The 72,089-nt window shown below is 47.3% G+C and overlaps 1 protein-coding gene and 2 long non-coding RNA genes across 8 annotated transcripts; all 3 read left to right on the forward strand.

The window, feature by feature from the left end:
• Positions 1-24,395: 24,395 nt before the first annotated feature.
• On the forward strand, positions 24,396-29,059 carry LOC109735701 (uncharacterized). Its single transcript, XR_005763244.3, has 3 exons — positions 24,396-26,637; positions 27,409-27,526; positions 28,296-29,059. It is a non-coding gene; the product is annotated as an uncharacterized lncRNA (long non-coding RNA).
• A 1,112-nt stretch (positions 29,060-30,171) lies between these two features.
• Positions 30,172-39,177, forward strand: LOC109735700 (pentatricopeptide repeat-containing protein At5g56310). Of its 6 annotated transcripts, XM_073501833.1 has the most exons (6): positions 30,172-31,909; positions 32,568-32,747; positions 32,858-33,062; positions 33,164-33,316; positions 33,448-33,795; positions 34,118-39,177. In XM_073501833.1, exon 1 carries the CDS (start codon positions 30,185-30,187, stop codon positions 31,613-31,615), a length of 1,431 nt encoding a protein of 476 aa, XP_073357934.1. In that variant the 5' UTR covers positions 30,172-30,184; the 3' UTR covers positions 31,616-31,909; positions 32,568-32,747; positions 32,858-33,062; positions 33,164-33,316; positions 33,448-33,795; positions 34,118-39,177. The 6 variants fall into 6 exon arrangements, with proteins under 6 accessions (XP_073357934.1, XP_073357936.1, XP_045085386.1 ...); XM_073501835.1 differs by having other exon boundaries at positions 32,858-33,316; positions 33,423-33,795; XM_045229451.2 differs by having other exon boundaries at positions 32,858-33,316.
• A 300-nt stretch (positions 39,178-39,477) lies between these two features.
• LOC141025903 (uncharacterized) lies at positions 39,478-44,228 on the forward strand. Its single transcript, XR_012187936.1, has 5 exons — positions 39,478-39,626; positions 39,712-41,254; positions 41,621-43,463; positions 43,556-43,734; positions 43,825-44,228. It is a non-coding gene; the product is annotated as an uncharacterized lncRNA (long non-coding RNA).
• Positions 44,229-72,089: the final 27,861 nt, after the last annotated feature.

Here is a 72,089-nt window from a genome sequence, read left to right on the forward strand (position 1 = left end):
TCTTGCACGACACTTGAACTTGGGGATCCTAAAGTCCTCCACCTCCACCGCCTGCCGTGTCAAAGCTGAGCTCCCTCGCATACCACTGCTTGCAAACCATCGATGTCATCAGGAAGACATGTACATGCTGAACCTGTCTCTGCCGCCGCCATTGCCTTCATAGGAAAACTCTGCAGGACTTTGAAGTTGATGATCTAACTGTCCCTGTCCATGGTGCCCTTGCAATCGGACGGATGGAGGCGCGCAGCCATGTGCCTCTCAGCTAAAGCGTGTTGCGACGATCAGGATTTTTGTCTGACTGGTGACTAACTTGCATTCATTACATAGCAATTGAAAAACATTTTTTCAGACAGAAGCCAGGCAAAAGTAGACACACTGCACTGAGCTTTTAGAATGATCATTATATTAGAACATTCAGAGGGAAAACAAACATACAGCACAGAGGGACATGGCTAGTGTGATGGGAAGAGACCACACAAGGAAAAAGTACAGTGATCCTAGTATAAACCAAGTAAATTGTGCATACAAATCTTGATTCATGAACTAAGTTTTTTTGTCCAAAGTATGCACTGGGAGAGAAAAGTAAACTTTCCAAATCATACTGGAAGAAAAATATAAGATGTCTCTGCATAGTTGGTGTGCTGCAGAAAAGAATAAATACTGAAAAGGACAACTCACAACAACACCTTGCATTGTCCTGGTGACATGGTGAGCATTTTATAGCTAGAACATGACAGTGCAAACTTCACATTTTTCATATGAATAAAATCGGGCCCAACCTGAATCTAAAATAAGCAGCAGGTCAAGAGGGCCATTGAAATGCATAGTGTTGTTCAGCTTCAGTAAGCAACAGAAGAAAAATATATTAGTTCCAGCTCCTTGCGTTTAGATTAAAATGCATTGTGCCATTCCTTGCGTTTTTCACCCTTAGGCTTAGTTCCAACTCCTATAAAAAAAAGGTTAGTTCCAGCTCTTACCTCTGGACTGCTCTCTGCTGTGTGCCTCAAGCTGTATATGTATTTTACTCCTGAAGCAACATTTGAGGTCCAAGGCCAAAAGAAGTAGGAAACAAACCAATCACTGCCTCAAAAGTGAAATATTTTCTTAGGAAACGAAAGTAAATTCTTAGGAAGCCAGGTTGCATTACTTAATCCTTGTTAACAATGAAAAATTACAACCAGTCAACAATCAACCCATCGGATAAAGAGTTAACTGTTTAAATTAATGACCTAATCAGTAGCGATGATGTAAAAACGAACATTATAAAATTATTAGAAGGCCCAAGGAGATAGTGAGTAGGATAACGTAGTCGGACAATCCCACCTCAGAGGTAGTATGTACTAACTTCTAATCTATAATCTATAATACCTAAATAGCTCATCCTCACTATCTTATTTCTCTTACATGCACACTACCCACATCAGCAGCATGCCACCTCAGCAATTTTTCCACGAATCATGTGATTAAGGAAAAGGTTTAGTTTAAGCCGGATGATTTCTCAATCCCGTAAACCTCCTCTTCCGCATGACACGTGGCGTGTGGGCTCGGCACCGCTCTCTTCCCCAACCTTATCTTTTTATCCTGTGAAGCCTGTCCACACAATCCTCCAAGCAGTTTCTTCTTCCTCTCTTTGCTCGGTTCGCTTTCTCCATCGCCACTCGCCGCACAACACCACCACCACTGCTCAATCTGTCTCCGACCACCTAGCTGTCGCTACTCCCGCTGTTGCAGAGACCCACTCTTTGGCAGCATCACCATTACTGCAATACTGGAGGGACCGCGCGCGTTGCTCCATCCATACACTAGTAGAAAACTGGGCTTTGGTCACAGGGCAATATTCACATTAGTCCCGGTTCAGTCACGAACCGGGACTAATGTGAGCATTGGTCCCGGTTCGTGCGGCCAGGGGCCTGCCGGGTGGGGGCATTGGTCCCGGTTCGTCCGGCCCCTTTGGTCCCGGTTGGTGGGACAAACCGGGACCAATGGGCCTCGCTCCTGGCCCACCACCATTGGTCCCGGTTGGTGGCTTGAACCGGGACCAGAGGCTCACCCTTTAGTCCCGGTTCATACCACAAAACCGGGACTAAAGGGCTGGTCCTAGTTGCGATCAGTGTTTAGTCCCACCTCGCCAACCGAAGGGCGCTCACCCCAGTTTATAAGCCCGTCCCTCTCTGCCTTGTTGAGCTCCTCTCAAAGTGAAAATAGATGCCCTTATACAGGGAATTTGACCTAAATTCACAGTAAATTTCTTTGAATTTCATAGAAATTTATTATGAATTTAGGTTGAATTTTTCTATAGGCGCATCTATGTTCATTTTTTTATAGTAAATAAAATAAATAAAAATAAATAAACCTTAATAAAATAAACTATAGTAACTAAAATAAATAAACCTTAATAAATTAAATAAAAATAGCAGCAGTAAAATAAATAAAAATAGCAGCAGTAAAATAAATAAAAATAAAATAATTAAAATAAAATACATAAGTAATTAGAAATAAAATAAATAAGTTTTTTGTTGTAAGTAGAAACAAAACAAAATAAATAAAGCAAAAGATAAAAAAACAGAGAAAAAAATATGCCACCTACTGGGCCACCACGGCCTGAATACGACTAGAAACCCATCCATGGGCCAGGATTCAGGCCCGCAGAAGGCCCAGTAGGCCCCACAGGCAAAGAGAACGGTTAGGCCCGAAAGCCTGCAGTTGAGAGGAGCTCGAGAGGGTGGGCGCAGCAGCGCTTATAAACCACTCTCGAGCTCTCTCAACTAGCGAGGTGGGACTAAACTTTTGACGCGGGGCAGCACAAGGCCTTTGGTCCCGGTTGGTGGCACCAACCGGGACTAAAGGGGGCATTGGTCCCGGTTCGTGGCACCAACCGGGACCAAAGGCCTTTAGTCCCGGTTGGTGCCACGAGCCGGGACCAATGAGGTGCCTATATATACCCCATCGCCACAGCAGAGCACTCCACAGTGCTCTGTTTTTTCTGGCCGACGAGGGGAGGGCATTTGGGTGCTCTAGCTCACCTCCTATGCACATGAGGTGTTCGATGATATGTCTGAGCCACACTAGTTAATCTTTCTCCTCTCGAAACTCGACCTCCGAGCTCCATTTTCCCCGAACTTTGTCTAGATTTAGCGGTCTGTCACGTCCCGTCCCCGTCTTCACCGCCGTCGATCGCCTGCGCCGATCTCGTCGCCAGCACCACCGTGGTGAGCCTCTTGTTCTTATCTTCTTTCTGAAAGAAAAAAATTCTTACTTTAGATAGATACTTGTCTAATTTTGTTACTTTTATTATTCCTTCTTATTACATAGTGCGATGGTTTTGGTATCCGCCCCCGTCGGCCCTCGTCCTGTCTATGATTCGGATGTGGTATATATTATCTTTTTATGACTATTTGGTTCATTTATTGTTTATGACAAATATGCCGACCAACGTGACATAGATTTTATTTATCTAGGAGGTGGTTGAACCGGAAATTCTAACCGACCCTATTGTCGAGAGGTTAAATTTAGTTGAAGAAGAAAAAAATTACTTGAAGGAAAAAATAAAAAAAATTGAGGAGAAGATGATATTGGAGTTGCATGTTGCGGATGTCGTCGATGATCACAAGATCAAGATGGATGCAATGCGCTTGAAGATTAGAAAGATTAGAAAATATGCCATTCATACCGAGGCTTGCTATCATTATGCCGTTGGATCAATTGTTACCTTGGTTGCGATTATGATCACATTTGTTTTCGCATTGAAATGTTTTACATAGTTTCAATGTATGGTTTAATTAATTAGATGCTCTGGAGAGCTATATATATGTTGTTAGATGAGAACTATGTATGTACTTTGGTTTTAATGTGATGATGAACTTCTATTAATTTGGTCACTTAATTATCTATTCATGATGTTCTGTAATCGTTTTTGACACACTTAATTATACATAATGCACGCAGATGAACCGGCAATGGATGTACGGTGACAGACACACCTCCGAGTACATTAAGGGCGTGCATGATTTTCTCGAAGTGGCTGAGGCAAACAAGCAGAATGGTTTTATGTGTTGTCCATGCCCTATATGTGAGAATACGAAGTCTTACTCTGACCGGAAAATCCTTCACACCCACCTGCTTTACAAGGGTTTCATGCCACACTATAATGTTTGGACGAGGCACGGAGAAATAGGGGTTATGATGGAAGACGGCGAAGAAGAAGAGGACGATGACAACTATGTGCCCCCTGAATACGGTGATGCTGCAATGGGGGAAGCTGCTGAAGATCAAGAGGAACCAGACGATGTGCTCAATGATGCTGCAAGGGGGGAAGCTGCTGAAGATCAAGAGGAACCAGTGCCCGATGATGATGATCTCCGCCGGGTCATTGTCGATGCAAGGACGCAATGCGAAAGTCAAAAGGAGAAACTGAAGTTCGATCGCATGTTAGAGGATCATAAAAAAGGGTTGTACCCCAATTGCGAAGATGGCAACACAAAGCTCGGTACCGTACTGAAATTGCTGCAGTGGAAGGCAGAGAATGCTGTGCCTGACAAAGGGAATAATAAATATGCCAGAGAAAAAGTTCCAGAACCTAAAGTCTCATGACTGCCACGTGATTATGACGCAACTGCTTCCGGTTGCATTGAGGGGGCTTCTACCGGAAAACGTCCGATTAGCCATTGTGAAGCTATGTGCATTCCTCAATGCAATCTCTCAGAAGGTGATCGATCCAGAAATCATACCAAGGCTAAGGAGTGATGTGGCGCAATGTCTTGTCAGTTTCGAGCTGGTGTTCCCACCATCCTTCTTCAATATCATGACGCACGTCCTAGTTCATCTAGTCGACGAGATTGTCATTCTGGGCCCGTATTTCTACACAATATGTTCCCCTTTGTGAGGTTCATGGGAGTCCTAAATAAATATGTCCGTAACCGCGCTAGGCCAGAAGGAAGCATCTCCATGGGCCATCAAACAGAGGATGTCATTGGGTTTTGTGTTGACTTCATTCCTGGCCTTAAGAAGATAGGTCTCCCTAAATCGCGGTATGAGGGGAGACTGACTGAAAAAGGCACGCTTGGAGGGGACTCAATAATATGCAGGGACGGATATTCTTGGTCTCAAGCACACTACACAGTTCTACAGAACTCTACCTTGGTGACCCCGTATGTCGATGAACACAAGAACAGTCTGCGCTCCAAACACCCGGAGCAGTGTGACGACTGGATTACATGTGAACACATCAGGACTTTCAGCAGTTGGTTGGAAACACGTCTCAGAGGTGACACCACTGTTTGTGATGAGTTGTACTCGTTGTCCAGGGGACCATCTTCGACTATATTGACTTACAAAGGATACGAGATAAATGGGAATACATTTTACACGATCACCCAAGATCAAAAGAGCACCAACCAAAACAGCGGTGTCCGCTTTGATGCAGCAACCGAGAGGGGAAAGGACACATATTATGGTTACATAATGGACATATGGGAATTTGACTACAGACATGATTTTAAGGTCCCTTTGTTTAAGTGCAAATGGGTCAATTTGTCAGGAGGTGGGGTACAGGTAGACCCACAGTACGGAATGACAACAGTGGATCTGAATAATCTTGGGTACACTGACGAACCGCTCGTCCTAGCCAATGATGTGGCACATGTTATCTATGTGAAGGACATGTCTACCAGACCGAGAAAAAGAAAAGATAAGGAAGCGAATACATCATACGATGAGCCAAAGCGCCACATAGTTCTTTCAGGAAAAAGGGACATTGTGGGAGTGGAGGGCAAGACAGACATGTCTGAAGATTATGAAAAGTTTCATGAAATTCCTCCCTTCAAAGTCAAGGCTGACCCAAGCATCCTGATAAACGATGAAGATTATCCATGGTTACGGCGCAATAAGCAAATGACACAAGCGAAGAAGAAGTGAAGACTTTCTCCCGCATTTATTATGATGATACCATGCCAACTTTGTAACAGACGAGTATGATACCATTGTCCGTTTTGTACACGAAGTGCATCTAGTTTTTGCCGTAACCCTCTCAACTTTCTTGCACATGCTATGTGGATGAAATGATGATACCATGCCAACTTTCAACCTTTTCAGAGTTCATTTGAAATGCTTTTCAATTTTAGGGTCTTATAGCTCAAAATAATGAGTAAATGCATTAAAAATAACAAATAAAGTCAGAAAGGGTTGAAAATTGATGAGATGTGGCTTTGAATGGTGCATTTTGAACACACAAAAAGTCAGGAGTTCAAATAAGTTTTAAAAAATGAAATCCCTTTGTAACAGACGAGTTTCCGTATGAAATCCTAATACTTCGAAAGAGATTGTCCGTTTTGTACACGAAGTGCATCCAGTTTTTGCCGTAACCCTCTCAACTTTCTTGCACATGCTATGTGGATGAAATGATGATACCATGCCAACTTTCAACCTTTTCAAAGTTCATTTGAAATGCTTTTCAATTTTAGGGTCTTATAGCTCAAAATAATTAGTAAATGCATGAAAAATAACAAATAAAGTCAGAAAGGGTTGAAAATTGATGATGTGGCTTTGAATGGTGCATTTTGAACACACAAAAAGTCTGGAGTTCAAATAAGTTAAAAAAATGAAATCCCTTTGTAACTGATGAGTTTTCGTTCGAAACCCTGATACTTCGGAAGAGATTGTCCATTTTGTACACGAAGTGCATCCAGTTTTTGCCGTAACCCTCTCAACTTTTTAGCACATGCTATGTGGGTGAAATGATGAAACCATGCCAACTTTCAACCTATTCAGAGTTCATTTGTAGTGCTTTTCAATTTAAGGGTCATTTATAGCTCATGAACTAATAGCAAAAAGAATGAACTAAAAATAATCAATTAAAATATGCTGTTATGATTAACTAAAACAAAACTATAATATTCTTCAATAGCCAAAAGAATCAACTAAAAAGCTTTTATAAAACTCCAATAGCAAAAGGAATTTTCATAAAGACTGTTTTTGTTAGAAATTTTAATAGCAAAAAAGCATTATCATAAAGATTTTTTTGTTAGAAACTAAAATAACAAAATCTGTTTTTGAATAGAATCATAAAACACAGTAATATTAAATAGCAGGAAAAATAATCACTCCAAAATCTATTTTTATAGTAAAGTTAATCACAAACTAGTGATTCACACAAATTTCAAAGAATTCAAATTTAAACTATTCAAATTTGAAAACTAATGGCACTAACAGAAAGTTTATAATTTTTGTGACCTAAAAGAAAAAAGAATTAAAAAATAAAGCAAAAAACAAAAGAAAATAAATAAATAAAAACAAAACAAAAAACTGGAAAAAAAATGCCACCTATTGGGCCACCACGGCCTGAATACGACTAGAAACCCAACCTGGGCCAGGATTCAGGCCCGCAGAAGGCCCAATAGGCCCACAGACAGCATAATGTGAGATTAGGCCCGTAAGCCTGCATTTGAGAGGAGCTCGAGAGGGCAGCCGCAGCGGGGCTTATAAACCACTCCGAGCCCCTCTCAACTAGCGAGGTGGGACTAAACTTTTGGCCGCGACACGGGCAGCAAGAGGCCTTTGGTCCCGGTTGGTGCCACCAACCGGGACTAAAGGGGGTGCATTGGTACCGGTTCGTGAGACCAACCGGGACCAATGCACCACCAACCGGGACCAAAGGCCGCCGCTTCCCGCCCTTTGGGCTGCTAAAAAGAGGGCTTTGGTCCCGGTTGGTGGCACCAACCGGGACTAATGCCTACCTTTAGTCCCGGTTGGTGCCACGAACCGGGACTAAAGGCTTTGCTATGTAAGCAAACACTTAGTAAATTTTTCAGAGTTCATCTGCAGTTTGCCCCGACGACGCCGACGCCGCCAGGCTGCCCCGACGCCGCCCGCCGCCCCCGCCGTCGCCCGTGCCCGTCGTCGCCGTCGCCGTCGCCCGCGCCCTCGCCGTCAGCCGCGCCCCTGCCCCAACGCGCGCCGCCCCGGCCCGTCCCCGTCGTCGCCGTCGCCCTGCCCCGCCCTTCGCCGTTGTCGCCCCCTACCCCGAGCGCGCGCCCACTGCCCCGTCGCCATCCTCGCCGCCGACCCCGCGGTCCTCCTCACCTTGGTCCGGCCGGCGCCCTCCCTAGCATTTTTTCTTGTTTTTTTTCATATATATATGCTTGTTTTTTTATATATATGATGATATATATGCTTGTTATCATAATTGTTTTTGTTCATATATATATATATGTAATGATGTTTTTTTCATAGATGATCACATATATGATGTATGCATGGATGTGGATGAAATATGATGTTTTTTTGTTCATAGAACATGATGAAATATGAACAATGCATTAGGCAAAACCTTTACTTTTTTCGAAATTTTCTATTTGAACTTTTTTTATGAATGAGAAGAAAAAGGAAAATAAGAAGAGGAAGAAAGGAGAAGAAGAGGAGAGGAAGAAGAGGAGAAATAAATAAGAAGAGGAAAAAAGAAGAGGAGAAGAAGAAAGGAATAGAAGAGAAGAAGAAAAAATAGAAAAAAATCTATTTTTTCTTCTTCTCTCCTCTATTCCTTTCTTCTTCTCCTCTTTTTTTTCTTCTTTTTTTTTCTTCGATCTTCTCCTCTATTCCTTTTCTTCTTCTCCTCTTTTTATTTCTTCTTCGTTTTCTTATGTTTTATCGGGTCTGTCGTCGTCGATATACCCCTCTCCCGATAACTTCAACACGAGGGGGGGTCGATATACCCCCTCCCCGATAATATTATTTTCCCATGTACGTATGTCGTCTTTGTTGATATAACCCCCTCCCGATAACTTCAACACGTGGGGGGGTCAATATACCCCCTCCCCGATAACATTATTTTCCCATGTATGTATGTCGTCGTTGTCGATATATATAACTCCCTCCCAGATAAATTCGACATGATGGACGGTCGATATTTATACCCCCTCTCGACCGTGATAACTTATACCACGGGAGCACCCCCCGGCCCTCTCGCTCGACCAAAACTCTCGAGGACACCCAAACCCTAGAAAAAAACGATGTCGGTCTCCTACCCCCTCCCGCCGCGCCCCTACCCTTGAAGCGTTGCCGAGGCCACTCCAAACCCGGAATAAGCTAGGTCTACGTTTGCACTAATATATCCACCTGCTGTCATGTTTGTGTAATAATTGCCATGTTGTAATATTTGCAGAAACAATGGAGCACGGACGAGACGAGCAAGCAGAAGAGGTGTTGGGGGACATAATCTTAGCCGGAGGTGATATCTTGTTGTATCTTAACGACAATGATGGTCTGGAAGAACAGGGTGAAGAAGCAGGCTACGGTGATCGAAGAGTGGAGGAGGAAAGACATGATTATGATGGCTCCGGTGACCCAATGCTGGTGCAAGAAGGAGCCCGTGGTGACAGCTCCGGTGACCGAACAAAGTCCGGCCAGGTAAATATATTAGTTAAGCCTGTGCTGACTAGCTAATTGATGCATTCTTTGTTTTGGTATGTACACATATTAATTAACACTCGTCTTTCTTGTTTTTTCTAGCCCTCCGGATCGAGCACAACTTCGGTAAAGAGACGAGGCCCGAAGAGAAAGTTGCGCTCGGATGAAAGGTTTGAGATCACAGCAATCGCACGCGACGGCCAACCGATTGAACCCATCCGGACAAAGGATGCATTTGCTGCTCAGTGTGGGGTTCTAGTTAGGGACAAGATCCCGATCAGCATCCACCAATGGTATAAGCCTAAGAAGGAAGACCCTGAGGTGTGTTATGTCAATGATATGCAGAAAGATGATCTTTGGACTGAGCTGAAGGCAAATTTCACCCTACCGCCAGAGGAGGATCCGGAGAAGCCAGTTAAAGATCAATTAATCAAGTCTCATGCTCTTAAGAAGATGGCAGACCTATTCAGGAGGTGGAAGAATGAGCTGAAAACGTTTGTCGACAAAGAAGAGACACCAGAATTCATCGGCCGGTATGAGAATATCAGAGATCACTGGCCCGCATTTGTGGCCCACAAGACATCGGAAAAGAGTAAGAAGATGTCAGCGACAAACAAGATGAATGCTGCGAAGAAGAAGCTTCACCATCGCACGGGGTCAGGTGGCTACCTCAAAGCCCGGCCTAAGTGGGCCAAGGCTGAGAATGATCTGCTTGAAAAAGGGATCGAACCACAGACAATGAACTGGACAGACCGTTGCCGGACTTGGTTCTTCGGGGCTGGCGGAACCTTGGACCCTGTATCAGGGAGGTGCGTTTGGACGAACGCGCTTTTGAGAATACCAGTCAAGAAGATTCAGCAGTATATCGATGCAGCGCAGGAAGGGACGTTCGTTCCAGACAGAGAGAACGACGAGCTCACAATGGCCCTCGGGAATCCTGAGCACCCTGGACGGACACGAGGCACGCCAGGCTCCGTTCCGTGGAAGGCTGGTTTTCCGGACGCAGGCGGTTACAAAAGCCAGGAGAGGAGGAAAAAAATGGAGCAGACCCAAATTCAGAAGCTGCATGAAAGGGTTCAAGTGCTAGAGGAACGAGACGGCAATCGACGTGCCGAAACTACCCCCGAAGGTACCCCGCCATCTCAGCGGAGAAGCAGCGTGGCTTCCACCGAGCTGCTTCAGCCGGAGCATGTCTTGACGGCTCCTGCTAGCTACCCCGTGGATGCTATCACGGAGTCTCAACATTGCCACCTTATGGCGGAATGGCAGAACTTCAAAGTCAAGGCGGCTGTTGGCTCTGTTTTACCCCCTGAACCCGGCGCAACCTACCACTGCCGGCCGATTCCAGAAGGATATGCTAGGGTGATGGTGGATGAAATAACGGAGGGATTTGAGGACCTCCGGCTTGACCACCCTACCGGTGAAGGGGAGACTCGGCTGGGTTTAGCTCTGAAGACTCTGCGCCTATGGCGGAAGGAGCTCATTAACCTTCCGAACTGGACGCCTCCGGCGAGTAAGGGCACTCCACCGCCGCCTCCTCCTCCGGCAAGTGATCAGGGCACTCAGCCTCCTTCTCCGGCGCGTGGTGGCACTCCGCCTCCTCCTCCGGCGAGTGGTCAGGGCACTCAGCCTCCTTCTCCGGCGCGTGGCGGCACTCCGCCTCCTTCTCTGCCTGCGCCGGCGTGCCAGAGCAGCCAGCCTCCTCCTTCTCCACCTCGTCAGCAAGGGCGGAAGAGACCCGCCGCCGCTCCGGCTGCTCCTGCGCGTCGTAGTCCTTCTCCTCTGCCTCGTAAGCAAGGAAAGAAGACAGCCGCAGCCGCTCCGTCTGCTCTGCCGGCGTCTAGCAGTATAGCTGCCAGAGGCGGGAGGCAATACAGATTCGGTCCTTCTCTGAAGACTGCAGAGAAGTTACCATACGAGAGGACCGAGGAGGAGAACGCGAAGATCGTGCGAGCCGAAGTGAAGAACTTCTTTGAATGGGTGAAAGCAAAGAAACATCCACCTCCGGAGGAGAAGGTAGATCCGGTGAAAGCGAAGCGCACTCTGGATGCCCTGACAAAACCACCAAAGTCTCCGCTGAAAGGCAACTATGAGCGCATTATTGCAAAGACATTTGTCGAAGCGGAGCGGTCGGGAAGTACTGTCAGTGATCAAAGGTTAAAAGAACGACGAGCTGGGAAAAAAATTGCCCAGCTCGGCGAACAAGCGAACCAATCGTGCCCCCCGCTCAAGGTGTCTAAAGACATCGTCGCTGCAGATCCGAGGATGGTGGCCGGTTTAGCAATCTTGGAGATTACCTACCCGACGATGTACATTATGAAATCATGGAGGTGGACGAACACAAATACCATTACGGGAAGCCTCTCGTCAAAGATGAAAGATCTCTAACAACTATGATGCGAAGATTACATGATTGGTACATGAAAACCTCCAGAGAGTCTGATGGGATGAATACTTTGACGTTGAGAATTAAACCGGAGCATGACCTCGTTGGAATTGAACTGCTGAATGTTCCATTTGCGGAGTTCTTCCAGTTTTTCAATCAAAAGGCCCTCGATAAATCAACGATCACTTGCTACTGTCTGTAAGTAGTAATACTTCTGTCATTAAGTCTCTCTATATAGGTCAGCTCTTTTATTGCATGTATTTATAATTATCCTCACTATATTATGCAGATTGAAGATCGCCGAATTGAAGAAAAGACAAATCGGTGATATTGGGTTCATTAACACAAATCTCATAGATGCATATACGGTTGAAAAACATGCCAAAGAAGCCGAGGCCAACTTGCTACGATCGTTGGTATTAAATCAAAACAAAGATATAATACTCTTTCCTTACAACTTCAAGTGAGTGTTACTGTCTTGTGCATATTCGGTTTCCCTTATTAGTCCAGGTTATGGTAATGTAATTGATGACTTATGCATGCATGCGCAGCTTCCACTATATTCTCCTAGAGATTAAGCTTGAGCAGGGAGTAGTAACCGTCTTAGACTCGAGACGAAAAGATCCCCAGGACTATGCGGACATGACACAAATGCTCGAGAAGTAAGTTAAATCGATCATTATCCACCATATCAGCAACTTTGTTCATTTCCTGATATCAAGTAATCGTTTTCTTTGTCTGGCAGGGTTTGGAGAAAATTCACCACAAAAGCTCCGGGACTGCCGAAGAAGCTGCAATTTAGACACCCGAAAGTAAGTACTATAGTAGCATGTTCCGCACATCTCCTAGTGATTCAAGCGCTAGTTTCATCAATACTAATTAGCATGCTTGCTTATCAGTTAGATTGACCTCTATTTCTTGTAAAGTGGTTGTGGCAGGAACAAGGGAATGATTTCTGTGGATACTACATTTGCGAGTCTATCCGCCACACGACCTGTGAGCGGGGCTACTCTGACGAACAATATGAAGTGCGTAAGCAATAATATTCATAATTTTATTTTATTACCATCATTTGTGTCGAGTTTCATTTATTCATATATATATGTATTGACCCCCTTCTTCAAATTAGATGTTTCGGATGCGGGATGAACTCCTAGCAGAAGATCGTATGCGAGCAATTCAAGAGGAATTGGCGGCATTCTTCCTTGACCACGTGATCGCTGAAAACGGAGAATACTATGTGAACCCTGTGTTCTTACAATTTAATTAGGAGATTATATTGTAAGAGATAATTATTGTATATATGTAGCCGGTAGTGTCAGATAGATATACGAGAACTTGTTGTTCGACCAATCTCTCGGAGAAGGAGAGGTGGTCGATATCACTTCTCTCTGTATGCATATGTTCATGACGATCTTCTGTTTCCTTCATTTGCTTACTAGCTAGCGTGTCTAGTCCTCTCCATACGTATATAGTACGTAGCGTCGATCAAGCACGGAGATAAGAGAGGACACTTCTCTCTATTAATTAGCTAGCTAACACAATATGTGAAACACCTAAATTAACCCCCCAACCCCACCCCCTTTCAAAAAAAACAAAAACCCCAGCCCCTGAAATGCTGACGCGTGGATGCCTATTGGTCCCGGTTGGTGACACCAATCAGGACAAAAGGCCCTGCCTATTGATCCCGGTTGGTGGCACCAACCGGGACAAAAGGCCCTGCCTATTGGTCCCGGTTGGTGGCACCAACCGGGACCAAAGGCCCCCCTGCCTGGGCCGGCAGCAGCGGCCACGTGGAGGACCTTCTGTCCCGGTTCGTGGAAGAACCGGGACTAAAGGGTTAGGGCTTTAGTAACGATCCTTTAGTCCCGGTTCGAAAACCGGGACAAAAGGCCCTTACAAACCGGGGTAAAAGCCCCTTTTCCTACTAGTGATAGTCCTCACCGTCGTCGGTAACTGATGCTTCAAAGCAACCACGCCGGCGACGCCCACTGCAACACAACTCAGGCGAGGGGTGTAGTGACGAAGCAGTGCGGTGGCCGCCAGAGCTGCAGTGAAGCGCGGTGGCGCCAATGGTGTGGTGATGCAGGCTAGACGATGGGCTACACCAGCCGGTGAAGCAGAGGGGGCTCGTCGGAGTTGCGATGAAGCATCGGCGCAGCGTCGAAGTTGAAGTGAAGCGTCGCCGAAGCTGCAACAAAGCGCCGCTGGAGCTGCATTGAAGCGCCACCGGAGTTGCAACGAAGCTCACCGGAATTTCAATGAAGCGCCGCCGGAGTTGCAACGAAGCTTTGTCGGCGTTGCAATGGAGCACGCCCGGGTGCCGTCAGTGTTCTGCTGCATGGGGCTGCCATGGGAGCTGCTCGAAATCACTAGTGATGTTGCAACGCAGCATGGCGGCGGCGGCCGCCAGAGTTGAGGGAGATGCTCGGACTCGTGTCTCGGCGAGCACACATGCAGCAGCAACAGGGCCTCCTTGCCGCAACGGAGGAAATCGCCGTCTTCAAAGAGATGTGGGGGTGTCGAACTGAACCGGCCAGAGGAGAGAATATGCAAGCTGTAGTGGTGAGATCGAACGGCCACCAACGCCAAATCAAACGGCAGGCTAGGCGGATGATTTTTTAGAAAATCATCCGACTTATATGTAGCAGCCGCCTGTGATTAAACTCTGTTAATTAGTCGAAGCGGGCATGTTCTGCCTTCCATTACTGCTGAATGGGTGTAAAAACTGATAAAAGAAGCCCATCGGTCCATCATCTCCCGTATCTATAGTACTTTTCCATCCTGTCATAGCAGGCGACGCCCTCAACCTGCACGGCCGCACCCACGCACCACCGGACGGCGCCCCAGCCAGATCCTGTGCGTGAACGCCGCCGCCTCCGGTGGACAAGGATTGATCTTCTCTGTCGTTGGTTGCCATTTGCTCTCCGCGGATCCAGGTGCCCCGTCTGATCCGCCGCCGGCCGGGAGGTGCAGCCCCGACGCACTCAACCCCGGCGACCTCAGCGACCTCATCAAGAGCGACCTCCACCACCGCCCGGTTACCCAGAAGCAACGACGCACTGCCGGCTCTCTGCCTTCAGCGCATGCGAATCCGCCCATCTACTCCGCAGAAGAACCGGCAGATCGCAATCCATGTTGAGAAGGGGAGCAGCTTCGTTCGGTCGTTCCCATCGGCCATCATCTCAGGTATTTGGTGCCAACGCCCATGATTGAGTTTCCCTCCTCCTCATCTTCTCCATTCCCTTCATCCCCACCACATCAAGCTGTCTGCGTCCTTCCCGAGATTTGTTAATATCCGGCCCTAAAAATTCAACATGAATTGAAGCGCCGTCGACGTGTATCTCCAACTGGTATTACATGTATCGGACATGGCGAATTTCAAGTCCTCTCCGTCGCCACTGCACCGTCATGGCTGCCTGCTCGGCGAATCTGAAATCAGCTGCAGGTTGCACTACTATTTTTCTTCTTTGAAACTGGTCAATCGATGATGCCTTAGGGAGTCATGTTGCTCATCCTGATCTGCCACCTCCAATTCTCTGTCAGGATTGATATAAATTCAGATAGCTATGTTTATGATCTTCCATCTTCAATTTCTCTGTTTTGCCCCCAAGCTCCCCTTCCGCCTAGGGTTCCCGCGCCGCCGCCGCCGGCTCCCCCGCGCGGAGCCGCCGCCGCGGCCGGAGCCCGCCATCGCCGCTCGCCTCTCCTGCTCCCCCACCTCCTCCCTTCCCCGTACCCCCCGCGTCGCCTCCGCGAGCGAGGCGACCGGGGGGGCCCTCCGCCGCTCCCCTCCAGGCTCCCTCCTCGCTCCTCCTTCCTCCCGCCGCCGCCAGTGAGCGCCGCCGGGCCTCGGCCGCGTGGTGCTGGCAGCGGCGGGTCTGCCCTTCCCCGCGCCCCCCCCCCCCCCCATGCTTGGTTGGTGGTGGCTGGCGGCGGTGCTCCTCGGCCGGCGTTGGTGTGGCCAGTCGGCGGTGATGCCGCGTGCCACGGTGGTTCTTGACGCGGCGGTGCGGCCATGGGGCGGTGCGGTGGCGCTGGTGGCTGGCGGCGCCCGCCCAGCCCAGATTTGGGCCCATTTGGGCCCCATCTTGGTTGGGGCGGGCCGGTGGCTCGGTGTTCGGCGGCGTCGTTCCCTGGTGATGGCATGGTGGCGGCAGTCTTGGGCGGTGAGGACTTCGTCGGTCGGCGAGTTGCAGCGTGGCGACAGGATTGTCCGGGTCCAAGTGGACCCGGTCGGGCCATCGAGGCCCGGCAAGTCCTCGTCGCCGCGTCTGGTCGGCTCCACTGCGGTGGTGGAGGTTGTCCCCTCCCCCCGGTCGAGTTGTGGTCGCTCCCGTGATCGGGGTCTCCTTGCCCGATCTAGGCCTCGTGTTGGCAGCTCCAGTGAGGCGGCGGGGGTTGTCCGGTAACCGTGGTGGCACAGGCTGGTGGGCGGCTGTTGGGGTGGTGCATCTCGAAGTGCCTGGGGTGATGGTGGTGGTTGTGGATCGGGAGAAATCCTTGTCGGCTTGTCCGTCACCGACGCGGTGACGCTTGCGGACGCCATCGGACCTTCCTGAGGGGCGTCGGATATATCCCTTCCCCACCATCCCTCGCATATCGGGGGAAACCCTAGAACTTGTTCGGGCAACTGCGGCGGCGGCGTCGCATTCCTTCTTGAAGGTGTTGCTTGGTGCGAGGCGCTTCGTGATGCTGGAAGCGCGGTGGTACTTCGTCGGAGGGTGCAGCGGTTGCCGGTCTTCCTTTCTTCGTTGGTCTGCCGGTGTCGGCATTTATTTCTCTTTCATTTTCTTTTGTTTTCTTTTGGGCTTATCTATGCTGCGGCCCCAGCGAGCTGGATGTATCGGATGTTTGCTTTATAATATAAAGCGGGGGGAAACCCTTTATCGTAATTTCTCTGTTTTGATGTATATTAAGATAGCTATATTTATGCGGAATTTTACTCTTCGCTATATGTTGTTTGCAGGCAGGCAAATGCTATGGAAGAAGCCAAATTAAAATATCATGTATGTTCTCCACATTTTTCTCAAATGGTGTTTATGTTGGGATTTCCTGTTTTTAGTATATGAATGCTTATGGTGTGATTGGGTTGTTTGTAGAGGCATCACTTGCAGATAGTTGGATGAAAGTATCAGATGCGTGTTACTACATTTTTCCTGTATTATGCTCCGTTGATGTGCTAAAATGTTATGCAGCTACTAGATTTGACTGATTTTGTTATGTTGTGCATGCATCCATTGTTACATGTCCCAGGTTAACAAGAAACATTGTATCCCGATTTGTTTTTAACTAGGATGTGCCCTCCCATGGCACGATCTCTAAGTAACCTCCCTCTTTTTTGATCTATTTTACTTAGAAATCTGGATGTATACACAAAAAAAGGGGTACTGAAGTCACATAAACCCCTAGCTAGAAAAAAGAAGTTGCTGAAATTTTGCAATGATCTGTATTTTTTTCATGCTTCCGGTGGACAGATTATAAACATTGCGTGCTAGCTGGTAAACAAAGTAACTCAACCAATTTTGAAGTGTTGTGTTACTTGGTGCAATCTAACTCTTAAATTTTTACTAATTTTTCTTCTTACTGAAGATTAGTTCCCACACATGTAATAATGCGGAGGAATATGCAAATTTATGTTTGTGAGGCAAGCCATATACATATTTTACTGGTAATCATCATGGCTCGCTTCCTTCCGTCACTGGAATTCCAAAATTATTCCTCAATGCTTTAGTCTATGTAAATGCTACATGTAGATTTAAGTTTAATATAATATACCATGGACGCATAAAATAGATTATTCTGTAATTCCATCATTTGCATGGTCGAGGACAGATAACTGAAATTGTTCCAAAAATTATTTTCCTTTTTGCGTAACTGAAAATATGAAAATTATGGTTTGTTTAAGACAATGGCTTAAGTTTCCAGCTCAAATCATTTGTAGTCATACTGGAGAGTTCCCTGCTGTCACGAGCTTACACAAAATTTAGGATGTAGGAGTACAATTCATCAAGAGATAAAAAAGTAAAGAGGTATCAGTAGTAGCAGCCAGCTGAAGCGTCAGCTTGGTCAGGAGAAGGAGCATAGTTCCAATCCATAATATTAGTCACAAGAGGGAGCTCTCAGATGAAACATGTAAGATACAACTAAAAACTATAGATATATTTAGAAGGCCGAACCTTACGATTCTATCTACGACTAATGACATTTGTTTACCTACTGTTGTGAGATGAATCAAAACAAATGCACATGTGCGTTCTGATGAAGATTTTGCACAATCAAGGCATGGGTAATCGCTAGGTGGTGATGTTTCAGTTGAAGCTTTGCAAGGATGTCTACGGGTTATTATAACCATATGATCCATAAATTTGATTGTTCGTCTATTCTTCAAACTTTGAATGATATAAGTAGGAGGATTAATCTTTCATGTGTACCACTACAGTAATATCATTCTAATGTATAACTGTCAAAAGAGAATCATTTGTTTATTATTTTGCTGATCCTTTTAGGAGAGTTGGTTTGTGAATTAAAACATCAATTTTAGGCAATAGTTCCCGCAGCAACGCGCGGGAAATCATCTAGTTTCCTGAAATATGACATACATATTGCAGTAGAAACTATCTCTCGTCGTTACACGTTTCAGAAGAAACAAAGGAACAATCTTCTATAAGAGCAACTCTAGCAGACCTGCAAAACACGCAGACCCGCAAAATTTCAGCGAGTATGCGGGCTCGGCCCAATTTTCCGGCCAGAACAGAGCCTGCATACTCGCCCGGCCCGCAAAATTTTTTGCCGCGGCCTGCAAACCGCACGCCCTGACCGCTATATCTACGGTTCCGCGGCTCGTTTGCTGGTCCAAACCCTATCTCCCGCCGCCGCCGAGCCACGCGATTCCCCACCCCCTTCTCCACATTCCTCGCCGACGGCGACCACCGCCCCGCCTCCAGCCGCCATGTGGGGGCGCATGTGGAGCTCCGGACGCAGCTCCGACAGCAGATCCGGCGGCGGAAGGGACCCGGAGCGCGAGCGGCGCGTCCGTTCGGACGGCGCGAGGAAGCGCGGGGCCCGGAAGTGGACCAACCGCGGCCTGTCGCCGCCGGCGAGCTTCCAGCGGAGCGAGACGGAGGAGTAGGGCCGCCGGCGCGCGTCCTTCTCCTCCGCGAGGTCTTCATACGCCGGGAGCTCCTCCTCCTCCGGCGCGGGCCTTCTCGCCGTGAAGAGGGAGTGGTTGGAGGACGAGGAGGAACCGGACGAATTCGACTTCGTCCCCGTGAAGGAGGAGCCCGAGGAGCCCGCTCCGCTCGGCCGCCGCGGAGTCGTCGGGCCGGAAGACTACGTCGCCACGTCGACGCCGTTGCGGCCGCCATCGCCGAGCGTATCGTGCGCGAGGAGGCGGAGCGCCGGCGCCACGCCGAGGAGCTCGAAGACCTCCAGTGGAGGCAGGCGGTCGCCGCCAACCTCGCCGCCAGGGAGAAGGCCGAGGAGTGGCGCCGCATCCGCGAGGAGCAGGCAGCGAAGTACGTCGACCTGTGCAGCTCCGGCCAGGAGGATTGAGCGTCCTTCTCCTCCACGGCGTCGTCCATTTGCCGCGACCTCGCCGCCGTCAGATCCGACCCCCCTCTAGTACTAGTATTAACGTAGTATGTAGTATGAACTATGTTTGTAGTGTGCTGATCATGTAAAATCTATGTATTATGTGATGAACTACTCGCGTCAACGAGGTGCAATTTCTCCCGCAAAAGTGTTTTTCCAAATTATGCAGTTTTAGATACGGTTTCTGTTCGGCCGCCCTAGTTTTCGACCTACAAACGCGATCTTCGTGAAACCGCAAACGCATTTTGCGGGTCAACTTTTTGCGGGTTCTGCTAGACTTGCTCTAAACTGGGCAACCAGTAATTGCTGTTGCTACTTTACTATCTTCCATGGACCCATAAGCGATGGCCAGTGCAAATAAAGAACATACTGCATTGTTAGATTCAAAAAAAAAATCGATATTTCTTGAATTTTTCAAATAATAATAATAATAATAAATTTCCAAATATTCTTAGAAACATGAACAATTTCTGAAATCCCGAACAGTTGTCTAAAATGCGAACACTTTTTCAAAAAGTTCATACTTTTTTGGAAAAATACAAACAAATTTGAAACGCGGACATTTTTTCCAATTTCACAAATATATTTTGAAAACATGAACCTTTTTTTAAAAAAGACAAGCATTTTTTGAATTTTTTTAAATGGGAACATGTTTTGAACATTCAGAACAATTTTACTATATGTGTATTTTTTAAACTTGAATATTATTTTGAATTGGTGAATGTTTCACTAACGCAATAATATTTTTTGAATTTGGAGCATTTTCTAAAATGCAACTTAAAAAAATATTGAATACTTTTGGAAAAACAAACATTTTTTAATAAATGGAAAATATTGAATACTTTTGGAAAAACAAACATTTTTTAATAAATGGGAACATTTTTTTATTTTAAGAAACTGAGGGTCTTTTTCCAGCTAGCTCATGTACCAATCAATCAATCCTTAGCTCAGCTTAATCCATCCATCCTTCAACCAGCTTATTACTACATGTAGTCTCGCACACGTATATAAATTGGTATAACTGTATGTAAAGGAGCAATGTGGGAGTATTTTAAATATTTGTGCTTTGAATTTCTGAACTAATTTCACTTTACACTACTAGAATCTGGTTCCACTTTACACTACTAGAATATGGATTTGTGCCGAGTTTTGAAACTTTGCTGAGTTTTTTTTCCTATCAAACACTCGACAAAGTTTCTATCTGCCGAGTTTGATTCAAAACTGGACTCGACAGTGATAAACAACTCTACAAACTTCATACTTTGCCTAGTTCCAACGAAAAACGACCCGGCGAGCAAAATAAACTCGGCAGAATATCAAGTTTGTCGAGTTCGTGACAGAAAAAACTCGACAAAGCCTGATAGTTAGGCCTCCCTATCGAGCAGACGACGGAGCCGTGATGACGGTTTTTATTTGCTGAGATTCGCCTAACGGAGACTCGCAACATTTTTTTATTTTCTATTTTTAAAATGGAAATTCCAGGGGTCACAGCTTTGCCGAGTTTCGGCTAGAAGAGACTCGACAATACTTTTCTTTTCCCCCCTTTTTTATATGGAATTCCAGAGGTCAAGGCTTTTGTCGAGTGCCCCATTGAATGAACTCCGCAAATATCCTCCAGTTCAAGGCAGGGTTTAATATAAGGTAAATCATGGGCGCGATTTAATAAACATTTATTTACATAATTATATTAACATAGGCAGGTAAATTGCAAGCTAACATGCTAAAATATTTATATCTCATTGTAAAGCACGGACATTGTCCTAGTAAATAAAAAATCTCTAGCAGACCTTGAGTATTTTTAGATGTCCACGCCCTCATGTACGACAAAAGAAATTCCACATTGAGCAACCCCCGGTTTAGTCGAAGAAAAATAGAATATCTCCAAGTTGTTATCCATCCTCCATCGCCACGAAAAAAGACCAACCAAATCTCTTTGGACCGTAGCATCAAACGAAATCACCCTGTCAAAAAAAAAAGAGATGAAGAGCAAAAAATACAAACTCAGAAAAGACATACTAGAAATCCGACTTGCAAAAGAAAAAAAATGCACACAACAAAAGAGAGAGGATGAGGCCAATTAATTAATACCTCAGTACCAAAATATAAAATGTTTTTGATTTTGCATAAGGCATAAAAGCATCTTATATTTTGTTATGGATGGAGTAGCTACTAGCCTACCTACGAGAAACACAAAATACACTAGATCCCCTTCATCGGTTAGTGTGCGCCAAAGGATGAGGTTTTTTCTTTTCTACAAATTGAAACCGGACCTGCATACAAATTACTGATAATGAGTACCCCACATAACACATAATCTGAAGGGGAAAACATACAAATTACTGATAATAAATCATCTTAATTTACTTAAAAAGAAAACATACAAACATACATTGACACTTTGCTAAGTTGTTTTTCTATCAAACACTCGGCAATGTTTCTATATGCCGAGTTTAATTCAAAATTGGAGTCGACAGGGATAAGCAACTCGACAAACTTCATACTTTGCTTAGTTCCAATGAAAAACGACTCAACAAACAAAATAAACTCGGCAGAATCTCAAGTTTGTCGAGTTCTTGACAACAAAAAAACTCGACAAAGCCTGACAGTTAGGCCTCCCTGTTGAGCAGGCGACGGAGCCGTGATGATGGATTTTATTTGCCGAGATTCGGCTAACGGAGACTCGCAAACATTTTCTCTTTCGTATTTTTAAAAATGGGAATTCCAGGGGTCACAGCTTTGCCGAGTTTCGGCTAGAAGAGACTCCGCAATACTTTTATTTATTTTTAAACTTTTTTATATGGAATTCCAGAGGTCATGGCTTTGCCGAGTGCCCGCTAGAATGAACTCCGCAAATATCCTCAAGTTCAAGGCAGGATTTAATATAAGGTAAATCATGGACACTTTAATAAATATTTATTTACATAATCACATTAACATAGGCAGGTAAATTGCAAGTTAACGTAGTAGAATATTTACAACGGGGCAAGGCTTTTGGTGGCCGAGCATCAGGCAGGCCGCAATCCCGGTCGTCTGTATGGGCCTTGGGATCTGGAATGCGTCAGTGGATGATGGCAGATCAGCGCCAGGCCTACTCGCATGTATACGGTCCGGGATACAGCTAGTTGCCGCATAGACGTATTCTGTTGGGCCCATCGCCCGCACCTGTCCGTCTGCGTAGGAAGACTCGATGGCCTGTACCCACAAAGCTGCCCCATGGCTTTTCCTTCGAATCAGCACAAGAAGGAGAATCTCGTCGTCCACCTCTCCCCAAACATTACTCCGTGCTCCTCTACCGTGCAGTGAGCACGGCAGGGACGCTACAGTACCATGCCTTTGGGCATCTATCAGCTGTTAGATGTAGTATAAATGACTCAGATCTATTTGCTACAGTGCGCAAATATTGCAAATGCTACAGAACCGAAACTGTACATTCCGCTACAGTGTGCAAACAGTAATTTCGGCTACAGTCACCCTGCCGTGCCTTGTGTGTTTACACTGTCCCGGGGTACTGTAGCATCCCTGCCGTGTCCGCTGCACGGTAGAGGAGCCGGTTTCCGGGATAAACCCCAGCCACAGAACAGATTTTGCCTCTCTGCCCTCTTCTCTCCCCCCTCGGGCGACGGCGGCGGGGTGCTGTCCGGCGAGATGTCCAACAACAGCGTCGACTGCATCTACTTTTTTTTCCTTAGGTCACCGTGTGTGCCTAATCCCCGTTCCGGATTGAATAAAGTTGACTGAGGGAGCTTGATTTGTACAGGTTCAGGCTCTCCGGAGCAATCGTCCTGTTCCACTCCAGCGGCCAAATCACCCGGATCTCACGTCATCTTCCACTCCGGCGGCGGCTCAACTCCAATCTACACAACACCGGATCGTCCACGGATCTGGACGGGAAAAATCATTTTCTTCGTTGTTTCGGTCGGTGAGGCTGTATCACACGTCAATTACTTGTGCTTTTCTCCTAGCTATTGTTCATCAGTTTCAGATTTGAACTTTTTTGGTGATTTTTATTTTGTTCCATATATTCCTTTGGTACGGATGATCTAGCTGTATGGCTCGATCGAGATGCATATCACTTTTCTTGTTGAGTCCAAAATAGATTGCTCTCCTTTATTTTCTTGTAATCCCCTTCCATCTATATATTCCTTTTGTTCCTTCTGTACAGATGCGTTTTTTCTTTTGTTTGCTTGTAATCCCCTTTAATTTGTCCGGACTGGATAGGTCTCTTCTCATCTTGTTGTTGTGCAGATCTGAATTTGCAGTGATGTATTTTTAGACAATATAGAGAATTTTTTTATTCATACCCATGCTTATGTGCCAGACTGGCTTAATTTTTGTGATTTCTTAGATTCCTCTAACTTGGATAATCGATGGTTAATCGTAATGGAACTTGATAGTGGATTTGATGTTCTGATCTTGATGTGCTAATCCAAGGTTGATAATTATTTCATTCCTACCACTGATTTTAGTTTGTTTTGTTGACCCCTTTCCCAATACAGTCATAGACTTGAGCAACGTTGATGGTCAAATCCCTTGCCGGAAACGCTGGTTGGGGAGCTACAAGTGGCTGGACAAGAAGGTATTTCAGATTAAAATGTTCTGATCCAAAAAACCTTTAATTCAGAACATAGTATGCATGTGTCGGCCTTGTTCTTGGTCAGATTTTGAATACAACCACATTTCACTCCCGAAATCAGTATCATACAAAATCAAATTCCGTGGCTTCTGTGCCCCTTGTGCAAGAAACATTCTATGGGTTAGATATTTAGAAAAAATATGATGATGCATGGATGGGTTTTCTTTATTCACAAAATTAATTTTACATCTCTGAATGCATTGCCTGATTGGCTTGTTCTTTGTTCACTGCATAACTTACTTGGGAGCATCCTCTAATGAAGCGATTTTTTGTTCTGTTCTTGATCGGAACCATGCTGATATGGTTTGTATCCTGAACCCTGTTCTTGATCGGAACCATGCTAATATTGTAATATTGTAATCCTGAACCCTGAAGTTTCCTACTGTTGTGATCTTGTAATATTGCCTTCTGGCCAAATCAGCAAAATCCCTGGTTGAAGCTGCGCAAGCTCTGTTTCTTTGGCTGTTGTTCCCTGTCAGCAATCCATTCGACTCGGGTATATGTTTTGTTCCCTGTCAGCAATCCATTCGACTCGGGTATATGTTTTGTTCCCTGTCAGCAATCCATTCGACTCGGGTATATGTTTGCAATTATTGTAATGGATTTGTACCATCTGTGAACCAGGAATGTCAAATTGTTAAGGTGGGTGATGGGTATTACAATTATGCATGATTGCTACTTCTGTGCGTAGAACTTGATCTGTGTACTAGTCAAAACCAACACATGTTGTGTACGTGTTAGCTTTACAGGAAGAAAGTGCAATTGTCTTTTTTTTTTTTGAGGAAGCAAGAAAGTGCAATTGTCGATGAGAGTAATATGTCGAGAAGGGAGATGGCCCAGTAGTCTAATGATTTCTGAAACGGAGTGTTTGAATCATCTTCGTCTGACAACCTATTGTTAATTGCTTTTCCCAACCGCGACCATCCATTCTTGGTGTACAAATCAATGGTTCGACTAAGGTTTTGGATTGGTCGTTTGATTAAGAAATTGGTTCGTCTACTTGGATAGAAGTTTGAGTTGCTGTAGCTACGTGCTAGTGAACTTACCACACTGAAAAGTGCAACGCCCTATGCAATGCTGATCAAACTGTGGTGTGGTGACATGACAACACAACACGGCTTAAAGTGCACCGGCCTGCGCAAAGCTGTTCACACCGGCCCTGGCGCTGTTTCACTTTCCGTCCCCACTGACGCGGTTTAAATCATTGTTTGGCGCTCTAACCGGCTTAATTAAGCTAAGTTATGCAGCCTGCCATGAATCTATTGGTGTGCCAATGACGAAGCTGTAGCATGTCAGATTGTCAGCACACATTTTCTTAGCAAATGAAACATCAACATATATAAACCATTAGCAGTTTATCACTAAACATGACGCTAAGCTATTTCGTGCAGAACACAGATAGAACCCAAGTGCCAAGTTACTCGTGATGCTTTTTAGAGCAAAAAACATTGTAGCACTTGCTAATCCCCATAGACAGTAGTATTAGCATGAAACAAAATAAAAGTAATCAGTGGAAGGTGGGCTATGGTGAACAAACTTGTGTCTTCCCTGGGCGAAAATGGTCCACGTCCATACTTGAGCAACCAGTGGGCTCCGTTGGCCAAAAATCCTCCACGGCATGCATGCATGCACAAGGGTGTGTACTGGTCTTCAGCCTGCGGTCGCTGTGGGTACATGTCAGACGAGCAGGAGCCTAGCTGCCTTTTGCATGTGCGTGGAGCCAGACGAGTTCAATACGGGCCAAAAACAAATCAAATACATGACATATACTCCCTTCGTTCCTAAATATTTGTCTTTCTAGACATTTCAGATGACTACCACATACGGATGTATGTAGACATATTTTAGAGTGTAGATTCACTCAGTTTGCTCCGTATGTAGTCACTTGTTGAAATGCCTAGAAAGACAAGTATTTAGGAACGGAGGGAGTTCAATGCCAGCATGCATCCCATGCACATGCAGCGGCGCGGGCACCATTGGCATTTTTCGATTTACAACCTATTATAACACATAGATATTATCCTAGTAAATAAAAATAATCTAGAAGGCCTTGAGTATTTTTGGACGTCCACACCCTCATGTACGACAAAAGAAATCCCACGTTGAGCCGCCCCGGTTTATGATGGTCGAAGAAAAATAGAACAACTTTACGTTGTTATCTCATGCTGCAGGTGTTTCTTTTTTCACAAACACTTGTAAGTTCATTCATATTCATAATAACAGGGACTAATTGCATCCACCCCACTTAATCATCTTAGTGGAAACCCGTTGGACAACACAAAGATAAGTGGGCTATCCCATTCAACCCGCTGGAACCACCTCACCACTTACACAGTTTTCCAAAAAAAAAAAGACAAACCAACGACCGCGCTGTGAGCTCTCGCGGGCATAGGGTTCGAGCCGCCGCCCCTCTGCCTGGCCGCCGGCGGCGCGCTGCTCCTCCAGCCACCCCTCTTCTCCCTCACCCGCAAAAAAAAAAAGCTCGCCGGACCGATTCGTGCCAGCCCCGCTCACCTGAGCTCCGCCTCTGCAAGTGTCGACTCCCCTCCAACGCCCTCTGCCCCTTATGGCATCTCTCTCCACTCTTCTCCTCCATCCAAGATTTGGTGGTTCGACTCATATCCCAGTGAGTTTGCGTTTGCACACTGCATCGGTGTAAATGCTATATGCAAGGAAGGAGGGTGAATTGAATCCTCCGTTTTATTTATTAAAAAAGAATGTTCTATTGTTTCTTACAAAAAATGCTATTCTAGTTCGACATTTTACAAGTGCGAAAATATGCTTGTAAACCATAGACAAATCAACAAACAATTTACAGAAATTTGTTTCAGAAAATAATACCACCTCACTTTAGTTTTTCTTTAGTTTCAGAAAATTGTTTTAGAATGCTCATGAGAAGATATACTTTGGCTTAATTTGGCCGTGTAATAAGTAGGTTAACAAAACAATCTAGAAGCTTGACAACAGTCTTTTGTGTCACAGATTACCATTTTCTGCTCAAATCAAGTTTGACATAATCCAAATTGAAGTAAAACACAGCTCGAATCGTCTCATAGAAAGTCCGGTAACACTGATACTACTGCTACTACATCGGAGCAAAACAGATTGCAGAAATAACACATCCACCTCTTTTCTTCTTAACTTCACTTTTGCTTCTTGGGCATGCTGTAACCACAAAACACAGGCTCTTCGGCATGGTCGAGTCGATGCAGTTGGCTTGATCAAAGTAAAGACATTTTTTGTAAATATAATTTATTTTGTAGGGACGTCCTCTGCCCCGCGGACCTGATGCTTGTTGCACTAGTTATACAGATGCTTGTTCTACATATTAGTTGTACTTCTTTTGCAGATGCTTGTTACAATTTTGAAAACCTGTTACTCTTTACTGTACTACTAGGACGCGATGGTCAGATCGCCGCCAGCCCCTATCCTGACCCCAAGGTCGCAGGCAGCGTCAATCACGATGCCCAGGTCGCCGCCACCCCCAACCTCCACGCCCATGCCCTGGGCCACAGGTACATCCGATCGCTGGTACATTTGTTGTCTGAAGGTCCAAAGTTTTTGAATCTAACTGAAGCCAAAGCTTTGTGATTTATCTAACTGAAGATCCAAAGCTTTGTAGTTAAAATGATAGTTAGGTGGTACAAGGAAACAGGGCAGCCTGCAGCATGTTACATGTTCGTGTTCCTCTGAATAATACTAGTATTAGACAAGGACAGATTTCACTACATGTTAGTACCTGAGTGTTTGAAACAGCCAACGAAGTACTACTGTTTCACATGCTTTCAGGTGGATACTGAAATGTGCTCTCATCCGCTGTTTTGCTAGGCCTTTTTTTGTTCTCTTTCTTACTACAGTCGTTGATAAGATAATTTACAAGTACCTCAGCATGCTTTTCAGGGGCTCATAGATATATACTGATATATGTGCTTGTCTTACTCACAATGTATTATTAAATTCTATCGTACAAGATGTTCCAATTCTCCTTAATTATTTTTACTTACAAGTACCGGACTGTTCTTACAAAGAAGACCATAGTTTGGGGGGAGAAAAGTGTTTATTTTCCTAGGTAGCAGCTTACAACCAGCTTGTTCATCTATTGAATAAATAGCTGTTGTCCATCTTGGTTGATGTGATTTTATTGCAGGAGTGAGCTTAGCAAGAGAGTGAATACTTTCTTGTTTTTCTGCTGCCTTTTCTTGTCCATCTTCTTATTCTTAATATAATATAATATTAGCTTTTCTTGATAAGAAAATAGCACTCTACTTGATTGTATACTTGCAGGGCTCTTCAAAATGCATTCCAGAGGATTCAACATCTTGGAGATATTCGAAACGGGAAGAGAAAAAATGGCTCATGTCCACCATATTTAGAGCATGTAGCCTTCTGATGTGTTCACAAATTTTCTGTCATGTGGTGTTTATTAATGAAGTGATGTTCACTTCTGAAGCAAAAATGGTGTTGCAGTCTGGTTGCATGTAGCCTGAACCAAAGCTATATTATTTTCAGGTGATTTCTAACTTGCAACTACAATTCACATATGCATGCTGTATACAGCCACGGTTCATATATGCATGTTGGGTACACCCTCTGTTTAAATTTGGACGTACTTTGTGAGTAGAATCTATTTTGTATATCTGCACATATACGTCACATATCTACATGTTGTATACCTTTGGGAAGTGGGAACCCACTTGATCCCACTTAACCCACGTAAGTTTTACTGGGTTGTTGGTTATAACCCACCAAAACCTGTTAGATTAAGTGAGATGTGGTGGGACTCCCGCTATCAATCCCATCTGCAGCCTGATTGTTCCATCATCGCCATGAAAAAAGAACAACCACATCTCTTTGGACCGTAGCTTCAACAAAATCACCCTGTCAAAAAACAAGATGAAGAACAAGAAGCATAAACTCAAAAAAGACATACTAGAAATCCGACTTGCAAAAAAAAATACACAACAAAAAAGAGAGGATGAGGCTAATTAACTACTACCTCCGCACCAAAATATAAGATATTTTTGGTTTTGCATAAGGCATAAAAACATCTTATAGTTTGCTACGGATGAAGTAGCTACCTTGCCTACCTACGAGGAACACAAAAATACATAAATCCCCTTCGTCAGTTAGTGTGCATCAAAGGATGAGGTTTTTTCAGTTCTACAATATGTGCACCAAAGGATAAGGTTTTTTTAGTTCTATACAAATTGAAACCAGGCCTGCATACAAATTACTGATGATGAGTACCCCCACATAACACATAATCTGAAGGGGAAAACATAGCTAAACGCACAATCCCACATACAAATTACTGATAATGAGTACCCCACATACAAATTACTTGGACGAAAACATTGAGCTCCACGGGTATGCTGAACTATGAATCAAGACGATACTGTGAAATTAGTGCAAGCATGATCAAGCAATCCCCTGCACAAGCAAAAGGATCTAACGAGCGGCGACTAAATGGATGCAGGGAATGAAACCAAAAATATTGTCCGAGAAAATACTCAGATGAGAGCTGCTGCAGGGTTGGGGGAAATAGCTCGTTGTGCCTCCCGCCTGGCTGACGTCGACGACTGACTCCGACCTCATTGGCGAAACACCTGGTGGCGGGACGAAAAAACTCCGCCGACCTCCTCTCCGTACCACTCTCTCTCCTTCCTCTTGCTGCTCCGCGACAACTAGCCTTCCTCTTCCTAGGGCTGCTCGCCGGCATCTTCCTGCTCTTCATAACATCACGTCAGCCCCTCGCCGCTACTCGCCAGCGACGGTGACTCCGCTCTGCCGCCTCCGCCTCTCCCCCTCCCTTCTCCATTACAGAAATGATTTCTTCACACGGGTCGCCGATCAACCACCTTGGTCAAAACAGATTCGGGTACAGACCAACACCCGCTACGCCCGGTCCATTAGCCCAAAAACCGACGGAAGCCCGACACGCGCCACATGAGATAAACATAGCGAGCGGCGCTAAGATTCATGTACATCCGACGGCCATAAAAAAGGGCCTGAAGTGAAAATAAAACAGTCGTCTGATTCTTTTTTCAGGGTGGGAAACGTCTGAAATTTAGAAGTAGGAAAACTGCAAAACAATTCATGCGTGGATAAATGAAATATTCTCTAAAACGAGGTGCGGGCTACTTGCTCTGAACTTCGCATTCAAACAGGCGCAAATGGCCGCGTCATCTCTCCGCGGCGGCGGCGCCGCCGGCGCCGTAATCCGTGGCCGCGGCCACGTCAGCCTCTCCCTGCTGGCGGACCGCTGCTCCACCCTCCGCGGCCTGACCGTCGTCCACGCGGCCATGCTCGTCTCCGGCCGCATCGCCAACGACGCCTTCGCGGCTTCCCGCCTCGTGGACGCCTACGCCTCGCTCTCCCCTCCGGCCGCCGTGCTCCGCCTCCTCTCCTCCCTCCCTTACGCCCCCAACTCATTCATGCTCAACACCTCCCTCCGCGCCCTCGCCTCCTCCCCCGACCCCGCCTCCGCCCTCGCCTTCTTCTCCCACCTCCGCCACTCCGCCGGCTCCTCCTACTCCCCCGGCAGGCACACCTTCCCCTTCCTCCTCAAGGCCTCCGCTCGCCTCCCTCTTCCTGTCTCCACGCAGATCCACGCGCTCGTCGTCAAGCACGGGCTCCACCGTGACACCTACGTTGCCAACGGCCTTGTCCGCGCGTACTCGGTGGCTGGACTCATTGGTGTCGCGCGGAAGGTGTTTGATGAATTGCCCGAGCGAAGCGTGGTGGTGTATACCACCATGGTCTCTGGCTATGCGCAGAATGGGCGGTACCAGGACGCCATGGGAGCCTTTGATGAGATGCTCAATGAGGGGTTCGAGCCTGGTGCAGTGGTGCTTGCATCGGTGCTGTCGGCCTGCGCACGGTCAGAGTCTGGTGGGCTCGTGATGGGGCGGCGTGTGCATGATATCATGGAGAGGAGGGGGATGGCGGCGCCTGCGGGGGTGATCCTTGGCACAGCATTAGTCGACATGTATGGAAAGAATGGGGCGATCGAGGAGGCTGTAACGGTGTTTAAGGGGATGCCGGAGCGGCATACAGCTACGTGGAACGCCCTGATCTCAGCGTTGGTGCACCATGGGCATGGCAAGGATGCGCTGGCGATGTTCGAGCAGATGCGCCGGGAGGGTGTGCCGCCGAATGCAACCACACTTGTCGGGGTTCTGTCAGCATACTGCCACACAGGGCTGCTCGACGAGGCCCGCAGAGTGTTCGCATCTATGGAGGACTTTGGGGTGACTCCGAGCATCCAACACTATGGGTGCATGGTCGACCTCCTTGGCCGGAGTGGACTTCTATTGGAGGCAGAAGAGATGATACGTGGGATGACATGCAAGGCTGATACTATGATCTGGGGGGCTTTGCTTACAGCCTGCAAGAGCCACGGCGACATTGATATCGCGGAACGGGCTGTGCAAGAGATGCTGAAACTGGACCCCAACAACCATGGCGTGTATGTGGTGCTGTCCAACATATATGCAGATGCTGGGAGGTGGCAGGACGTGGATAAACTTAGGAAAGTGATGAAGGATGCACGGTTGTCAAAGATCCCCGGGTCGAGCGCTGTTGCTGGCTGCAGTGCCGGCTGACCATGGCAGTGACGGAAGACGTGTGGCCTTCATTGCAGCTCAGTGCTGATCAGGAAGTTGCTTGCTGTTCATGAACAGATTGACTGCCAGTACTTTATCAACATCGTGAACTCAACCAACTTTTGCATCAGGGGGCTAGCAATACTAATTCTTTTTGGTGAGATACAGATGAGTTGTTCACCGTCGGGACCAAATTCAGCATTACAGCAGCAAGCCATGGCCACATGCCACGAAAAATGGAACAGTGCATCAGAGAAGCCCCATAGAACTGCTTTTATTACAAATAAGACCATCGTGAGTCACTAGATACACAATGATGGATAGTTTCTAGCACATCTTTTAATTTAATTAATTCCTTCCTTCCTACAATATGGCAATGTTCAGATCTTGCCATGTGTCCATAAAGAACAAGACAGGATGCAGGTTTATGTTTCCATGTATTGGAACAATGAAGAGTAGTTTCTTTTGCAGATTATTGGTTGATGCAATATTTAGTTTGTATTCTGATTGATTGTCTCCAAATGATGATAATATATTATGGGCCATAGGTGAAGAACATCTTTTGCCCAGTTCATATATTCTCATCGAGTGCATTCACCATTGTACTGGTATAGTTATTTGTTCAGATGTATGCATTTTGTTGGTGTGATCCAGCATTCCTTAAAAGGGGTACGTATAGTGTCCTGCCATGCTAGATATTTGAGGTTTGGCTTTAATAAAAAACTTGGTTCTTTTAGTCAAATGCTCAATTTATTAGGTACAGTAATTGATTGTAGATAAACATAGCAATATTGATGCTCTGTTGTAGATTATTTCCCCCTTTTCTATTGCAGTAAGCACAGAGTGATATTTTGCTACAATTTTCCCTTTCTTCTTGCCTAGCCAGACGCTAATGCCTTCCTTGCAATGTGTACTCATCTTATAGCTAACTTTGCATGTCTTTTTTTGCCAGACGCTATTTTGTTTTGCCACTTCACTCCTGTCAAGCATAACACTGTCTTGGCGGAAGACGGCAAACCAGATGAATGCATATCATTCTAGAATCGAGAGCGACCAGTGAGCTTTTCAGTATGATCATTGGTTGACAATGAGCTATTTAACTAAAGTGGAAACATTTCCAGTTTTTCACAAGGTAATGTCACGATGCCAGCTCCTATGAAAATAAGGTCGATCAATACATCAGTACGTCAATCTCAACTACACTACTTCTGCTGTATATCTGGACTCTTTTGGTCAATGCAGATGATGTAAGTCTGCACCATGACAGATACTTTGGCATTGTGCCGTATGAAAAACATGCTTCTTCCATCCGGAACATGTGTGGTTATATTCAGATCATCGCTGCTATTCATACGCCTGAGTTGAATGGTGTACTTACACTCTTCCCCAAAGATGCCCCTGACAACAGGCATGCGCATATCATTGTCCCAGTAGGCTGGAGATCACAGTATACCTGCTCAGCTAAAGTTCCACAGGATTTTTCTCTTTGTGATGTGCATCAGCTAGATAACGTTGTACTTCTCTAACCCTCTTAACCTCCTGTTGCAGGACCCTGCGTTTGTATCTGCAGACGAAGTGCACCGGTTTTTTCACCCTGCCAGGTGACAAAGTATCTATGGAAACCAACGATGTGCTGTTGTCTCTCAACCTGCCAGCTAACAAAAGGTTGGTGCTGTGGAAACATTTCCAGCTCTCCACAAGGTAATGTCACTATGGCAGCTCCTATGAAAAATATTCTGTGATATGTGCTTCACTCTCAGTTACACGACTTATGTTCTATATTTAGACTATTTCGTCATTAATGCAGCTGATTCAAGTCTGCACCATGACAGATACTTTGGCACTGCACCAAAGGAAAACATGCTTCTTCCATCCAGAGCCTGGGTGGTTATGTTCAGATCAACGCTGCTATTCATATGCTCGTCTTGAATGGTATATTTACACTCTTTTCCAAGATGCCCTCGACAACAGGCATGCGTAGATCATTGTTCCAGTTGGTTGGAGATCACAGTGGACCTGTTCAAGTAACCAGCCGCCCACAGAATTTTTCTCTTTGTGATGTTCATCAACAAATAATACTGTACCAAAGAAGTTCCACGGTTTGCCACCCTGCCGGCTGACAAAGTATCTATTTAAACCAAAGAAGTGCCGTTGCCTCTCACCCTGCCAGCTAAGAAAAGGTTGGTACTGTTCTCACTAAATAAGATAGATGTTGTTAGCCATGCTGACTGCGGATTTTTCTGCGTCATGGATTGCAGTCATAGATCTTGGCTCAGTAAACTGGCCTGGCAACAGTGAACAAATAGAAAACTTAGGTTGTTTCTCTGGTCCAGATTAGGTACATGTCGCATCAATGAAGTACTTTTGATTGATTGGTAACAAATTGGAACACATTAGGGATCAAGCATAAAAATACTTGGTAGCTTACAATAGGATGGGAGTACAAAAAGCACAATATCATTACACGGTTTCTTCATGGGTTTGCTTCTGTTCATGTTTCAGGATGCCTGCGTGATTGAGGAGAGCCCAAACATGAGCAAGGAATTCTCCTCCTTGCTCAAGCCGTTCCATGTGCACCTTGACACTGTCTGATGCCACGATATGGATGATGGTCTCGGCCCAGAATTCGGCCATCACCTTCCAGCGGAGAAACATCATCTTCTATCTTCTCCAGCTCTTTCCCCAGCTTCAAGCCTTTAACGAAGATGGTATCTAAAATGCTATTATTGGTGGAAGTGGAACTGAGGATTTGTATCCTCGGGGCTGTTGCTGCTTAATATGTGGATTGTGGTATCGTAATCGTTGTTGCTTCTGGAACCATGGAGGACAGTATCTTCATTGTTGCTGCTTTTGGAATCATTGACGACCTAGAGCAATCTATCCCTACTCGGCTTCCGCCTACAAAGCATCTGTCTTAGTTCCAGTTGCAGGCAACTGAAGTGAAACAGTGTGTCCGTAGAGTTCCCAGGAAGCAAATCTGGGAGGAAGGACATCAAATGTGCACAATATCTAGATAAAAGTGACCACAACTTGTTGGTAGTTATCTGTGTGGAGCTTTCTTTCCTTCAAAGACTCAGTGTTGCAGTACTCGAGGCCCCACTGCCCTGACTGGCTTCATTGCTAGCCTTGCCTCGCCCGACTCCCCTGGCATCCTTTGCTCGCCGCCACCACCGCTACCACCGGCGGCCTCGAAGCCATCTGCCACGGAGAAGCTGGCAAGATGCAGTGGCCGCTGCCAAGCCCACTGCAGGTCTACTGACGATGGACATGGTCAAGCTTGTCTTGCTGAAGAAATCTTGTGAACCCATCGATAAATCGACCGCCACCTCTGCTGCCCTGAAGAAGTACGGAGATTTGTACCAGCAGCCGGTCACGGCCTTGATGGACGCCGCCAACCCTGCTCGCAAGATGGGGAAGAAAGCTGATGTGACTGCGTCTTGAACCAAGGGTCCCCATCGGTGAACGACCTACCCATGAAGATCAAGGATGAGGCTGCCCTTTGGGCTGGCGCCGGTGCGTTAGGACTTAGAGCCATCACCCCCCAAACGTGGGATGTCCACTGATTCACTCACGAACATTGTAACTGCCTCCTAGGAGGATTGGAACCCAAACTCTCTCTTTCCAATGCAATGAAAAAAAAAAGAAAAAAAAAGAAAGCTGATGCGGCTGATGGGGAAGAAGCTCTGCTTGGGGAGGCTCTGGCAGTGGCTTGATCGGCTGCCTCTGCTAGTCTCCAGCGCCCTCACTGTTACCAATGTTAGATCTTCCACTTCGTTATCAGCTGCCCTCTGTTGGTCCCTGTCTCTGTTCCGCGTCACCCCTGTTCCTTGCTTAGTGCTGCTGCACCTCTGTATGCTGTGTTTGTGTCTTCAGAATTCAGATTCTGGTGTCTGTTCACTACTGTTTGCAATGCCGGCTATCCCTTGGGCTGTTTGTTTGCCATTCGCGAAGACTGTTGTCCAACCACTTTGCAACGCCCCCACCGCGATGATCCCTGCAATGTATATACAACTTATTAATTGGAACGTCAGAGGGTTAAACAACCTGGCTGGAAGGAGAGCGATTCAAAAATTTATTGCTGACCACAACTGCAACTTGGTCTGCCTCCAGGAGACTAAGTTGGCTGACCTCTCCCCTGCTCTGGTCACTGAGATCCCTGGCAGCGAGTTCTCTGCCAATGTCATTTTCAAACCGGTATTGGCATCCGAGGGGGCATCTTGGTGGCATGCCCTGATGATTTTGCTATTGTTCAGGACCACTTGACCTCAGGGACCAATTTCATCACAGGAACAATAACTGATAAATCCTGCAATGCATCCTGGACAATTACTGCCGTCTATGGTCCTCAAGAGGATGCTGAGAAAGTTGCCTTCATTAACGAGCTCAAAAATATCAAGCAGCTTGTGCAGGCCGAATGGATGTTGCTCGGCGATTTCAACCTGTTAGCAAGCTGTCTGACAATAGCAATAACAGTGTCAATCTCAGAACGATGGGTCGTCTTAGGCGTGCAATTGAAGACTTGGAGCTCAGAGAGATGCCCCTCTCGGGGAGAAAATACACCTGGTCAAATGAGAGAGAGAGAGTACTGTGCACACCAAAAGTGACAGAATCCTCTTCAGAAAGGATTGTGGGATCAACCATCTGCAGTATCACCTGATTCCTGCTTCGACAACAATCTCTTGCCACTGACCCATTATTCTCAAGAAGATGCACATTGGGCATTACAGGGGATTCATATTTGAGGCCTACTGGGCAAGTCTTAATGGTTTCAAAGATGTGGTCCAAAAGGCTTGGTGCAAGCCTGTTTTTTCAACTGGCGCTGTCAAGAATCTGCATATCAAGCTATCTAGGACCGCAAGAGTACTGAAGCAATGGAGTAATAGTCATGGACGAGAGCAGAGATTTAAGGAGAAGCTTGCAACAGAGGTGATTTTCCAATTGGATCTTGCTCAGGAGGACAGGGAGTTGACTCATGTTGAAAGAGCATTTCACACCACCCTCAAAAACAGATTGCTTGGGTTTGCAGCAATTGACAGAGCTCGTTGGAGACAAAGATCAAGGGTTATCTGGATCAAATCTGGTGATGCTAATACCAGGTTATTCTACTTAAGGGCAAATGGGTGAAGGAGAAAAAAAATCACATGCCAGTGCTCTCCAATGACCATAGAATTCAGGTCAATGACCACCCTGAGAAAGCTCAAATTCTTCTGAACCATTTCAACTCTCTCCTGGGTGAACCTACTCCAAGTGTGTTGGGCCTCAATCTGGACTCTCTACAACTTCCCACTGCTAATCTGTTGCACCTAATGAGTTCTCCATGAATGAACTTAAGTTTACCTTTTTGCTTTGCCCGCTGAGAAAGCTCCTGGACCTGAATGCTGCATTGGGATTTTTTATAAGATCTGCTCTACTATTTGTCGGCATGGATCTGTTGAATGTTATTAACCAGTTGAGATTGCTCCAAGGTGATCATTGGCACTTATTAAACTCCGCAAAACATTGCCCTCATCCCAAAGAAGGGGGCATATGTCTCTGCTGCTGATTACAGCCCATAAGCCGCATGCATAGTGTGGCTAAGATCCTAGGGAAGATGATTGCTACCAGGCCTGCTCTTGCCTTGCAATCTCTGGTGTCAAGCTGTCAAAGCGCATTTATCAAGAAGAGATCTATTCAAGACAACTTCCTGTTTTGTTAGAAACATTGTAAAGGAAGCCCACTGCAAGAAGAAACCCCTGCTGTTCCTCAAACTCTTCTTTGCCAAGGCTTTTGAAAACGTTCATTGAGATTATCTCCTTAACCTGCTCCAGGCTTTAGTTTCAGTGCTAGATGGAGGGATCTGATCTCCTCGTCACCTGCTACTTACACCTTTGGAGTGATCCTTAATGGAACCCCTGGGAAACCTTTCCATCACAGACGTGGGCTGCGACAGGGAGATCCGCTTGCCCCAATGCTCTTCATTCTAGCCCTCGAGCCACTGCAGTGAATCTTTGCCAAGGCTACTGAATGTAGACTTCTTTCGCCCGTCATGCATACAGCATCGAAGATGAGAGCCAGTTTCTATGTGGATAATGCTGCCTTCTTTTTAAACCCTTGCAAAAATGAAGTCAACAATGTCTCTGCTATCCTGAATTTTTTTTTGGATCAGCCTCTGGCCTCAAGATAAACCTAGCTAAATGCGTGGCCTTTCTGATCAGCTACCAGAGACTGGATCTCGGAGATATTCTCTCTGGATTTGGTGGTAAACTGGGGTCCTTCCCCTGTAGCTACCTGGCTCTCCCTCTTGGCACTATAGATCCCGCACAGGTTTAATTGTCAGCCTCTGCTGGATAAGTATTCGACCAGACTCAAACCATGGAAAGGCAAGCTTATGTCCCGCGAAGGACGCCTGGTCCTGGTCAATGCGATACTCTTGGCCCTTTCTACTTACTTTCTCACTTCTTTCATCCCTTCAAAGTGGTTGATCGAAAGGATTGATAAGGCCAGACGCAACTTCCTTCCTCTGGTGGTGTGAAGAGAGTGCCGATGGCAGTAAATGCCTTGTCAATTGGACAAAAGTATGTTCCCCGAAGGATTATGGTGGTCTTGGCATCAAGGATCTTGATCTGCACAGCCACGCCTTGTGACTGAGGTGGCTATGGTAGAGCTGGGACAACTCTGATCGACCATGGAAAGGTTTCCCAGTTCCTTGCAATGAGACTGACAGGCGCCTTTTTGCTGCTTGCACCGCTATCAACATCAAAACTGGCACACTAAAAGACCTTAAAAACCTCTCGGTCCGAGATGGAATTACGAATGCCAGATGGATGAGAGGCCTTCAGAAAATAAATTCTGAGCGCAATTTAACTCTTTCATCAGGATAGGAGCAGTTGTTCTCACTGGTCACCTGGGTGATGGCTACGACGTTATAACCTGGAACCTCACTGCTAATAACTGCTACTCTGCTGGTTCTGCCTACAACACTCAATTCCTTGGAAAGATCAAGGACCCTAGACTGCACAAGGTTTGGTCTGTGAAATCTGAAGGAAAAGTGTGCCTTTTCATTTGGCTGCTTCTCCAAAACAGGCTTTGGATGGCAGATAGATTAAGGGACAGGGGATGGCCACATGCTGTGGTGTGCCCTATGTGCGATCAGGTTGGTGTGGAAGTGCAGTTCACTTGACGCTGATTTGCCCTTTTGCCAAGCAAGTTTGGTGCGTTTTGGTTACTTCGCACGCTGCTGCTGCGGATGCTGCAACAATCAGTACCTCTATCTTCAACTGGTGGCACAAAACCTCATGATACACAAGAACATCTCAGGTCACGGCCATCGTCTATGTTGCCTGGAATCTATGGAAAGAGAGAAACAGATGCATCTTCAAAAATGAGACTATCTCGGTTGAGGGGGTTGTAGCCCTGATTAGGGTTTAGGGTTGAGTAGGCATACCGCGAGTAGTCTGCTGCTGCCCTCTGATTGTTTTTCCTTTTTCTTGCAACCTCTACTCTGTACAATTTTTCCCTCTACTATATTGAATTGGCAGAGCTCCCGCTGTTGCCCGTAAAAAAAAAGTGCCAAATAAGCATAACTATGGTCTGACTCAGATTCTTTATTGTCCATGAGAACTCTCCAAGGACACCATTACACTCCAATGTTGTTTCTCCATTAGTTAAGAGGACCACAGATGCAAGATATCTGCAAACAAGAAACTATCTCGCTCTTGACCAGGCCAGGAACTACTTTGAACGTTTTACTCTTGAGTTTTCTTGGGAACTTAAGATTCAAGATGTAGTCGACAGGGTAACAGAGCAGAGAACCAAGATTGGCATGCAAGCAGCCTTCAATTACAGAGGTCTGTCCAATCTTATTTTGCCAATATCCAAACACATTAATGTCTGCCAAGAAAGTTTCCACTTTTCCAATATCTGGCCAGGTTAAACCTTCTAAGAAACCAAATAATGAGTGGAACAAATTTGCAGGTTCCTCCCGGCGATAACTGCAAGCAAGCAAAATGGTGGCCCAGTCTGATAGTATCAGGTAAAATATAGCCTGTAGTACTTCTGCCAAAAGTAGAGAGCTCCCATAACCACACCTGTGATAGTAATATCAACCTCTCTTGCAGCAAATTCAATCACAGGGTCGTGTGTCTTCACTACAGGGGGATCTCCAAGCAGAGATAATCCGCCGATAGATATGAACATCACCTTGAGAGCCGCCATAATAAGGAAAGATCTCTCCATGTGACACAGCACTCCATATTTCGTGAAGAAGTCATACAAGAATCCCAGATCCATCTCGATGATATGAAATGCTCTGCTGTGGTTGTGGACTCCATCCTCTCCCGACAGCAAACCTTCGAGAACAAACCTGCGCGTCTCTGAAAGGGCGGCTTCAGAGCATTCCATCCCAAAGAGCTGGTGCTTGAGCAGGTGAGACAGAGCAAACAAGAGGCATACATCTTTCAGTCATGCGTCATGGAAATCCATGTCCTGGATTATTGTCTGTTTTTACTTGGGTTCTGCAGGCTGTTCTCTTGGTACCTCTCCCCTGATCAACTTGGTGAAAAGACCGGACAATGTATCGGTAGGCCTTCATTGTAGCTGGATCAAAATATTCTTGAGCACCTCTGGCATGAACCTGATCCCTCATGTAGTCAACCACAACTTTGCTGGGTGAAGAGTTTGTGACCATCCGACCGGTAATTACTCTAACCAGATTGTTTAAGATTGCTAGGTCAAACAGAACAATAAAGGAGGGCAAGTAAATTGTTGATGCGATGGTTCTGGATAGTATGCCCCGTTGATGTGCTGGATAACGCTACAAGTAGCAAAAAGCAGCTGGAATATGATGGCGAAGTAGAAGCAGTACTGGAGCAGCTCGAAGAGGTAGCACCTCCACTTGCTGTTGTCGTCGAGGTCATAGGCGGTGACGGAGTTGGTGCAGCGGGAGACCAGCAGCAGGATCACAGCCCAGGCGTGGTACAGCCCGTTCTTAACTGGCGATGACATCATCAGGCCAAGCGTATAGGTGATTATGGGGAAGGAGAGCGTGTAGGCCAGCGCTTGACATCATCAGGGCATCTTGGATGAGCCAGGAGCCAAGGATGAGCTACAGGAACAGCAGGATGGCTTCCAATGCCACGAAGGTTTCTATCCAGGTGACTATCTGTCCTGGGTCTTCGAGGTTGGAAGACATGGCCTCCTGCGCCCTCGTCGCGTCCTGCGGCTGGTCAGGATGATCCATGGTGTTTGGCATCGTGAAGTTAACCAACTTTTGTACCAGGGGGTTAGCAATACTAATTCATTTTGGTGAGATACAGAAGAGTTATTTACAGTTGGGACCAAACTCAGCATTACAGGCTACAGCAGCAAGCCATCGTCGTACATGTCACAAAAAAAAACCTCCCAGAAATCAAAGGAAGGGAGGGTCTATGCACGCGAACCATGAGCTCATCATCATTTCCAGCAGATACGGCTGCTAGCAATTAGCAAAGCAGTTCGTATTTATGGCATATGTTCAATTTGCATCATACCGTCCAGCAGAAGCTCCCCCTCCAGCTGCGATTTGTTGTCTTCAATATCTTCTGATAATTACATCGGAGTCATAAGATCGATCAATCATGCAACCATTTGCGGATAAAGGATGAAATGTACCTTGAAGTCCATGTAAGGAGCATTCTTCTCTAACCACTGCTTGTCCATCACAACAAGAAAAGCAACACAGTAGAGCAGATCTAGTATATTACATGCCAGTAAACCTGTAAATCAGATATTGGCTTTCTGTTGTTCCTCTGCAAGTTTGTTTTGATTACATGTATGCATGGTTTACGCCTAGGGTCACAAAAAAATTCATTGACATGATTTCTGCATATGGTTAAAAAGGTCTTAAAAATTCCGCGGAAACTTTTGCCAGAACTGATGTGCATGCCTTTTGGCCAAATACTATTTTGATTATTTACATGTAAAGTGTTCATACTCTTTTCTGTATACTCTTATCTTTCATGTTGTTTCTTTCTAACATCATCACTTCAGCAGAAGATGCCGTGCATCATGTAATGTAGCAACACCAAGAAGGCCACCATCAAGGTGAAGCTGCAAACACACAGAGCAGGTCTCGACTCCAAACCTATTTGTTATTTATTCACAGATCCCATAAACATTTTCTTAGTAATTTGAGATTTGTAAATATAATGCCTTAGTTTACAAGTCTGTTGCAAGAGGATGTGTAGGTGTAGCATCCTTTTTGTTTTCAATGTTTGACTTCATTCTCATATGGCTTTGGGGCTTAGATTATGCTTACAACTCAAGCTGGTTTCACCTGAATTTATCATACAACGTGGAACTAATTAGAGCTGAGTTCTTGATGCTTACTTTGTGCAACTGAAGAATAAAATAACTTAAGTTCCATCTGTGTCCCTGCTCCTTTTTGCAACGTTTGGTTTTGTTCTCTTCAACATTATTTGCTTCAACACGATATCAGTTTAGCTAAATGATTGGATCAGAGTAAAAATGGAGTTACAGCAATGGTCCGTGATGTCCTTTTCTGCCATGTTGGTTCCATGTATTTTGTTACATTCCTTTTGTTAGAATTCTGCATGCTCTTTTGCTTTGTTGTGAAAATTCTAGCTGTGTTGTGGGCCTGTGGCATAAGCCTTTCTTATGGGATGTGGTGAAGTTTCTGCTCCTCTGGAAGGTATTGTGTTATTTCCAGTGAGGTGCATACATTGACAGTAGTTTTGACAAGTAATGGCTTTTTATAATTATTCATATGGTAATTGCTAGGAACTTTGAGCTTCCAGTTCTAAGAGAGGCATTTGTATTTACTTAATTTAGCCTTCAATTTGTTTCGCTTCATTGCAAGAAATTTCTGATGCAAAAATGGATTTCCTCCTACATTTTCCTCAGCAGCCGCCACACTTTCTTTTGAGTTGCGACAATCGAAAAGTGCATCAGAGAAGCCCCCCATAACTGCTCTTATTGCAAATAAGACCATTGTGCGTCATTAGATACACAATGATGGATAGTTTCTAGCACATCTTGGAATATAATTATTATTTTCCTGCCTACAATAGAGTGGCATTTGTCCATGAAGAACAGAGTGCGTGTAGCGCAAGATAGGATGTACGTGTATGTTTTGATGTACGGAAACAATGAAGAAAACCATGAAGCTGTAGATGTATAATTTTTTTGGTTTTTCAAGATTATTGGTTGATGCAAATATTTAGTTTGTGTTCCGATGGATTGTCTCCAAATGTTGCTAATATTTTATGGACATCTTATGCCTAGCCCGTACATTCTCATCGACTATATTCACCGTTGTACTGGTATATGTTGTTTATTTAGATGTATGCATTTTGTTGGCATGATCCAACATTCCTAGAAAAGGGTAAGTATAGTGTCCTGTCATGCTAGATGCTTGCTGTTTGGCTTTAATCAAGAACTTTATTTTTTACTTTGCTGCTCAATTTTTTAGGTACAGTAATGGCTTGTAGATAAACATAACGATATTGGTTATCTGTTGTTGATTCTTCCCCCCTTTTCTGTTGCAGTAAGCACAAAATTTTTGCTACGATTTCCCTTTCTTCCTGTCTTTGCAATGTTAATCGAGATTTTGTATTAATGAGCCTTGTCTAACGCTAATGCCTTCTTGCAATGTGTAGTTGCCATGATAGCTAACTTTGCATATCTTTTTGTGCCTGCTTGCAAGCCGGCCTCACTCCTGTCAAGCATATCACTGTCTTGGGGGAAGACTGCAACCCTGAAAAATGCATATCAGTCTAAGTCAAGAGCGGTCAATGAGCTTTTCAATATGGTCATTGGTTGACAACGGAGTAGCTATTGAACTGAAGTAGAAACATTTCCAGTTCTCCACAAGGTAATGTCACTATGCCAGCTCCTATGAAATACGTGCTTCACTCTCCAGTACACTACTTATGTTGTATATTTGGACTCCTCTGGTCAACGCAGCTGATGCAGGTCTGCACCATGACAGATACTTTGGCATTGTGCGGAGCCTGGGTGGTTATATGCATACCATCGCTACTATTCATATGCCTGCGTTGAATGGTGTACTTACACTCTTCTCCAAAGGTGTCTCTGACAACAGGCATGTGTAGATCTAGAATTGTTCCAGTGGACCTGTTCAGGTAAACAGCCGGCCCGCAGGAATTCTCTTTGTGATGTTCATCAACAATATAATGTTGTACTTCTCTAACCCTCTTAACCTCCTGTTGCAGGACCCTGTATTTGTATCTGCAGACACCAAAAGGCACCCCGGTTTGTCACCCAGATAGGTGAAAAAGTATTAATGTAAACCAAATAAGTGCCATCATCTGTCACCCACTCACCCTGCTAGCTAACAAAAGGTTGGCACTGCTCCCACTAAAGAATGCGGATTATTCTGTGTCATGGACTGCGGCTGTAGATCTTTGTTCAGTAAACTGGCGTGACAATGGTGAACAAAAGAAAAACTTAGGTTAATGCTCTGGTCCAGATTAGGTACATGACCCACCAGTGAAGTACTTTTAATTGATTGGCAACAGCTTTTCAGGCACATTAGGGATAACACTTGCTAGCTTACAATAGGATGGGTGTACAAAAAGCACACTATCATTACACAGTTTCTTCAGGGGTTTGCTTCTGTTCACGTCTCAGAATGCATTTGTGATTGAGGAGAGCCTAGACATGAGTAAGGAACTCTCCTCCTTGCGCAAGCCGTTCCATGTGCACCTTGACACTGTCTGATGGCGCGATATAGATGATGGTCTCGGCTCAGAATTCGGCTACCACCTTCCAGCGGAGAACCTCATTTTTCTATCTTCTCCTCCAGCTCCTTCCTCAGCTTCAAGCCTTTAACGAATATATGGTAATCTTCGATGCTATTATTTGTGGAAGTGGAACTGTGGGGATTTGTATCCTCGGGGTTGTTGCCGCTTGATATGTGGATTGTGGTATGGTATCGTCATCGTCGTTGCTTCTGGAACCGTGGAGAGCAGTATGTTCCTTGCTGCTACCTTCGGAATCATCGACGAGCTTGAGCAATCTATCCATACTCGGCTTCCCCCTCGAAGCATCTCTCTTACTTTCCGTTGCACGCTACTGAAGAGAAACGTTGTTTTCGTAGAGTTCTCAGGAAGCAAATCTGGGATGAATGACATCAAATGTGCACAATATTTGGATAAGGTGACCGCAGCTTGCTGATTGTTATCTGCGTGGAGCTTTTCTTCCTTCAAAGATGCAGTACTCAGTTGCAATGTGCCAAATACGCATGAATATGACCTGAATCCGATGCTGTAATGTCCATGAGAACTCTCCAAGGACACCATTAAGCTCCAATGCTGCTTCCTTGGCTCGCTGCCTACCCCGACTTTCTGCTACTCCCAGTCTAAGCTCCATCTATTCCCCAATTACCTATCTACTCTCTATCTTGTATCCAAGTACTTGTGCTATTCTACACAGTGAGAGACAGGTTCGTGACAATTGATATTCAGAGCCACCGTTCCTTGCACTCCCCCGGCTTTGATCTGTAATTCCGACGAGAGGTTGGCAGTAGAACTCGTTCTGCTGCTGTAATGCTGATCTTTCTGAGGTCAGATTGGTTGGAATTTTCTACGAACTGGCTTCTGCACACCAGGTGTTTGACGAAATATCGAATAAACCGTGGGGCAACCATGAGCTCTTCCGTGTTACTGCGACCCATGTGCTTTACCCGGTGATTGAGGCGGTGCTTCACCAAGTGTTTGACCCTCAAAGTTTGAGGTGTATGGTTATCATGTGGTGGAGTTGCGCGTGTTCCAGGGAGCTACTAGGTTGGAGGCAATTGTCCAAGTTGACCCAAGCTCATGATGCCCTGAATGGCAGGGTCATCTACAATGGGTTTGGTTTCCTTGACGTCGACTATGCCTTGCTGTCCTGCACCACCACTCCAGCAGTGCTCGAGGTCCACAACGAGGTGTCACTCACGCCATGACGCCAGGCAGCACGAGTGCCACAACAAGGGCGTGCTCACCCCCAGCAACAAGCTCGAGGCACCCACCAAGGCAGCGAGCCACGACTGGGTGCCTGCCCCAGACAGTACGCTCGAGGGTACTTCCGTGGTCGGCTCAACCGCTTCGACTACTTCGGCACTCACCTCCGACAAGGAGGAGAAGACAGCCATGGAGATTATGCCGGAGATCAAGGCCACGCTTGACCGTGTGTTCTCAAAGGCTCCTCTGATCCTGACCGCGTCTTGGTCTACCGTTAGCTCTGCTCCTACACAGGCAGGCTTTGGTTCCTCAACAAACTGGCACGTAAGTGTTCGACGCCCACCACACATGGTTTTGGTGGTATGGTATATAGGCGCCAAAACCATGTTGCCTGGGTTCGTTAGTGGCGCCACTGAGACTATCACTACAACGGCTGCGTTCGACATTGGCGTCATCGACATCATCAAGCTGTACGTCGCTGTGTTGAACAAGACTTTTCCGCCCTAGGTACTTACTATGGTCAATACCACCTCTGATGGACTTGCAGAAGAGCTACTACCACTGCCGTGGCCGCCGTTCGGGGGTAAAGGTGGGCCAATGCATCTGAAGGAGTCTTGCATGCATGCAGTCTGAAGGTGTCGTCGAGGATGAAGTCGATACCATGCACGCCAAGTTGGACATCACGACTCTGCCGTCAAGCAAGCACGTCGTGCACCCATCCAGTACATGCTTCGCTACCAGTCACTGACATGGGAAACAAACTTCAAGTGGATAATGGCTTGGCTTCTGATCCTGGAAGGAAGCTTCAGTCAAGATTCCCAGTTTTGGTAGCAATTCTACCTGTTACTTCTGAGGTAGTATGTGTGTTGCCTGATGGGTTAGAGAATCATGATATTATACATGTAGCCAACACCCGCACTGGTTCTCCAAGATTGGTACTTGTGGTATTCTCATCAATTGTCAGTAATACAACATGCTATTGCTTGATGCCTTGGGGAGATTAGTGGCATGGGAAGTTGGTGCTACTTGGTTGTACAAGGGCAGGGGTATGACCAATACAGTGGAGAGAAAGCTTAAGGTGTCAAGTTTATGGAAGTAGTAGTGCTCAGCAAGCTAATAGAAGGAGTTATTGAGTGGCTTTCAAGCAAGGAAAAAGGACCGCTGAGTATCTATCTTGGTTAGCTGCAGGGATTTATTTGCATATCCAGGCATGATGTGCTATTATGGGTCAGGTGCCAGTACAGAAACAAATGAGAGAATTCTGGAGCTGCAGCCAGATATGTATGTTCACAGAAAAAAGGATCTCATGGATTGTTTTTCTTTCACCTTGCCATGGGATCTGGTACATTTCAGCACATCATCTGCCAGACCTTGTGGCCCAACTTTTGGTTTGATCATGAGCAGAACCTTGATGTGTCGGTGGCGATTCTGGGACTTTTACTGCTATTGCAAGAACAAGATGGACTTGATCTTGCTACTGTTCATGAACCACTTGGTAGCTATCATTGCTTGCTGAGACATGTTTCAAGTTCTTGGAGATACAAGTACAATGGACCCCAGCGACTTCCTGCCTGTTCCTGAAATTTGTTCAGAACACAACAGTAGAGATAAAGAAAAGCAAATGGGATGGGCTTCAGATGCTGATAAGAAGACTGACTTGCATTATCCTTCAGGTTGTGGTCTCTATGGTTACTTGGCTAGTAATATATGGGAGTGAGTTGTTTGCAAGGTGTCCAGCTGATACTGTACTAGCAAGAAAATTATGTCACTGCTGGCCACCACTTTCTCCAGGGACGTACTATGCTACATGAGCTGATTAAATGGTTACTCGCTGGACCTTTCTATCTGACCAGCCAGTTGCTCTCTATATGTGTCTGACAGTAGTGTGGAACGTATAATTGTGCTCCGAATGTGTCCTGGACCACCATTTGGGTTGAAGTGGTGCTTTTGGCCTTTCCTTCCTGGGTGTCTGCATCCCAACTGTGTTCCGACAATTCAATTCTCACATCATCCTGATCAAGTTGGGTGCCTGGATAGTTTGTCTCTCGGCTTGATATGGGATCTGGGAGGCTCTTCAGGTCGAGCGGCTTGGGGGCATGCCTGTTTTCAAGGGGGAGGGAATCTCAGGGACCGGTGTCTGTGGAGAACTGCATATGTGCTAGGTCGGGCCTGCAATGGGCCTTGGTTGCAAATGGGTCAAGGAGACATGATAAAAAGGACGCCTTCTTCTTCCTCGGCTCCCTCCTTCCCCTCCCTCGTGGCAAGACACGTCTTTCTCCAATTTGCTTTGTTGGCAGTAATGGTACTGCTGAGGTTGAACTGGTCTTTGATAGGATGGGAAGAGAAATTATTGGTAAGTCTCTCATGACCACCCTTAGATGCGAACAGTGAGGCAACATGCCTCTGGATCAGGTTATTGAATCTGCACGGGGAAATCAGTCTACCCCGAGGGAGCCTGCTGCTCTTATCTCAAAGTAAGTACTGGTTTGTTGTGTCTGTTACGACTTACGACCAAGAGCATCGATCCAGAATCCTCAAAGCCATCCTACCAAGTTCATAGGATTGACACACATTATGGTAAGCAGTCTCATTCCTTGACCCTCCGCCGTAAAAACGGGCTTGCTGTTACTTCCTCCAGCAAGTCTGCAGACAGTGGTCTATGTTTGAAATAATTCTTTAGGATTAACATAATAGGATCTTGATCTCTAAATTAGAACACCTCTTATGTAGAAGATTTAGGAACTAACCGTGATTGTCTTGATCCATTAGCAGGCGGCATGGAGTACACACGCCAGGAGACCATGGCGTGGCACGACCGCCTTCATGCATACCATCAGCAGAGGGATCACCAGATGCAGCACGCTTTTCAGAAAATGGCGGCCGGCAGGTGTCCTCAATGGCCATCAGCAGAGGGTCCTCCAGCACAACCAACGTTGCTGACCTTTGAGGAGTTTGTGGCACAGAACGCTGGCCCCTCGCCGGTTAGTTCATCCCCAATCTATTCACTCAAAGCATATCATGCCTTTCAACACAGTCATATATCCCGTTAATATGTCTTTTCAACATCCAGGGAACCGGTGGATCAACAGTTGGCGGTGGTCTTCGCAGCACTCCCGAGTCACGGAGCCCGACCACTCCGATCCACGGAGGCGGAGGCGGAGGCGGTCTTGGTGGTACCGCTGCCGCTAGCAATGACGACCTGGGCTTCGGCGGTCTTGGCGGTGACGACCTCCGCGGTGCTCGACGTCCTGGCGCTTAAGCCTTTGGGTCACATTGTGGCGGTTCTCGATGCTAGGATACTTATATGCTTGTGATGTTTCTTATCTTATTGTTGTTTGTGATGTTTCTTATGATGTGTGATGATGAATTTGTTGTGTGATGCTGCTCCTTATTGTTACGTGATGCTGCTTCTTATATATGCTGTGTATATTCAAATGAATTGAGCTGAAAAGGAACAGGAAAAAGAAAAAAAAACTGGACAGAAACTATGCCGACGGCCTGGCCGTCAGCATAGGCCTGGCGTGAGCTCCCAGTGGCCGACACGTGGCAGGTCTATGCCGACGGCCTAGCCGTCGGCTTAGTTTGCAACTATGCCGACGGCTAGGCTGTCGGCATAGACCTGCCCCAGGAGCGCCCAGTTTCTGACACGTGGCATGTCTATGCCGACGGCCTAGCCGTCGGCCTAGCCGTCGGCATAGTTTCAAACTAAGCCGACGGCTAGGCCGTCGGCATAGACCTGCCCCAGGAGCAACGGCTTCTCGCCACGTGGTGAGAAGCCATTGGTCAACACTTGACGGCGGCCGCCGTTAGGCGATGACGTTGCCGACGGCCAGGGCCGTCGGCATAGATGTACGGCCACCGTCGGGATAGGGGCTATGCCGACGGCCTTTCTATGCCGACGGGCATCCTGGCTACGCCGACGGATATGTTGCCGACGGCCCTATGCCGACGGGGGCCGTCGGCATAGGCCTGTCCCGACGGCTAGTCAGGGCTATGCCGACGGCCCTAGCCGTCGACATAGGGTACGATTCCGGTAGTGGCACCCTGTAAGTCCCTTCGAAGCAGTTTGTGCAGTTGCCGCGTTCTGGACTGCTGCAACTCAGGCCCGACCCAGTCGATCAAGTCTTGGTGCACGAAGGATAAAACACACAGGATATCGATCCAGTAGGGAGGGAATGGAACAGATCATGCTTGGCCTTGGCGCCTTCTTCTTATCTCTCTGATTTTTCTGCTCCTCTATCTTTTTTCTTAGAAAAGGAGGATGACCCCTGACCTCTGCATCTGGGAGATGCATGCGGCCATTTTATTGATTATTCTCGAGGACCTTACAAAGTAGAACAACAATATGCTTGAATCCGCCATTTTGACAACATTTGCCGCTACTCCTATCCATATGATGAAGGGGTGCAAGCCGGGCCACAAGCCACATACTCATACCTCTCACCTAAGCCTAACATCCTTGGCGCCCCGGGCTTGCCCGGCGGCTGCCTCAGGCGGCGGCGAGGAGATGGGGCGAGGTGGGGAGGGGGACGCGGCGGCGCGGCTAGGGGTTCCCTCGCCGCCGCTGAGGGAGGCGACGCGGGGGTCACGAGGGGGTCGCGAGAGCAGTTGGTGGTGTGCGTCGTGGGATCTACGAGGGGGTCGCGAAAGGCTTCTCGATTTGGTGGTTGCCAACTCTACCTTGATATGTGCTCTTCACATCCTTGATTCTCTTCTCTGGATTGTAGTCCCTTCGTGATCCATGGTTTGGTGAATTAGTTCATACACCAGGAGCACTTGTATCCATTCATTCGTATTGTTCGGTTTTGATTTGTAACGACTTGATCCAGGGGTTGTGGGTTGTGACAATTGGTATTCAGAGCTGTTCAATCCACCCATTGTTTTCTCCAAATCCCAGAAATTTTCCACCAGATTTCGTGTCCCTTTCCACCGCTCACCACTTGTTCGACGAAATGGAAAGCCACTATGATCCGACCCAGAGTTGCATTTTGCAGGTCACCGTTACCAATACCAACCTTAAGTACTCGTTGACGGAGAAGGCATTAGGCCGGCTCTTTGATGTGTATGGGGTGAACGAGTTGTGCATGTTGCAACATCCCACACATCTAGAGGTGTTCATGGAGTTCCATTCATGGTACGAGGCAAGCCAAGTATGGGGTACCTTGCATGGGCGGTGCATCTATCATAGTTGTTGCCTTCTGCACATACAACATGCCCCTCCGTCCATCAGCGTCATCGCACTCTCCAACTTGCAGTCCGTCGCATGGACTTCGATTGTATGAAGATGGCACCTTCCTACCTCTGTACAGGCTGCAGTGCAAGGAGCATCGCCACTGCCCATCACCGAGCTCTATGGAGATGCCCAAGTGTCAACAGACATGGCCCTTGTTGATCCTGATCATGGCCCATGTCGGCGGCAACAATCATTGCTCAAAATCCGAGTGGCAAGGAAGCACACCTGGGTGATCATCACATGAATGGAAGAGCTTCCATGTCAGATGAAATTAAGCAGCAGCTGGGTGCGGTTATACCAATATGATGGACCAAATGGGTTGAGTGCCAAACCAAGTTGGACCACACCCGGAACCTTCTCCATCTTTTCCATCCATTACTTTGCTCGGCTGCAGTGGAGAAGAGCGTCAAGTTGGTGCATGTGAAGTGTTTGACGGGATTTCAAAGGTCAAAAACAATGTTGGTGCCACTCTCGTCCACTCCGCATGTTGCAAACTCAATCATCACCACAGCGTGCCAAGAAAAAGTGCAGAAACCAGCTGCAGATAGTCGTATTTGGGCTAGTCCACTTGTCCACGTGAGTTCACCGAAATGCCACATGAGCAGCTGCCCAAGTCCAATTCAAGGAACGAATGCAAATGGGTTGTGCAACGGACACGCAGTGGCTGTGTAGACTGACATGGTGGGAGTCAGTACTAGATAGCCGGGCACCATCTCCTGGGTCATCTCGGAAGTGTGGACAGCCGTGCACCACTGGAATGTCCCACCTTTGATTGGTTGGTCGTGCATGTGTGCATGGAGTACGTACGTAGCCCATCGAGCCTCCTTGCACGCGTCCAGCGAAGCGGACCCCCACCCTGTAAGAGTTGTAGAAGCACAACAGAGTCAAGTCTTCCAACTGAACTGCCGATGAGACACAACCAGCGTGAAGCCCGGCCGGCGTCGCCGCACTTGTGGTGGTGGCGGTGGCATGGCGGCCTCCGCCTCAGGTCGCTCACGCGGCGTAGGCTGGTGGCCATGAGGCACGTCATCGTCACGCAGCTCAGCTCGACGGAGGACGGATGAAGTTGACGAAGGAGGGAGCCTCGTACGGTTCACCGTCGGACGCATCGATCCACTCTTTAGCTGTGCCTACTTACTCATGGTGGAAGGCAACGAATGAAGACGGCGACCTCAAAGCTGAGAACATGCAGCTAGCATGCGGCCGTGCCTGTTGCAACTACACCACCGTTACGTCGATCAACAATCTCAAGCACCAACACGAGGTAGCCCCATCTCCATGGAACAAAACCAGTTTGGATTAAAAATGAGTGAGGCATGTATACCAAGAGACAAGAGTTTAAAATTTTGTTAGGGGAGAAACTCAGTATATAATAATTTAGAAAAAGAAGGTGGATGTCAACAATGGTGTTTCCCTTGGCTTCGCTAGATTACCTTGGCTTGTCGTGTAGAAAACAAAAACCCGCGGATGACAGTAAAAGGAAAAAACAATGCGCGTTTGGTGAAACAAAAGGCCCGTGTTATAAAATACTCCGTTGTGCTAATACTCTTCGTCTCCTCTTCGGCGTGATCTTCTTTGACGGCTTTCATAACAACTTTTGGTGGAGAAGTGTGAGTCCATGTTTCCATACAAAGTTGCCTACATATAATAAATAAATTTCATGCATTAAAAATAGGACCAATGTCATACACAATTGAAGAAAAACATCATTTTTCACCTCCTTGTGATTGGATCAGGGTTGCATTGTAGGACAGTACATGAAGATCTCACTCCAAGTGGGCTATCAAGAGATGATTTACTACACCAAAAGGCATTTTTAATAATATATAAAACATTGAACATTTGTAGAGATATTACAGAGAAGCAAACAAAGTTACCTAATCATCATAGGGCGAGGGCTGGCTGGTGGGACAGCCAATGAGGTCGTCGCTCCAAGAAGGCTACCAAGAGATGTTTGACTACAAAATATGCAGTGCATAAGGAGAAAACATTTCACATGTGTAGAGTTACTGAAGAGAAGCAAAATTAATTTACCTCCTCGTCCTAGGCGAGGAATGACTTGTGGGACAAGCAACGGAGACATCTAGGGCTGGCTATGATTCTCAACTCCAGGGCCGACTACACTTCAGTGTCGACTATCTATGAGTCTCAACCTCGGAACGACTCGTCGACTCATCGACTCGTACCTTGGTGATCGGACCAGGGAGCTCATGAGGGTCCGTTTCAGGTTAGCCTTTTATGTTCACATACAAAAACCTGATGGGATATTCATGATTGCCATGCTTGCTGCTTGATTAATCAGTGGACAATATCTTACCATCGCATAGATTAATATGCAACAAGAGGTCTCACATTATAGTTTCTTATCGTATATTTGGGGGGTGGGGGAGCATTGCCCCCCACCCCCAAATGCCCCATATTAGACCTCTAATTAGTGCCTGGTGTCTGTCTTGTTGCCCCATATTAGTAGTACCATTCATACTGAATTTGCCTTTCATGTTTCCTGCCGTGTGTTTCAATTTTTTATGTATAGATTGTAGGCACATGGTTTGTGAGCACTGAAAGCATTTGAATATGTTTTAAATTTTTACCTCTTTTCCCCATAAAATGTTTCAAATTTAAATGTGTATTATTGTCACCTTTTTTTCTCTTCTTATATGTAGCTGCCTGGACATGGCTGAAGCTGGAGCTGAATGGATTGAGTGTTTTGAACCGGGTGTGTACTTGAAGCTCAAGCAGCTCAGTGATGGGACACGGGACGTGAAGCTTATTCGTTTCAGGTAATGCATCCTACTCCTAACCTTTTATGTTCACATACAATTTTTTTGTTATGATTTATTGTTTGCTCATCAAATGTGATTCTTTGATTGTCGTGTTTCCATCATATATTGTCCTTTTCTAGTCATGTTCACGTTGTTCGTATTAAGTTGTTTATTTTAGTTTAGTATATCTAAAAATGAGATATTACATAGATTAATATGCAACAAGAGGTCTGACATTATAGTTTCTTATCGTAAATTTGGGGGGTGGGGGGAGCATTGCCCCCCACCCCCCAAATGCCCCATATTAGACCTCTAATTAGTGCCTGGTGTCTGTCTTGTTGCCCCATATTAGTAGTACCATTCATACTGAATTTGCCTTTCATGTTTCCTGCCGTGTGTTTCAAATTTTTATGTATAGATTGTAGGTACATGGTTTGTGAGCACTGAAAGCATTTGAATATGTTTCAAATTTTTAACATGTTTCAAATTTAAATGTGTATTATTGTCACCTTTTTTTCTCTTCTTATATGTAGCTGCCTGAACATGGCTGAAGCTGGAGCTGAATGGACGGAATGTTTTGAACCGGGTGTGTACTTGAAGCTCAAGCAGCTCAGTGATGGGACACGGGACGTGAAGCTTATCCGTTTCAGGTAATGCGTCCTACTCCTAACCTTTTATGTTCACATACAATATTTTGTTATGATTTATTGTTTGCTCATCAAATGTGATTCTTTGATTCCGTGTTTTCATAATATATTGTCCTTTTCTAGTCATGTTCATGTTGTTCGTATTAAGTTGTTTATTTTAGTTTAGTATATCTAAAAATGATATATTACATATGGATTTTTGCTACTAGACTTCACCGTTGTAGTATACCACTTTCTTCGTCTGGAATGCTCTCTTGGACACATACCACATTTACATTGTTCCAATCGATGTCGTACGCATGAACTTTGTACATGCATGTATTGTTTGGTACTTCTCAGTCTACCACTTCATGTTATGATGTACTCTGTCACTGACAACCAATTTATGACTGTTTCTGCTGGTCTCCATATTGCTCATGTCAAAGTTTTGTTATACTACTAATCCATTTCATGTTTCTAATATTTAAATCTGAAGAAAAAACTGGCGTTCTAATTTCCCTATGTCACTTCATACTGTATGATATCGAATGGTATCAATTTGGTAAGTTTGTTTTGATTTTTTTCCATTCCATATGATATTAGGTTGAATCATATAAATCCAATCAAAAAGATGTCTGTATCACTCGATGCAGAAGCTGATGGCATTGCCCTCTTGTAAAAAAAAATCTGTTCACTAATTTCCACATAAAAAATAATGTACACACTTTAGCTATTTATGGATGCTATATGATCACACTTATTTCATATAAAAAATTTCTTATATAAAAACGGTTGTGCCTAATAAGAATATATTTTGATATATAATATGTCCTGAATTGAGCTTGTAAAAAAATATTTTTTCTATTTCTAATTACATATATCAAATAGAGTTGTATTTATAAACCTAGATTAGAATGTTTAGTTATTTATGGACTATTTTTGTATGAAAACCGGCTTGCTACTTTCCTTGAGTTTTTATTCAAAGTCTTCTTCTGAGGGAAAAAACACTGGTGGAGTTATTTCTGTGTCTCTAGTCTGCAGTATGTCTCGTAGTTCCTTTTAGTCTCAAGCGTCGTGGGTAATGTACTTGATGTAAGTTGACAATGTTGTTATCGAGGTGCCTTTGGTTTGATAGATGTTCTCATTATTCCTTGGATCACCCGGTGATAAGATCATGGTGGTTTTTTTTAGGATCACCAACGTATCAAAACTTACTGAGTAGTACATTCAATTGTCACTAACTCACTAAGCTCCGTCGGGACAGCTGCCACATGGAAGAAATCTCCAGCTGAAGCCACCCTTTCTGCAAGGTTGTGTGCAAGCATATTCCAATCTCTGCTAATCCATCCAACCTGATGTGATCTGAAGGAACCCAAAATTTCCTTAATGTCAGCAATGATTGGAAAGAGGCTCTTCTGGTTTTTTGCCCCAAGGGACAGGGCCTTGACTAGGGGGACAGTCAGATTCCACTAGGATCGACCTGTTGAACAGTTTCGACGGTTCCCGCAGGCCGCACGTACGCCAGAGCCAGTCCCTCCGCTTCTTCCACCGTCTGGCATTGGTCGATCTTGCGTCCCATCAAGAAGGAAGGTACCCCATGATCATTCCTTGCAACAGCCCCACACACATTCGCACCCGATACAACATCAAAGGCAGCGTCGGTATTCAACTTCACTGAACCGCTTGGGGGAGGGAGCCATTTTCCTGGATTCTGTATCGGCGGGCACACTCTCTGATCCCCAAACAGATTCCTGCAGCAGATATCCTCATCAGATTCAGTGCAGCTTTGTGATCTTCTGATCTCCTTCTCATACTTAATCAGAAAAGAGAGAGGCCGCAATAGATTCCTTCCCATTACTGTGTACTATATTATCTCTTAGGAACCATGAGCGCCATAGCGGAGCAGTGATTTGTATCGGCCATCTGCATCACAAGGATTGAGGATGCCTTGGAGCCAGTCCTTGCTAGTATACCAGAGTTCATTTTCCTTGGGAAGCTCCCAGTTTTCTCGCATTGCATGGCGAAGAGCTTTACTCTTTGTGCACACTATCACGACATGATGCTCCTCCTCATCCATATTCCCACAAATATTACAGGTATTGTTCGCTTGCACTTGTTCACTTTGATAGCCAAAGTGTTTGTGGCCACTCTCCAAACAAAATCTTAATTTTCTCTGGCAGTTTTGCTTTCCAGATCAGGTCCCACATGCTTCGGCCATCGACGTTTGATGAGGAGCTACAAGTTTGAGGTCCTGTTCTTCTTTCATTCATAGCAAGCTTGTAAGCACTTCTTACCGTAAACACTCCGTCTTTTCCACATGCCAAGCCACACAATCCTCAACCTCCCCTCTTGGTATCCTTACCTTAATGATTTCTGCAGCATCACACGGGTTAAAAATCTGATCTATGAGCTCTTGGTTCCACCGTTTGGTGTCCTGATCAATGAGTTGGTTAACCCATCAACCTCGACCTGCGTGTGTAAGTTGCAACTTTGAGTCCCTCATTACGCGGTGGCGAAGGTGCCAAGCCAGATGCGCGACTTCTTGCGGGGCTCCCGAATCTCCGACACCCACTCGCCCCAGCTCCGCATGCGCACCCCGCGGTACGTCGGGTGCCGCCCGTCGTTGCGCGGCCGCTTCTTCTTGGACGACGCGGTGGTGGTCGTCGGGGACGGTGGCGAGGCCAGGGCCTCCACCGAGGACGAGGTGGTGGTCTCGGAGCCAGGGAGGACACCCGGTCGTGGCGGAACCCGGCATGACGACCCGTCGGCGTGTGGAAGTACGGGCGCAGGCCGCGCGCCCCGGCACCGCACCCGTGCGTGCGCTCGTCCATGGCGGAGGCGCCTGACAGGGAGGAGCTAGACGAGGCCGGGTGCGGAGGCGCGGAGAAGCGCGCGGACGCCGGCTGGCAAGGGAGCGGACGGGACGAAGTGGCGCGGGCACGGCCGGGACGACGTGGGCGTGGCCGGGGCGGAGGAGGAGCGCGCGGCGGCCGGGCGGAGCGGCGCGGGCGCGGCCGTGGAGTGGGGACTTGCCGGTCGCCGCTCGTCGGAGTCCTCTCCCCGTCGGCCGTCTGGACAGAACGGAGGAGCGAGCCCGGCTGCACCAGCGAGCAGGCCGGCTTCCGGGGGAGGGGCGGGAGTTGCCGCCGAGCTCGCGCAGCTGCACCTCCGGGACGCCTCCAAGCTCGCGCTGCCGCAGCTGCAGTCCACCTCTGGATCGTCTCCAAGCTCGCGTCGACAGGGAGGGAGGGGCAGCACGCTGGACGGCGGCGAGCGGCGCCGTGGCGAGGGCGGCGAGCAGCAAGAGGCCGTGCACCTGTCCGCGGCGCCGTGGCGAGGGCGGCGAGCAGCAGGAGGGCCGCGAGACATGGCGAGGGCGTGCGGACGAGTGGATAATTTTTCACCCCAAGACTAAATGTTTCGCCGGCAGCCCCCCTCCCCCCCAAGCGGCGAAAAAATGCCTCCTGAAAGGCTCAAAGAAGCTAGCTTTGACGGATTTAGGTGTGATTTATCTAGAAAAGGAAAACTGTACGAGGCAAGCCAACGGCAAGAAAGACAAACAGGATGACGCCGGACTGTTGGAAGCTGGCATGCTGGATCCATGGCGGGCTGGTGCTTTGCAGATGAACCGACACTACCGGAAAACGGGCCTACCCCGACGGCCAAACCTATGCCTACGGCTGCCGTCGGCCTAGTTGGAGCTATGCCGACAGCCCACACCTGGCCGTCGGCGTAGCCTAGCCGTCGGGTTACACCGATCTACGCCGACGGCAGCCGTCGACACAGAACGGCCGTCGACCTAGATGCAGAGATGCCGACAGCAGCCGTCGGCATAAATCAGCCGTCGGTATACCTGTGGGCCCGGCGACCCCGCCCGTGACAAGCGGCTAACGCCGTCAAACCTATGCCGACGGTCGGGACGGGCGGCCGTCGGCATATCTCCGCATGCCACGTCACCGATCCGCGGCTAAGGTATGCCGACGGCAGCTGTCGGCATAGGTGCCACGTCACCGATCCGCGGCACGGCGCCCACCAAAACCCTGCCGTCTCTATGCCGACGGCATAGCTATTTTTTTTACATGCGTTTTTTTGCATATGTTTTTATGCTTTTTTTACATATGTTTTTATGCTTTTTTTTAATATGTTTTTATGATTTTTTATGTATTATATGAATATATATGTAGTTTGTAATTTTTTCCATATATTTTGAATATATATATATATATATAGTTTGCATTTTTTTCGAGCACATTAATAATGTGCCGTCATGTTCTTTTGAATACAGGACCTTATATTTTATTAAAATCAAAAACAGCTATGCGACAGAAGTTTAGTGGCGCTTGCAAACGCCCGGCACCCGTCTCCGGAGTGTGACCCCCTCACATCCGCGGTGTGGCCCCCTCACGGGCGGCGCCGCCGCCAGCATCTGGAGGGCGGAAACAGCCGCATCGGGTCTATACGGAGGGGACGTTGCTCCCAAGTGTTTCTATGGGATGACCTACCACAACCGGGTGGTGTTGTGGCATGTCCGAAGAGGCGGCAGGCATCTCCGGGGCGTGGCCCCCCTAACGGACGGCGCCGCCGCCGGCACCTAGAGGGGGAAAACGGACGCATCGCGTCTACACGGAGAGGATGTAGCTGTCGGTTTGGCCCGGATGTTGCTCCCAGGTGTCCCTCTGAGCTGACCTGACACAACCGGGTGGAGAGGTCCACTGGTCAAAGCCCGTCCGTGGAAAGTCAAAGGGCTAGATCCCGTGGTCAAACGCTACAGGGTTAGGCGGGACGGGGGCCCTGGGGGGGGGGGGTAGCAATGCCACCGGAGCGTCGCCCCGGGCCCTCATACATGCGGGGTGGTGTGGTGGCATGTCCGAAGAGGCGGCACGCGTCTCCGGGGTGTGGCCCCCCTCACGGACGGCGATGACACGGTAGTAGACGTTTTGCGGTAACGATGCGGCGTGAATATTATTAAATACTCGGAGCGCGATTAAATCATGAGTTTTTTACACGACGTGGGCACATGTGCTATAGCACCGATGGTAATTTTCCATAATTTTTCGTGATGGAGAAGTATCTGAACACTTCCCTCTACGCGGATTACTCTTCGCGCGTCTACGACTGTGGCCGGCGGCCTCCGGGGGCTAGCATGCCGCCAAATCTTGCGTAAGCGGCTTCTCACAAGTCTGAAGGTGTTGTGGCGGTTGCAAACGCCCGACACGCGTCTCCGGGGCGTGGCCTCCCAGCTCACAGACGGCGCCGCCGGCGGCACCTGGAGGAGGGAAACGGACGCGTCGGGTCTATACGGAGGGGATGTCGCTGTGGGTTTGGCCCGGATGTTGCTCCCAGGTGTCCCTCTGTGCTGACCTGACACAACCGGGTGGAGAGGTCCACTGGTCAAAGCCCGCCCGTGGGAAGTCAAAGGGCTAGATCTCGTGGTCAACCGCACCAGGGTTAGGCGGGACGGGGGCCCTGGGGGGTAGCAATGCCAACGGAGCGTCGCACCGGCCCCTCATACATGCGGGGTGGTGTTGTGGCATGTCCGAAGAGGCGTCTCCGGGGTGTGGCCCCCCTCACAGACAGCGATGACACAGTAGTAGACGTTCTGCGGTAACGGTGCGGCGTGAAAATTACTAAATACTCGGATCGTGATAAAATAATGAGTTTTTTACACGACGTGGGCACATGTGCTATAGGACCGATGATAATTTTTCATAATTTTTCGTGATGGAGAAGTATCCGAACAATTCCCTCTACGCAGATTGCCCCTCGCATGTCTACGACTATGGCCGGCGGCCTCCGTGGGCTAGCATGCCGCCAATCATGCATACGCGGCTTCTCACAAGTCTGAAGGTGTTGTGGCGGTTGCAAACGCCCGGCACGCGTCTCCGGGGCGTGGCCTCCTAGCTCACGGACGGCGCCGCCGGCGGCACCTGGATGGGGGAAACGGACGCGTCGGGTCTACACGGAGGGGATGTAGCTGTGGGTTTGGCCCGGATGTTGCTCCCAGCACTAGTAGAAAACAGGGCTTTGGTCACAGGGCGGTATTCACATTAGTCCCGGTTCAGTCACGAACCGGGACGAATGTGTCCCGGTTCGTGCGGCTAAGGCATTAGTCCCGGTTCACCTGGGCCCTTTAGTCCCGGTTGGTGCCACGAACCGGGACTAAAGGGTGCGATGCCCATTAGTCCCGGTTGGTGACCTTTAGTCCCGGTTGGTGCCACCAACCGGTACCAATGGGCTTTGAGGCATTAGTACCGGTTCATGGCACGAACTGGTACTAAAGGTCCCATTTTCAAACTCTACCCCCCCCCCCCCTTGGACCGCCTTTTCAGTTTTAGAAAAAACAAAAGAAAATGATGGAAATGTCAAAAAAATAAAATAAAATAAGTTTCCCATGTGATATGTGGTCTAATTGTTGGGAAAATTTACAAATATGAATTTCGACTTTATTTGCAAAATCTCTCTGGAATTTGTAAAATGGGCATAACTTTTGCATACGAACTCGGATGAAAAAGTTTTTTATATGAAAAATCATCTACTCAATTTTTTGCATTTTGTTACTGTTTTTTTTGCATAGATGGATATGTGATGAATGGATATATGCATGTACAGATTGATGGTCAAGTTTGTGATAGATGGATGCATTGATGGATATTGGTCAAGTTTGTGAATTTGGACACTTAGTTTAAAATATGGATAGATGATATTGGTCAAGTTTTTTAATATGTGCATGTATAGATTGATGGATATTGGTCAAGTTTTGCATTTGTAGACACTTAGTTTAAAATATGGATGAATTGATGGATATTAGTTAGTTTTGTGTTTGGTCAAGTTAGTGTTAGATGGAAGCAATTCGAGGCACTTGGTTTCTAAAATACTTAATGAAGCTTTTTTATACAATTTGACAGGTTGTTTCATGTTCATTCATAATGTTGTGCCAATGCTTAATGTGAGGTGATGACCTAAATTTTTATCACTCGGTGGAATTAACAGGATTTGTGGTGTTCCATCTTCGTGGAGTGATCGTCGACGTTGGAGGTGTTTGTCCACGATCGTCCCTCCTTTGATCGACTACATCCTCTACATCGGAGGGTGAACAACAATTCCATGACCTCGTCCAGTTTTTTTCCATGTCACTAGATTAAATTTTCACATTAAGTTGCGTAACCTAGACGTCTCCCGTCCGAAAGGGTTGCATCGATAAATATGCATTCAATTGCATATTTATCATCGCATCTCTTTCGGATTGTCCAACGCTTTCCACGGACAGCCCGAGGATGTGTAGATTGGGTACGTTGTTCATGCTCTACCCCGTTCCGAGACAGGATTTCGGCGGCGCCTCCCTGTTGTTCTCCGGATGCACATTCTCTCGGCATTTTGCCCAGCGTGTATTTGGAGAACAGCGGGGAGGTGCTGCCGAAATTTTGTCTCGAAATGGGGTAGAGCATGGACAACGTACTCAATCTACACATTCTCGGGTGGGATTAGGACCCATCTTTACCTATTAGAACCCCGTTAAACATTTTCAAAATCCTCAAAAACCTAACAGAAAAAAGTTACGGGGCTTTTAAGATCTAGAGTGGAAAATATCGAAAAAACTTCAAACTTACTAGTGGCGCACCATTTGCTAGGTGCGCCACTAGTAACAGAAAAAAATATAGTTTCAACTTTTTTTTGGAAAAATGTGGTCAAATCTGGTCAAACTGTGGTCAAACTGTGGTCAAACAATGGTCAAACTAATTATTCTAGAATATTAGTGTTACTAAATAATTATTTCAGTTATTTTGAATTTTGGTCAAATCTGGTCAAACTGTGGTCAAACAATGGTCAAACTAATTATTCTAGAATATTAGTGTTACTAAATAATTATTGCAGTTATTTTGAATTTTGGTCAAATCTGGTCAAACTGTGGTCAAACTAATTATTCAAGAAATATTAGTGTTACTAAATAATTATTGTTTTTTAAAACAATAGTTTCAAACTCAAACAGTGAAATGTGCTCAAGCAAAATTCCTGAGGGTTAATAGGATTGACATCTTACTATTGTCAGGAAAACAACAAGTGCTAACTTGGAAACGAGGGAGAATAGAACCCGGAAGTTAAGCGTGCTCAGGCTGGGGGAGTGGGAGGATGGGTGACCGTTCGGGAAGTTAGATGATTTGGAATGATGAGGGGTGATTAGAGATTAGAGGATAAATTGAGCAGTGATGAGGGGTGATGATTAGAGGTTAAAAAAATTCAGAAATTTGAAAATCAAAAAAAAAAAATTCAAAAAAAATCATAAAATTTCCTTTTGTCCCGGTTTGTGTAAGAACCGGGACTAAAGGGGAGAGGCATTAGTAACGACCCTTTAGTCCCGGTTCAAAAACCGGGACTAAAGAGCCTTACCAACCGGGACAAAAGCCCCTTTTTCTACTAGTGCAGTTGTCCCTCTGTGCTGACCTGACACAACCGGGTGGAGAGGTCCACTAGTCAAAGCCCGTCCGTGCAAAGTCAAAGGGCTAGATCCCGTGGTCAAATGCTACAGGGTTAGGCGGGACGGGGGCCCTGGGGGGTAGCAATGCCACCGGAGCGTCGCACCAGCCCCTCATGCATGCGGGGTGGTGTTGTGGCATGTCCGAATAGCGGCACGCGTCTCCGGGGTGTGCCCCCCTCACGGACGGTGATGACACAGTAGTAGACGTTCTGCGGTAACGGTGCGGCGTGAAAATTATTAAATACTCGGATCGCGATAAAATCATGACTTTTTTACACGATGTGGGCACATGTGCTATAGGAACGATGGTAAATTTTTCATAATTTTTGATGATGGAGAAGTATCCGAACAATTCCCTCTACGCGGATTGCCCCTCGCATGTATACGACTATGGCCGGCGGCCTCCGTGGGCTAGCTTGCCGCCAATCTTGCGTATGCGGCTTGTCACAAGTCTGAAGGTGTTGTGGCGGTTGCAAACGCCCGGCACGCGTCTCCGGGGCGTGGCCTCCCAGCTCACGGACGGCGCCGCCGGCGGCACCTGGATGGGGGAAACGGACGCGTCGGGTCTACACGGAGGGGATGTAGCTGTGGGTTTGGCCCGGATGTTGCTCCCAGGTGTCCCTCTGTGCTGACCTGACACAACGGGGTGGAGAGGTCCACTGGTCAAAGCCCGTCCGTGCAAAGTCAAAGGGCTAGATCCCGTGGTCAAATGCTACAGGGTTAGGTAGGACGGGGGCCCTGGGGGGTAGCAATGCAGCCGGAGCATCGTACCGGCCCCTCATGCATGCGGAGTGGTGTTGTGGCATGTCCGAAGAGCGGCACGCGTCTCCGGGGTGTGGCCCCCCTCACGGACGGTGATGACACAGTAGTAGACGTTCTGCGGTAACGGTGCGGCGTGAAAATTATTAAATACTCGGATCGCGATAAAATCATGACTTTTTTACACGACGTCGGCACATGTGCTATAGGAACGATGGTAATTTTTTCATAATTATTGGTGATGGAGAAGTATCCGAACAATTTCCTCTACGCGGATTGCCCCTCGCATGTATACGACTATGGCAGGCGGCCTCCGTGGGCTAGCTTGCCGCCAATCTTGCGTATGCGGCTTCTCACAAGTCTGAAGGTGTTGTGGCGGTTGCAAACGCCCGGCACGCGTCTCCGGGGCGTGGCCTCCCAGCTCACGGACGGCGCCGCCGGCGGCACCTGGATGGGAGAAACGGACGCGTCGGGTCTACACGGAGGGGATGTAGCTGTGGGTTTGGCCCGGATGTTGCTCCCAGGTGTCCCTCTGTGCTGACCTGACACAACGGGGTGGAGAGGTCCACTGGTCAAAGCCCGTCCGTGCAAAGTCAAAGGGCTAGATCCCGTGGTCAAATGCTACAGGGTTAGGTAGGACGGGGGCCCTGGGGGGTAGCAATGCCACCGGAGCATCGTACCGGCCCCTCATGCATGCGGGGTGGTGTTGTGGCATGTCCGAAGAGCGGCACGCGTCTCCGGGGTGTGGCCCCCCTCACGGACGGTGATGACACAGTAGTAGACGTTCTGCGGTAACGGTGCGGCGTGAAAATTATTAAATACTCGGATCGCGATAAAATCATGACTTTTTTACACGACGTGGGCAGATGTGCTATAGGAACGATGGTAATTTTTTCATAATTATTGGTGATGGAGAAGTATCCGAACAATTCCCTCTACGCGGATTGCCCCTCGCATGTCTACGACTATGGCCGGCGGCCTCCGTGGGCTAGCATGTCGCCAGTCTTGCGTATGCGGCTTCTCACAAGTCTGAAGGTGTTGTGGCGGTTGCAAACGCCCGGCACGCGTCTCCGGGGCGTGGCCTCCCAGCTCACGGACGGCGCCGCCGGCGGCACCTGGATGGGGGAAACGGACGCGTCGGGTCTACACGGAGGGGATGTAGCTGTGGGTTTGGCCCGGATGTTGCTCCCAGGTGTCCCTATGTGCTGACCTGACACAACCGGGTGGAGAGGTCCACTGGTCAAAGCCGTCCGTGCAAAGTCAAAGGGCTAGATCCCGTGGTTAAATGCTACAGGGTTAGGCGGGACGGGGGCCCCGGGGGGTAGCAATGCCACCGGAGTGTCGCACCGGCCCCTCATACATGCGGGGTGGTGTTGTGGCATTTCCGAAGAAGTGGCACGCGTCTCCGGGGTGTGGCCGCCCTGATGCACGGCGATGACACGGTAGTAGACGTTCTGCGGTAACGGTGTGGCATGAAAATTATTAAATACTCGGGTCGTGATAAAATCATGACTTTTTTACACGACGTGGGCACATGTGCTATAGGAACGATGGTATTTTTCATAATTTTTGGTGATGGAGAAGTATCCGAACAATTCCCTCTACGCGGATTGCCCCTCACGGACGGCGCCGCCGCCGGCACGTGGAGGGGGGAAACGGACGCGTTGGGTCTACACGGAGGGGATGTAGCTGTGGTTTGGCCCGGATGTTGCTCCCAGGTGTCCCCGTGCGAAGCATCTCCCTCCGACGGACTTGGATCGGCCGCCGCCCCCACCCCCCCGTCGACGACCCCTCCCCCTTCAGTCAGCTGACCTACTAAGCTCCAGATCGAGCACACGAGGCGGCGGCCATGCGCTCCCAGACCCGCGACCAGGCCACGGCCTCGGCGGATGAACCTGCTCGAGTTCGGCGCCTCCCCTCCCCTCCCCTCTGTGTGGTTCCAGGAGAGGAGAGGGTCGAGCGGCGTTAAAAAAAATTAAAAATCCATATGAAATAATAATACATAAAAAAACATAAAAAGGAAAAATATAACTATAAAAAACATCAAAAAATGTATATGAAATAAAAAAACATAAAGAAGAAAAAAATATAAACTATTAAAAACATTAAAAAAATAAAAAAATATAACTATGCCTACGGCTAAGCTGGCGGCATACGTGCCACGTGGCATCGCTACCTATGACGACGGCTTAGCCGTCGGCATAGTTCCCCTTATCCATCTGGTCGCCCCCTCCACCACTCATTCCTCCCCGACCCCAGAGCCCGACCCGCGCTGCCGCCGCTCCCCGTCGCCCGTGTAGCTCCCCGCCGCCCGCCCGCCGCCGCTCCACCCGCGCCACTCCCCTTCCCTCGCCCCTCCCCCTCCCCGCCTACATCCCCCTTCTCGCGCCGCCGCCACGCCGTCGCCACCTCGTCTCCGCGCGGCCGCGACCACCCCCCTCTCCGCCCCCTACCCCACCACCACCCTCGTCCCCCCGCCACCTCTCGCCGGCGCGGTCCACACCCATCCCCGATCCCGCGCCCTCCCTGTGTCCAACTGCCCCGACCCCGTGCTAGGGGGCGCGGGAGCTAGGAGGCCCCCCTCCACCGACGCCCTGCTGCGCCCCGGCCGGCCCCGTCCACCCTTCCCCAGCGGCTGCCCCCCGGCCTCCCTGCTGCCCGCTGCACCGGCAGCCAAGGTGAGCATTTTTTCAAATTTTTGCATTTTTTTACTATTTTTTTGCATAGATGGATATGTGATGAATGGATATATGCATGTACAGATTGATGGTCAAGTTTGTGATAGATGGATGCATTGATGGATATTGGTCAAGTTTGTGAATTTGGACACTTAGTTTAAAATATGGATAGATGATATTGGTCAAGTTTTTGAATATGTGCATGTATAGATTGATGGATATTGGTCAAGTTTTGCATTTGTAGACACTTAGTTTAAAATATGGATGAATTGATGGATATTAGTTAGTTTTGTGTTTGGTCAAGTTAGTGTTAGATGGAAGCAATTCGAGGCACTTGGTTTCTAAAATACTTAATGAAGCTTTTTTATACAATTTGACAGGTTGTTTCATGTTCATTCATAATGTTGTGCCAATGCTTAATGTGAGGTGATGACCTAAATTTTTATCACTCGGTGGAATTAACAGGATTTGTGGTGTTCCATCTTCGTGGAGTGATCGTCGACGTTGGAGGTGTTTGTCCACGATCGTCCCTCCTTTGATCGACTACATCCTCTACATCGGAGGGTGAACAAAAATTCCATGACCTCGTCCAGTTTTTTTCCATGTCACTAGATTAAATTTTCACATTAAGTTGCGTAACCTAGACGTCTCCCGTCCGAAAGGGTTGCATCGATAAATATGCATTCAATTGCATATTTATCATCGCATCTCTTTCGGATTGTCCAACGCTTTCCACGGACAGCCCGAGGATGTGTAGATTGGGTACGTTGTTCATGCTCTACCCCGTTCCGAGACAGGATTTCGGCGGCGCCTCCCTGTTGTTCTCCGGATGCACATTCTCTCGGCATTTTGCCCAGCGTGTATTTGGAGAACAGCGGGGAGGTGCTGCCGAAATTTTGTCTCGAAATGGGGTAGAGCATGGACAACGTACTCAATCTACACATTCTCGGGTGGGATTAGGACCCATCTTTACCTATTAGAACCCCGTTAAACATTTTCAAAATCCTCAAAAACCTAACAGAAAAAAGTTACGGGGCTTTTAAGATCTAGAGTGGAAAATATCGAAAAAACTTCAAACTTACTAGTGGCGCACCATTTGCTAGGTGCGCCACTAGTAACAGAAAAAAATATAGTTTCAACTTTTTTTTGAAAAAATGTGGTCAAATCTGGTCAAACTGTGGTCAAACTGTGGTCAAACAATGGTCAAACTAATTATTCTAGAATATTAGTGTTACTAAATAATTATTTCAGTTATTTTGAATTTTGGTCAAATCTGGTCAAACTGTGGTCAAACAATGGTCAAACTAATTATTCTATAATATTAGTGTTACTAAATAATTATTGCAATTATTTTGAATTTTGGTCAAATCTGGTCAAACTGTGGTCAAACTGTGGTCAAACTAATTATTCAAGAAATATTAGTGTTACTAAATAATTATTGTTTTTTAAAACAATAATTTCAAACTCAAACAGTGAAATGTGTCACTTCATGCTGAAGCAAAATTCCTGAGGGTTAATAGGATTGACATCTTACTATTGTCAGGAAAACAACAAGTGCTAACTTGGAAACGAGGGAGAATAGAACCCGGAAGTTAAGCGTGCTCAGGCTGGGGGAGTGGGAGGATGGGTGACCATTCGGGAAGTTATATGATTTGGAATGATGAGGGGTGATTAGAGATTAGAGGATAAATTGAGCAGTGATGAGGGGTGATGATTAGAGGTTAAAAAAATTCAGAAATTTGAAAATCAAAAAAAAAAATTCAAAAAAAAAATCATAAAATTTCCTTTAGTCTCGGTTCGTGTAAGAACCGGGACTAAAGGGGAGAGGCATTAGTAACGACCCTTTAGTCCCGGTTCAAAAACCGAGACTAAAGAGCCTTACCAACCGGGACAAAAGCCCCTTTTTCTACTAGTGCAGGTGTCCCTCTGTGCTGACCTGACACAACCGGGTGGAGAGGTCCACTAGTCAAAGCCCGTCCGTGCAAAGTCAAAGGGCTAGATCCCGTGGTCAAATGCTACAGGGTTAGGCGGGACGGGGGCCCTGGGGGGTAGCAATGCCACCGGAGCATCGCACCGGCCCCTCATGCATGCGGGGTGGTGTTGTGGCATGTCCGAAGAGCGGCACGCGTCTCCGGGGTGTGGCCCCCCTCACGGACGGTGATGACACAGTAGTAGACGTTCTGCGGTAACGGTGCGGCGTGAAAATTATTAAATACTCGGATCGCGATAAAATCATGACTTTTTTACACGACGTGGGCACATGTGCTGTAGGAACGATGGTAATTTTTTCATAATTATTGGTGATGGAGAAGTATCCGAACAATTCCCTCTACGCGGATTGCCCCACGTATGTCTACGACTATGGCCGGCGGCCTCCGTGGGCTAGCATGCCGCCAGTCTTGCGTATGCGGCTTCTCACAAGTCTGAAGGTGTTGTGGCGGTTGCAAACGCCCGGCACACGTCTCCGGGGCGTGGCCTCCCAGCTCACGGACGGCGCCCCCGGCGGCACCTGGATGGGGGAAACAGACGCGTCGGGTCTACACGGAGGGGGTGTAGCTGTGGGTTTGGCCCGGATGTTGCTCCCAGGTGTCCCTCTGTGCTGACCTGACACAACCGGGTGGAGAGGTCCACTGGTCAAAGCCCGTCCGTGCAAAGTCAAAGGGCTAGATCTCGTGGTTAAATGCTACAGGGTTAGGCGGGACGGGGGCCCCGGGGGGTAGCAATGCCACCGGAGCGTCGCACCGGCCCCTCATACATGCGGGGTGAAGTTGTGGCATTTCCGAAGAGGCGGCACGCGTCTCCGGGGTGTGGCCCCCCTCATGGATGGCGATGACACGGTAGTAGACGTTCTGCGGTAACGGTGCGGCGTGAAAATTATTAAATACTTGGATCAAGATAAAATCATGACTTTTTTACACGACGTGGGCACATGTGCTATAGAAACGATGGTAATTTGTCATAATTATTGGTGATGGAGAAGTATCCGAATAATTCCCTCTACGCGGATTGCCCCTCGCATGTCTACGACTATGGCCGGCGGCCTCCGTGGGCTAGCATGCCGCCAGTCTTGCGTATGCGGCTTCTCAAAAGTCTGAAGGTGTTGTGGCGGTTGCAAACGCCCGGCACACGTCTCCGGGGCGTGGCCTCCCAGCTCACGGACGGCGCCCCCGGCGGCACCTGGATGGGGGAAACAGACGCGTCGGGTCTACACGGAGGGGGTGTAGCTGTGGGTTTGGCCCGGATGTTGCTCCCAGGTGTCCCTCTGTGCTGACCTGACACAACCGGGTGGAGAGGTCCACTGGTCAAAGCCCGTCCGTGCAAAGTCAAAGGGCTAGATCTCGTGGTTAAATGCTACAGGGTTAGGCGGGACGGGGGCCCCGGGGGGTAGCAATGCCACCGGAGCGTCGCACCGGCCCCTCATACATGCGGGGTGAAGTTGTGGCATTTCCGAAGAGGCGGCACGCGTCTCCGGGGTGTGGCCCCCCTCATGGACGGCGATGACACGGTAGTAGACGTTCTGCGGTAACGGTGCGGCGTGAAAATTATTAAATACTCGGATCGTGATAAAATCATGAGTTTTTTACACGACGTGGGCACATGTGCTATAGGAACGATGGTATTTTTCATAATTTTTGGTGATGGAGAAGTATCCGAACAATTCCCTCTACGCGGATTGCCCCTAACGGACGGCGCCGCCGCCGGCACGTGGAGGGGGGAAACGGACGCGTTGGGTCTACACGGAGGGGATGTAGCTGTGGTTTGGCTCGGATGTTGCTCCCAGGTGTCCCCGTGCAAAGCATATCCCTCCGACGGACTTGGATCCGCCGCGGCCCCCACCCCCCCCCCCCCCCCGTCGACGACCCCTCCCCCTTAAGTCAGCTGACCTACTAAGCTCCAGATCGAGCACGCGAGGCGGCGGCCATGCGCTCCCAGACCCGCGACCAGGCCACGGCCTCGGCGGACGAACCTGCTCGAGTTCGGCGCCTCCCCTCCCCTCCCCTCTGTGTGGTTCCAGGAGAGGAGAGGGCCGAGCGGCGTTAAAAAAATTAAAAATCCATATGAAATAATAATACATAAAAAAACATAAAAAGGAAAATATAACTATAAAAAACATCAAAAAATTTATATGAAATAAAAAACATAAAGAAGAAAAAAAATATAAACTATTAAAAACATTAAAAAAATAAAAAAATATAACTATGCCTACGGCTAAGCTGTCGGCATACGTGCCACGTGGCATCGCTACCTATGACGACGGCTTAGCCGTCGGCATAGTTCCCCTTATCCATCCGGTCGCCCCTCCACCACTCATTCCTCCCCGACCCTAGAGCCCGACCCGCGCTGCCGCCGCTCCCCGTCGCCCGTGTCGCTCCCCGCCGCCCGCCCGCCGCCGCTCCACCCGCGCCACTCCCCTTCCCTCGCCCCTCGCCCCTCCCCCCTCCCCGCCTACATCCCCCTTCTCGCGCCGTCGCCACCTCGTCTCCGCGCCGCCGCGACCACCCCCCCTCCGCCCCCTCACCCCACCACCACCCCCGTCCCCCCGCCACCTCTCGCCGGCGCGGTCCACACCCATCCCCGATCCCGCGCCCTCCCTGTGTCCAACTGCCCCGACCCCGTGCTAGGGGGTGCGGGAGCTAGGAGGCCCCCCTCCGCCGACGCCCTGCTGCGCCCCGGCCGGCCCCGTCCACCCTTCCCCGGCGGCTGCCCCCCGGCCTCCCTGCTGCCCGCTGCACCGGCAGCCAAGGTGAGCATTTTTTCAATTTTTTGCATTTTGTTACTGTTTTTTTTTGCATAGATGGATATGTGATGAATGCATATATATGCATGTACAGATTGATGGTCAAGTTTGTGATAGATGGATGCATTGATGGATATTGGTCAAGTTTGTGAATTTGGACACTTAGTTTAAAATATGGATAGATGATATTGGTCAAGTTTTTGAATATGTGCTTGTATAGATTGATGGATATTGGTCAAGTTTTGCATTTGTAGACACTTAGTTTAAAATATGGATGAATTGATGGATATTAGTTAGTTTTGTGTTTGGTCAAGTTAGTGTTAGATGGAAGAAATTCGAGGCACTTGGTTTCTAAAATACTTAATGAAGCTTTTTTATACAATTTGACAGGTTGTTTCATGTTCATTCATAATGTTGTGCCAATGCTTAATGTGAGGTGATGACCTAAATTTTTATCACTCGGTGGAATTAATAGGATTTGTGGTGTTCCATCTTCGTGGAGTGATCGTCGACGTTGGAGGTGTTTGTCCACTATCGTCCCTCCTTTGATCGACTACATCCTCTACATCGGAGGGTGAGCAACAATTCCATGACCTCGTCCAGTTTTTTTCCATGTCACTAGATTAAATTTTCACATTAAGTTGCGTAACCTAGACGTCTCCCGTCCGAAAGGGTTGCATCGATAAATATGCATTCAATTGCATATTTATCATCGCATCTCTTTCGGATTGTCCAACGCTTTCCACGGACAGCGCGAGGATGTGTAGATTGGGTACGTTGTTCGTGCTCTACCCCGTTCCGAGACAAGATTTCGGCGGCGCCTCCCTGTTGTTCTCCGGATGCACATTCTCTCGGCATTTTGCCGAGACGTGTATTTGGAGAACGGCGGGGAGGTGCTGCCGAAATTTTGTCTCGGAATGGGGTAGAGCATGGACAACGTACTCAATCTACACATTCTCGGGTGGGATTAGGACCCATCTTTACCTATTAGAGACGTAGCTGGATTAAATGTCGTTTCTCGTCAACCTTGTAAAAAATAAAATATTGATGTGAGTAATTTAAATGAATCCTTAATTTTGTTGTGTGGCTTCCAATAAAGCAGAGATGGCAGATAATCAGTGGATGTATAGTGGGTTTTTCCGTCGGAATCAAGTAACAACAGAGTGATTCGAGAAAACTGATGTGTTTTTGAAAGAAATATTCCGTAGTCCAATGAGGATGGTGCCAGAATGCCCGTGTGCCAAATGTAAGAGACGTATCCGCAG

Source organism: Aegilops tauschii, chromosome 1, assembly GCF_002575655.3.
Source record: "Aegilops tauschii subsp. strangulata cultivar AL8/78 chromosome 1, Aet v6.0, whole genome shotgun sequence".
Lineage (NCBI taxonomy): Eukaryota > Viridiplantae > Streptophyta > Magnoliopsida > Poales > Poaceae > Aegilops > Aegilops tauschii.

Bases quoted from the DNA above. Each gene is read 5' to 3' on its own strand.
- LOC109735700 (XM_073501830.1), top strand. From the start codon at position 30,185: ATGGCCGCGTCATCTCTCCGCGGCGGCGGCGCCGCCGGCGCCGTAATC.